The sequence below is a fragment of the Rosa rugosa genome, chromosome 3 (genome assembly GCF_958449725.1).
Source record: "Rosa rugosa chromosome 3, drRosRugo1.1, whole genome shotgun sequence".
NCBI classification, from domain to species: domain Eukaryota; kingdom Viridiplantae; phylum Streptophyta; class Magnoliopsida; order Rosales; family Rosaceae; genus Rosa; species Rosa rugosa.
The window spans coordinates 48,953,854-49,021,042 of NC_084822.1; the positions used below are offsets into that span (position 1 = coordinate 48,953,854).

Sequence of the window (67,189 nt, forward strand, 5' to 3'; positions counted from 1 at the left end):
TTTAGTAGCAAATGACCATTTTGCCCTTAACTTAATCAAGAAATTAAGTCATGCCACTCTCTCTCTCTCTCTCGCATCCCTCTGGCAGATCGATCCCTTTGTCACCGTTGTCCTCGAGAAGCCGGAGTGGAGGAGGCCGGGGTATGTTGCTTTCTCACGGCGAGGGGAAGGCCGAGACCCGTTTTGGAGTGACGAAAGACCCGACCAGTCTCCCATATCTGGCCGCGGAGCGACGATGGACCACCAGCGTTGGAACCGGCTTGACGTCGTCGACGTCTCAGTGGTGTTGGTTTTCCATGAAAAGCTACGGTGATGGAGAATCGAATAAGAGAAGGTGACGACTTTTCCGATCGGGTTTTCCGATTCCTGCCGTTTCCCGGCATTTCACCGGTAGCCGAAGCTTCCTCTTGACGTCATGGACCTCTCTGTGCTCTTCTTTTGTTCAAACAACGACCGACGACGTAGGAATGAAGCTCGAACGCTGCAATGGTTTTCCGACAGTTTCTGCGTAATTTCCGGCTACGTTTAGTTTCAATCGTATAATAGTTGCTTTATTTGTCTAGTTGCACATGATGATATACATGAATTCGAGTTTTAGTCAAGATTGAAGAACTAAAATTTTAGGGTATGCTGACTATTTCAGGTTGGTTGTGCTTGGCTGCAATTTTGAGGGCAATGGTAGGTTTATTGGAATTTACATGCAAACAAAGATGAAAAGCAAACCTCAGCTTTTGGTTTTTTTTTTTTTTTCGATGGCAAACCTCTGCTTTTGGTTGGATATTGATTTGGACATTTTGGAGTACTGACAGAGAGAAAATGGGGGCTTTAGTCAACATTTTGGTTGCATGGTATTACAAATTTATCTTTTTGTAACAAAAAAAGAAAAGAAAAGAAAATGAGGGCAGAAGGCTAGAAAGAAAGAAAAAAAAAATTGTTCTATTGGGGGGTAATAGACGTTTTGAATTGATGTAATCTTTTTTTTTTCTTTAATCAAAGTTTTATTTGTCTAATTTTAGGAAGATTAGTTCATATTATTGTGACCGAAAGTTCTAGTGGGGGCAATAAATATTTCCGGCGACCTATGAGATCTCCGAAAACCTCTTTGAGGACATCCAACGAGGTTTTCAAAAAAGTCCGGTGGGGCGGCGGCCGGTGACCGGAATCCCGCGGCAGGTGACCGGATTCGGGCGAAAGTTGGTCGGAATCCGATGACCGGTGATCAGAATCCGGCGGCCGGTGACGGGGCTCTTGCGAAGTCTCCTATGTTTTTTTTTTTCTCTCTCTCTCTCTCTCTTTAAATAACAAAGGGTTGATGGGTAAAATTCTTAATGGGGTATTAGGAAGTCTGTTTTGGGTAAGGGTTATCTAATGGGGTAAGTGAGAAAAAAATCTCTAGAAATAGGGTAAATGGACAAAAACCCATATATTAAAGAAGAATATTGTATGTACCAAACTTATTAATTACATAGCTAATTAAATCTCTCATTAAGATTAAATCCCAATTATTTCGGTGAGAGTCATGAATGAAGTTCTTCTACCTATATGAAACTATAACTTTATATCACGCATACATGTGGGTTCATAGGATTAAGTTAGGTATAGTGGGAAAGAAAGAAGAAAAATGGCAGACAGAGAAAAAGAAATTTGTGTTCATGCAAGAAGAAAAATGGCAGACAGAGAAAAAGAAATTTGTGTTCATGCAATTACTAATTTATCAAATACCGTATGGAAAGAGTAAAGAATTTGGTATAAGATACGAATACTAGTTTCATACGTAAAAGTAAAACTCATCGATCCCATTCCCATCCATGTGCGTTGCAGGGTGGGCCAACTCTCCAATCTCCAAACCTCACCTTAAAAATTCTGAATCACTTGTTTAAAAAGCTACTTATAACAACTACTTTGGCTGCCAGTTGAAGCAGCTCGATCACCAAAAAGTGAGGTAAAATAAAAGTGCGGAGCTTGAGTTTGTATACTTGTATAGCGGTTAAAAGTAGGACCAGCTCTGCGAGTCTTTAACTTAAATTGCTACGCTTTCCCTTTCTTGCACTGGTATTACTGGTGTGCGATCAACTCTCTGCAAACCGAAGCAAACCCAACAAAACGAACCCAGATAAATACCGGAGTGTCCCTTGTAAGCTTTCCTTACATGGAAATTTGAAACTGACCCGGAGAAGCCATTAGACCCTGTAAAAAGCACAATGCTTCAAGTTGGGTATGGTGGGGGAGAAGCTGAGATGGATAAGGGACGTTCTGTTGTCGTGGGAGTGAAGCTGGACTCCAAGAGCAGAGAGCTGCTGACGTGGGCTCTCGTCAAGGTGGCTGATCCCGGTGACTCTGTTATTGCTCTTCACGTTCTTGGTAAAAATGGTGTGTGAAGTTTTGGCCTTTTGTTTAGAATTTGTGTTTTTTTTTTTTCTTCTGGGTTTAAGTAGGAACTGACTGGTTTTGGTGAGATGGGTTTTGTGTGTAGAAATTGTGGATCGAGATGGGAAGTCGTCGCTTCTATCACTCGTCAAAGCTTTTGACTCTGTTCTTGCTGTGTATGAAGGCTTCTGTAATTTGAAGCAGGTTCGTTTTCCATCAGATTCTTGTTGTGGAAATTTGGGATTTAGCTGTCCTTTTATGGTGTTTTGTCATATTCTCTGGTTCTTTGCTGAAAAAATGAACGGTTCAACCAGAGCTAAGTTTTTTTGTTTTTTTGTTTTTTTTTTAACTTTTTTTGTTTTTTCACAAATTGATAAGTTGAGACCTTTTAAGCCCTGTTCTTGACATTTGGTATTGGTCTCATTGCATTGGAGAGTTTGATGGTCAAGCTTAATTGTTTCAAAAGTTTTAGTCTTTCCTAAGTTTTGTTTCAAGTTTTTTCATGATTGAAAATTTGGGATAATTTGGTTCATGTTATACAGGTGGATCTCAAGCTTAAAATTTGCAGAGGAACATCAATAAAGAAGATTCTAGTCCGGGAAGCGAAATCTTATAATGCATGCAAATTTATAGTGGGAACTGCTCAGAGCCACCATAAAATCCGGTCATCCACCACCGTGGCCAAGTACTGTGCTAAGAAACTGTCAAAGGATTGTGGGATACTTGCTGTAAATAACGGGAAAGTTGTGTTTAACAGGGAGGGCTCTCAATCAAGTTGTGACTCTCAAGGTAATTTAATTTCTCCAATCAATTTTTGGTGCTTTTTTTTTTTTTTTTTTTTTTTTGAAACGGATTTTTGGTGCTTTCTTTAATTCTTCTTGATTTTTAGTTATGGTGTGATCTTAATGTAGTACTTGTTTGCAGGAAGTGGAGAGCATCGCCAAAATGGTATGCTCAGTGCATTTCACAGATCACTGCATAAGTCTTCGAAAGTACTAAATGAAGGCAGTGACAATCTGGCCTCAAAGAAAGCAAATGATCAGGTCAATTGTAAGAAAATGGAGCAGACATTAGCTAAAATCTTTTTCGAATGTACAGACACGGTTGAGAAACAGAAATGCTCGGTTTGTTCACGGCCCTCTGTGGATAATTCTAGTCACCAATCTGCTGAAGACTCTTCTGCTGAGGATGGTGAAGATAAATCCATGGCTATAGTGCCTGTACAAAGAGAAGAGGCAGAAACAGCAGGTTCAATTACTATGTTGATCAAAGAATTACCTGAAGCAAGACCTGGTTGGCCACTGCTTCGTCGTGCTGTGTTACCAGACCCTTCGGAGAGGTCTATGGTTCGGAAGATCTCGGTGGTTCAGTGGGCAATGCAATTGCCTAGTCGGCGTCATAGACAAAATAGTTGTGATCCAGGGGAAGATCAACCTTCTAGTTTGGATGGAGAAACTGGTGCAATTGTTCCGGTGGATAGTGAGGCAATGACTGCCCCATCTTCACCTGATCACTATTCAAAAGGCTTGCCTAGAGAATTGGAGGGTCTGCATGAGAAGTACTCATCTACTTGCAGATTGTTCAATTACCAGGAACTTCAGTCAGCAACATCATATTTCTTGGCTGGTATGTTGTCCGCACAATTTTATATCTCAAAAGTCAAACGTCCTATTTTTTTCTTCATGTTTTGTTTACTGAAAAAATATTTTCTTCTTCAATACCAGAAAATCTGATTGGGAGAGGCGGTAGTAGTCAAGTTTATAAAGGCTGCCTTCCTGATGCCAAGGAACTTGCTGTTAAAATCTTAAAACCATCTGAAGATGTATTGAAGGAGTTTGTTCTGGAAATAGAGATTATCACTACCTTAAATCACAAGAACATTATTTCCCTTCTGGGGTTCTGTTTTGAGGATAACAATCTTCTCTTGGTTTATGATTTCTTATCAAGAGGAAGCCTCGAGGAGAATCTCCATGGTACTTAACTATGTCTTTTTCTGGTTGAGGGGTTGTGTTTATGTCTGAACTCGAGCCTAATTTTGATTTTTTTTTTAACACCTTTTTAGGAAGTAAGAAAGATCCAAATGCATTTGGTTGGAATGAGAGATATAAGGTAGCTGTGGGCGTAGCTGAGGCCTTGGATTATCTGCACAGTGGCAGTGCTCAACCAGTAATCCACAGGGATGTTAAATCATCCAATATACTGTTATCTGATGATTTTGAGCCACAGGTAGCATGCTAATTAACTTTTGTTGTTTTGAAGTAGCTTTGTTTTTTTACTTTGAAGTTGTCAGTGTTCATACTAATTCTACATGGCTTTTTCAGCTCTCTGATTTTGGACTGGCTAAGTGGGCACCAACCTCCTCATCACATATAACATGCACTGATGTTGCAGGCACATTTGGGTTTGTACCTTTCAAAGCTGTAGCTTTTATCATCTCATATCCATAGCTTGTTTGTTTTTAACAAAGTGAACAGTGATTATGATCTACTGATAACTAATAGCATTGCTTGTTGCTGCAGATACTTGGCTCCTGAGTACTTTATGTATGGCAAAGTAAACGAGAAGATTGACGTGTATGCATTTGGTGTTGTACTCCTTGAACTTCTTTCAGGAAGAAAACCTATAAGCAGTGATTATCCGAAAGGCCATGAGAGCCTAGTCATGTGGGTATGTCTTCTTTTTCCCTAAGGTTTTACTCCATTTACCTCTTCATGTCGTCTCATGAAGGAAGATTAATTGAATAATTGGAACTTGCATCTTGTCCAGGCTAAGCCAATTTTAAATGGTGGGAAGGTGGCCCAACTATTAGATCCGAGCTTGGGAAAGTACGACCAAGTCCAAGTGGAGAGAATGGTTTTAGCAGCTACTCTTTGTATCAGACATGCCCCAAGAGCAAGGCCCCAAATGAGTTCTGTAAGTTGGATGTGATCTTTTAAGTAGCTTCCCTCAGTATATAGCATACAACTTCCAGTTCTTGATAGCATAAAATCCCACATCTGTAACCAACTTGAACAAAATGTACTGTTTGTCATTCTATTGAACACGTACAGGTTGTGAAGCTCCTTCAAGGTGATGCAGAAATGATTAAGTGGGCAAGGCTACAAGTCCATGCTTGGGAGGAATCTGATCTCCATGACGATGAGCCCTGTCCACGTTCGAATCTGCAGTCTCACCTTAACCTTGCACTGCTTGATGTGGAGGATGACTCGCTCTCCATGAGCAGCATTGAGCAAACTGTCTCCTTAGAGGACTACCTCAAAGGCCGGTGGAGCCGCTCATCAAGCTTTGACTAACAATTTCACCCGCATAATGCTATTATGCTAGCAATGGCACTTCCCTGTTGTGTGATTAATTTGTATAGTGAACCCCTCCAAGAAAAAGAAAAAAAGAAAAACAGTGGCTTTCACATATTGCATTAGAGGTTGGCGTATAGAAGGGTTTAGGATGAGAGGTTGTTTGTGTGTGCCCTCCTCCTTCTCTCAGTCATAAACTGGTCCTTATTAATTGGGCTGGTTTTCTTTACCCCCTTTTCTGTTCTGTCTAATTGGTTTCAGTTTTCTTCTTGGTCTCAATTAGGCCAAGAGTTGGATTGTAATGTTGAAAGAAGAATGTGTTGTGATTCTTGATGGTTTTACCAGAGTGAGCACAAGTTTATAAGACTAATAAGAGAAACTCTAGTCGTTCAATTGTTTTGGATTCAAAGTTTGACGACATTTTTTTTTTTTTGACTTTGTCAAGGGGAATCTAAAAGCTTTCTAGGCTCAAGATAAACCCCTTCGACAGCATGCGAAATGCTCCAACTGTGCATTGCAGCACAGTGCCTGGCCACTTTGACAGCTTCCGGGTTCGAACAAAGTTTGACGACATAATTCTAGCCTACCAGGGGCTAAAATGGTTTCGCAAGAACATGTCAATTCACAATGCAAAGTCGATCATTATTCTCCATCCAATGGGTTGTTCTATAATGCTCCGGATCCGTTGAGCTATTGGATTAGCTTAATGTATGTGGCGCACTGAAAACAATGACTCGTTGAACAGTTCCGGAACTGCACATAATTTTCACTACCCAACAACAACTCAAGAACTCTAGAATATTGGCCATTCAACTAGCTAATAAACAATCCCGTGGAAATTTGCTTTATTAGTTTGGTTTATCCCCCAAATCTTTTGTTTGGTTAGATTCTTTTCCTCAATGGCCATCAACATCTTTGAATGGAGTAGTCACATGGTGCTAAGTACCTTTGTGTCTCTAAAGTCATGAGGGTACCGGTGGACCACCTGAAAAGCCAAGGCACCGGCCACCACGATCTACAAAGACTCAAAAATAGTGGTCAATATTAATTGCAAGTCATTTCTCAGCACGCACCGACACTAAACACCCACTTTGGTCATTTCCATTACCATCTCAAAAATATCATTGGCATGTCTCCCATGCTCAGAGGCCGACTACATCAGATCTTTGAGATTTTGTGATTGAAATTAATGTAGACTTTGCACCAAGGTTGTTCATTCCATTTTTAATCGAGGCAATTCGGCCAGATTCGTAAGTTTGCGAGGTAGAGTCAAATAAATCTAACAGTAAGAGTGTGTTTGGATGAGGGAAAAAATGATGGAATTTAATTAAAAGTGAGGATTTTATAATTCCTAAAAGCCAATTCCCTCGTTTGGCATTATCAGATTGGAAATTTTAAATTTCTCTGTGAAAAAAACGAAGGAATTCGTTATTTAAATTCCTCACTTCAATTTCCACCAAAATAGGTGTCATTTACGAATTCCTTTGCAGTATTCAATTTTTATTTCCAAAACAATACTTTTTTCTATTATATATTTTTATTTGTTTTAAACTTTCTTAATTTTATTACACATTTCAAATCCTAAATAGATGCAACCAAACAATAGAAATTGCAATTAACGGAATTTTAGATTGATGGAGTTAAAGATTCCATCATTTATAAATTCCTACGGATTTTATAATTTTCTCATCCAAACATACCGTAAGTGATCACGCGAATATCACTGTTCCAAGGTATTCAAAAAGCGAATAAATAAATTTTTATTTACCGAAAAAAAAAAAAAAAAACCCGATATTGTTTCATTAGGAAAATTACACGTGATGGTCCGGAGTTGATATTGTTAGTTTATATAACATGTATTTATTCATAATTGCAAGAATTGAATTTGGTCGAGTGATATTATTAACCCAAATCATTGTCTTTCCGGAACCATAGAATAACCACTGATTTCATTAAGGTTTTATTCTCTGAATTATTAAACGTTACCAAAACAAATAGTAAATGGTGGTTGAAATTGACCTTTCCTTTTTTGACCATGAGAAATTGACAGTCTACCCTGTGGGTAGGGGTACACCACGGTCGGTTACTTTTTTACCCCAAATAGAACGGCATGTCGTCTCTTCTCGGACACACACCGTAAACCAAACTAGGGTCTCCGCTGTGAAAGTGAAACAGCCGGCCAAGATAAAAGTTTTCGCAAGCTTGGCACAAAACGAAGAAGAAGAAGAAGAAGAAGAAGAAAGAAGAAGAAGAAGAAGAAGAAGAGCAGAGAGCCCAACCAACCAGAGATTCCAGATCTCTCTCTCTCTCTTCATGGACCTCCCTCAGTACCTTCACCACCATCCAAGGTACGCTTCTTCCTCCTCCTCCTCTGACCCTAATTTCCCAAACTACCCTCACCGCACCACCAACCACTACCACCACCGCCACACTCCGCCTCCTCCTCCCCAACCCCAGCCCCCACAGCTCCGCCCACAATCCCCCTCCTCCTTCAAAACCCTACCCCCTCCTCCGCCGCCACCACATCCCCAAAGGACCACCTTCTCCCCCCACCCCATCGATTCCGATCATTCCAGAACCTTCTCCCCTCGCACCACTCACCGCCCGCCACCTCTCGATTCCGACCGGCCACGTCATCGCCTCTACCTCGAGTCCGGTCCGGATTACCGGGACCGGTCCAGGAACTATTCGCCGCGCGATTACGACCGCGAATTGCATAAACCCTATAGGCGCGATCCGGACGGCGGCGGCGGCGGCGCTAGGTTTAGATCGGAGTACGAAGAACAACGGGATCGTCGAGTTGATGACGGTTATCGCCGTCGCTCGAGCAATCACGAAACGACGACGTTTCGCGAAGTGGAGTTCCAGGATTCGGGTTCGGGTTGCTACGACGAGAGCGCGTATGAGGAGCTGCTGAAGAGTGGGAGGAGATATGAGGCGTATGAGATTCAAAGGTGGGGTCTTGAGAGGGCCCAATCGGAGGAGGATTTGTACGATCCTTTCGAATTGGATGAGCACGATGAGGAGGAGGATCGGATTGTTTCGGAGAAGAGGGATTATTATGGTTCCGAATCAGGAAGAAGTAGGTGGAAGCAGATACAAAAGAAGAGTGCTTTGCTTAGGCTTCAAACCCCGAAAACCCGGGACCGGAATTACTCTGCTTATTACGATAGTTCCGGCTCCTCCGGTGGATCATTCAGAGGGAAAGAACAGTATGAGTATGAGTATTCAGGTCATGGGAGGAAGGATGCAGTAGAAGAAGAGAGGCGTGGTGGTGGAGGAGAAGAGAGAGGCCAACAACAGAGAGGTGGGAGTAGTCCTCTGGACCTTGATGTTTCGTTTAAGTCGAATTCGCTGGTAGCCAAGCCGGTTAGAACTAGGGATGAGAAGAGAGGTTCAGTTTCGGATATGGATTGTTCAGAGTCACCACCTGCTAAGCTCCGTGAGGATGTTGTAAATTTGGATAGTTTGGCACTTGTTTCGAATAAGACATCGAGTCCTGGCAAGGAGGCCATGAAGTTGAAAGGAGAAGTTACTACTTCTGGCATGAATTCGCAGCCTTGTTCTGTTGTGACTGATGAAGCGTTTGTAAAGAGTGAAGTGGAAACAGCACCCAAGGGCAAGATTTTACGTAAAGATGGCAAGGATGTTGGTTCCAGTCAGAAGTCTTCTCCCAACGTTTCTAAGAAGACAAAAGTAGTGAAGAAAATAGTGGCCAAGAAGACAGTGAAAAAGGTCACAAACCCCCCCACTTCACAGCCAGAAAGTAAGATTGATGAGCCGGGGGCGAGTACTGTTCACAGTCTATTTGCAGGCACTGGCAAAGGTGAAACCTCTTCCATTTCTGATCCTTGTCCAAATGATTTGCATGTGTTGCCTGTAGATAAGGAAGTAGAAGGTTCTCTGCCGAATGTTCTATCAGATGAATATGGCACTGTTCTCAACTCTTGTAGTAAGAATATTGGGAACAACTCAAGTGCAAATTTGGGCTCTTCGAGTCCTGCAGAGATTAATACTGATCAGAAGCACCCTCTGAATGTAGATACTCCGGTCAAGGGCTTGCTTACCATTTCAAATTTTAACAGCAATGCAACTGATTCAATCAAGGTAGCTACTTGTCCTGAAACTGGCGGTGTTGTGGATGTCAGCAAATCGATCTGTCAGAGTGGAAACATTTTATTGGTTGATAAAGAGGTACAAAAAGAATCATCACAGGCCATGTTGGCTGTAGAAGGCAATTTGAGCTCTGGTTTTTTAAATTCAGATAAGATGCATGAACTCACGAATGTAAAGGGTTCTGAACATGGGGCTGAAACCTTGGAGAAACTGTCACATCAGGAAATCATTGTTCCTGATGTTGGCACTGTGGATGCAGTTAGCGAACAACCTTGTAGATATCAGCTCCCCACATCACTTCAAAATGGTGGTGTTGTGGAAGAACTTCCTAAGGCTATATCTTCAGCAGAAAATAATATGGCGGTTGGTTTATCGAGTTCAGGGGAGACCAAAGCTGTCCGCTCCAAGATTGGTAGACGTACAAGGTGGGATTCTGATGAAGTTTATGTTAAGAAAGATAAGAGCATTACAGTTTCCAATGGTGGGAATACCAATTCTTTTGGCAAGCAGTCATCACCTGATTGTGCCTCTAGATCTTTTGAAATTTGTGCCACAGAAAGATCTCCAAATATACCAAAATCAGTTGGAGATACTCATAGTGTTACACCTATGATTCAAAAGAAGAGAAAAGTTAAAACGCAGTTAGACTTTTCAAGGATATCCGACACTTGTGTAGACCCTGTAAATGTTTCTCCCGGCAAAGATGCACCGGATACAACAGTAAGTTCCTTCCTGAAGGATCCTAGTCATGCAGAAGTTTCTGTTTCTGGTGTTCAAAAGTTAGATATGGGATCACAGCCTGGTAATGATTGGGTCAGCGTTCTGAATGGGAAAAGTTCAGTAAATGGGTTTTCTGACACTAAGCTTTCAGCTAGAATTGATGCTAACTATGATACAAATGAGACTTCACCCGAGTATTCAAAGAGGAGAAAAGTGTCTGGCACTCATCTGGTATTGACTTCAGCTCAAACCAATGGAGGACCTGCAAATAAATCTACATCTTATATACAGGAATCTTCAACTCATAATGATGTTCCAACATATCAAGCGGACAAAGGTGCTTCTTCTAGCATAGGTTCTCAGTGTGCTACTTCTAATTTAATTCCATCTCCTGAGGAAATCAATGTCTATCTTGAGGACATTATGGCTGCAGTATCATCTGATACTGTAGCTGCAGCTAGGGACTCCTTTACTAATGATGATATGAAGATTAAGCACCAAGGTATTGACTCTTCTTCAGTTTCTGAAGGGTCAGGTATTCCACATATGCAAATCCCTTGTCCTTTACAATCACAGAATGAGGATAAAGAGGATGGTACTGAAGTTATGGTTGTAAATAATCATCACCTTGACATTTTGGATATAGATGGTAGTCATGAAAAAGACTTTGATGTTTGTGCAACAAATGAGCACATTATGGTTCAAGGTGAGACTGCTCCATGTACAATTCATTCAGAGCTTCAGCCTGCTGATTTGGGTATTAATTCTTTCAGTACAAATATAGAATCAGATTACCTCTGTGTTAAGGATAAACTGCCTTTTGTGCCAAGTTGTCTGCTTTCAATTGCTAATGACAATGAAGTAACTTCTACCAACTCTATTGATGAAGGCATGAAGTCTGTGTCTGATACGCTGTCAGATACAGGTACTCCAGAAACTTCAACTAGTATCACTGACGTGCATATGCTGATTTGTAATCCTTCGGTTATTAAAAGTTTTGACGAAAAAGTTTGTGCGGATGACCAGAAATTTGAGGTGAAGTCTGAGGTTGCATCCGCTGGGAATTTATTCTCAGAGACCAAAACTAATTTAACATTAGATAATGTAACTGAAGGTCACCAATCAGTCACAGAGAAGGCAGTACCTTTGAAATTGCAGGATTCCAAAAAGACATCTCATGGTCTGCATCTCATAAGTGCTGAATCTGCATTGAAGAACCAGCTGGGTCAAGCTACTCATAGGATTGTTCCAGGTCGTCCATTTTCTGCCTTTACTACCTCACAGAAGGCTACCTCTTCAACACATATATCAAAGCCTCGGACTTGGCATCGAAATGCTAATTCATCTGTATCTCCTCTTCCAGCTCAAAGGCAGTTGCCACAAAGAAATGGAAAACTTGAAAGTAATTCTTATGTTCGTAAAGGTAACACCCTTGTTAGAAGACGTGCTACAATTGCTGCTGTACCACAAAGCTCTCAAGGTCTCAGTTCATCTGTTCATCAGTTGAACTTTTCAGGTATAGATGGATTGAAGAAGAATGCAGGATCCGACAGTAGGGTTGACATTAAAAACCCTCCAAAAACAGGAGGACTCAATGCTTCTTCAGATAGGCCCCCAGCCCCACTACCCGGTGGAGCCAAAATGTCTGCATCTGCTGCCGTCTCTTCCGGGATTCCTACATCATCCCCACTAGCTGAGCCTCTTCTTAGTGATATCTCTGGAACTAAATCAGATCCTATGAATTGTTCGGAAACGAAAGATGCAGAAGGATCAGTCAAGGACTCGCTGGCAACTTCTGATACTCAGGAATACCATAGTGGTCCAGTCAACAATCTACATGATGGGAATCTGGCATCATCAAATATGAAGAAGGTTATATATGTAAAGCGAAAATTAAATCAGTTGGTTGCATCATCTTCAAATCCATCAGACCTTTCTGTCCACAATGCTGATAAGAACCAACCCTCAGATGGCTACTACAAGAGGCGCAAACATCAGCTAATTAGGTCTTCTTTGGAAAGTAATGGCAAAGATACTGTTCTCCTGCCCACTGACAATCTAAACTCAGGGAAGCAAAAGGCTCGTAAGGTTATCCCCAGTAGAACATTTAACAAGAAGCGATCACTTAAGGGTATGCTATTTGAACTTGTCCAATTAGTCGTTGGTAAGCAATATTATCTTTTATATAGATGAAAGATGCAATCAACAAAAGTTCTGACATGCATTTGCTGCATCAGGGAATAAGTTTCTTGAATCAATTTCATTTGTTGATTTCTGCTAAAATGTTAAGCATCAGAGTGTTTCTCTTTCTTCTTTATTGTCATTTCTGCAATTGTTAAATGTATGTAGCTCCTATCTGCAACTTTTCCAACTGAATTTTGTTCTTGGAGAAGTTCATCATGTTCATTTCATATTTCATGTTTTAGGAGGGATGGTGGAGTTTTACAAGTTTATAATCTCTTATGGGGCAGTCCTGTGTGCCAGAATGTGTTATTATTTTTTGGAGTCTGGAATTGTTGATGTACTGGTATTTCTTCGTCTTTCTTTGTCATGACAAAGTTAAGTAATATTTCTATTTGCAGCTGTTGCGAGGATGAGTAAAAAGAATTCTTTGGTCTGGACACCAAGTGGTACACAGTCATCAAATAATAATGGTAGTTCATATGACCATCAGAAGGTTCTGCCTCAGCTGTTTCCGTGGAAAAGAGCAAGATACTGGAGAACTGTCATGCAAAGTCAGGCTTCCAATTTCAATTATAGTTCCTCATCAACAATCAGGTAACTGATTTTCTTGCTTCTGGAATTATATTTAACAAGTCAGTTTTGGTTGTTGCCTAAACAAATCAATGTTCATCTCATCTTTCAGTAAAAAGTTGCTGCTCTCAAGGATGAGGGATACTGTATACACTAGGTCAACCCATGGATTTTCACTTAGAAAGTACAAGGTATTAAGTGTTGGTGGATCTAGTTTAAAATGGTCAAAATCCATTGAAAGTCGCTCAAAGAAAGTTAATGAGGTTAGTTGGCTGTAGCATACAGGCAGGCCATTATTTTTCCCTTGAAAATCATTCATGTTATCTAAGTGAAGTAATGGTTTTCAAGTCAAGATTAGCCATTTCTTTGTCCACCTTATCTTTTTTATACACTTTATCCAGGAAGCTACACGGGCTGTTGCTGAAGTAGAGAAGAAGAAAAGAGAACACAATGGTGCTGCCTGCACTAGTTCTGGTTCTAAAATCAGAAACTCACCGGGTAAGTCAATTCATAGTACTGTTGAGAACATGTAGACCCATATAATAGTTCTGGTGTCTCCGATGCATGAGCAGTTTTTGCTTGCATGTATTGCATAGAGTGCACCTTGAACGTGTGGTGTTACAAAATGGCAGGAAAACGAATATTCCGTGTGAACTTTTACTTGATTATTAAATAATTACTTTTATGGCAGGAAAACGAATATTCCGCATTGGCTCTGTTCGTTACAAAATGGATCCTTCAAGGCGGACACTTAAGAGGATTTCAGGTGGTCTGCTCTTTTCAATTTTTCTGCATATTGATGTATTCTTGTCAATGAGCTCTAGTATATTCTACATTTTCAAGTTTCAATATATATATATATATATATATATATATATATATTTCTACATAGGAGCAGATGGGTCAGATATAGTTTCAGAATGTACCACTGCTTTCTCATTGATTTTTTTTTTCTTTTCACAATTTCTGAACATGTTCTTACACTCTATGCAGTATTTCTTATTCTTGTTGGAATTGTGTTTCTCCTTGTATGGTTGTTTTGGAGAAATGTGTCCAATGTGATTGATGACCTTTAAGTGTTTCTCTTTTGAGCCTCCCCCTAGTTTGGCGTATTCTGATATATCTTGTTTACTTGGTAATAAATATTTACTCAATCTCAGTGAATATAATTTTCCCATCTTGTTTTGTGTAGATGACGAATCCTCAAAGTCTGTTGTGCTGAATCCAGAAACGGATGCCAAGAGATCATATGTTCCAAGGAGATTGGTGATTGGGAATGACGAGTAAGATTCTTTATGTTATGCCTTAAAATAGAGTAGATAATATTAATGTTGTCCATTGAGGGTGATAACAAAGTAGATCTCCAAGTTATAGTTTATTCTCAACTTTATAAGTTGTTAGATATAAATGCATTCCCATATTGGCAGATATGTGCGGATTGGAAATGGTAATCAGCTTATTAGAGATCCAAAGAAACGAACTCGCATATTGGCAAGTGAAAGAGTTAGATGGAGTTTGCACACTGCCAGACAGCGGTTGGCAAAAAAACGGAAATACTGCCAGTTTTTCACACGATTTGGGAAGTGTAACAAGGATGATGGAAAATGTCCCTATATTCATGACTCCTCCAAAATTGCAGTCTGCACAAAGTATCTGAACGGTTTATGTTCCAACCCCAACTGCAGATTAACCCACAAGGTTTACCATGTGATGGAACTTCCCGTGATCTACAACAGAACTTTGTACTCGTTTCCAGACATTCTTTCCTTTCTTGTCTCTTCCTTTATCAAACTTTTTTTGTCATGCAGGTCATTCCAGAAAGAATGCCAGACTGTTCTTTCTTTCTGCAAGGTACTTTCTGCTAATATATTTCTAATTCAAGGTATTAGTGAATATATAGAACTCTGACATGTTTCCTGCAGGTTTATGCACCAATAAAAATTGTTCTTACAGACATGTAAATGTAAATCCGAAGGCATCTACTTGTGAAGGATTTCTTAAAGGTTATTGTGCGGACGGAAATGAGGTACTGTCTTCTCATATAGAACCGAGTCTTCTTTCCCCGTTTTTCTTTTTTCATTTTTTACTTCATTCATTTCTTGTTCGTCTTGCTACATACTGAAGTCAATATGTTAGTTTATATTATGTATGCGCATGCATATGGATTTTGAAGGAAAAGGGTTTTCAAACATTCATTTGGACGTACCATACATGGGGAGGGCTGACCTGCCGGGTGAGCTATGTGGTACTAATTAGGGTGAGATTACAGAGGCTTGGGTGTATGGGAAGATAGTGGGGTGGTTGACAGATGAAAGATGAGAGAAATCCTATTGGGCTTTAACAAAAGTACCGGAAGTAGCATCTGATAATTTTATTATCTGGGGTAATTGGGCATTTCATAGAGGATTTTTTTTTTTAATCGTATAGATTATTATCAGGAAACTAAACATGACACCTATAAGGACTCATTATCAAAAAAAAAAATCCGAAACCCTTGACCCCTACCATAATAACTCTCAACAATTTAAGAGATAACTTTGCGATGTTTTGGGAATATGCTAGTAGGGTGCATAGAGTATAGATTCTCATTATTGTTTTAGTTTTCTATTTTTCTTGGTGTACATTTTAGATTTCTGTTTAACACTTGATAATCTCCTGCTTGTCAACAAACAACATACACTAATGTTGGAGCAAGTAAATTCGAATGTATATATCTTCCTCACAGTGCCGGAAGAAGCACAGCTATGTCTGCCAGACTTTTGAAGAAACAGGAACGTGTCCTCAAGGGCCCAAATGCAAGCTTCACCACCCCAAAAAGCGTATGAAGGGAAAGATAAAGAAACGATCAAGAGAACATAGAAATGGTTGGGGACGTTACTTTGTTTCCAAGGATGTTGGTGTTTCTGAGCCCGTAACAGCGTCTGCAAAGCACTGTGCACAAAATGGTGATGACATATTTGGTAATGATTTCGTTAGCATCAATGTTAGTGACGAGGAGGCTGGAGAAAGTAATAATCCACCTGAGCAAACCACATTTTATGACAGTGATCCCTCTGAATTAGACTTGGATGATCTTGATGAACTAATTAAACCGATTCGTTTGTTGAATAAGATGAAGACAAACATTTATTGACAGTGGCAGCCAAAGAGATACATGTGATCTATACCATGGAGGAATTTCTGCAAACTACTCTCCGATCGTATGCTTGTGCAAAATGATTTGGGAGTATAGACCCCCCTCTTTTTTTGGTGAGGTGGAGGTCCTAAGGCCAAGGGAGGACCCTAACCAGGAACAGGTATAAGCTTGTGTACCAGCTGAAGCAGGAGTACACTGATTTGGAATGTTAAGTGGATGAGCGAGGTGCAAAAGCAAGCGGGAACAAGTGGACTGGGCATAAAGATTTATTTGATCGTCAAGCTGAGTAAACCCAGACTATCAGCGCCGGAGAGGGTCACAAGAGAAGTTTATGGAAGACCTGGCAGCTAATACCACTCCTATGTCCCATCTGAGAGAGTCGGCAGCCAGATTTGCTTAGCAGGCACCAAGTCAAAGAGAAGTTTATGCAAGACCTGGCAGCTAATACCACTCCTATGCCCCATCTGAGAGAGTCGGCAGCCAGATTTGCTTAGCAGGCACCAAGTCAACACTAACCATAGTTTTTTCTCTCTTGCTAGGAATAGTGATTTCTTTCTTTTTGTTTTGTTTGTTTTCCTTTTTCTCAATTCTTTTGTTTTCCTTGTACATTTTATACAAGATCAACTATTGTTTTCCTTTTCCTCAATTCTTTTGTTTTCCTTATACATGTTATACAAGATCAAGATAGTTGAAATGAATAATAAAGCATGAAATACGCTTGAATAATCAGAATGTTGCGTCAACTTTTTTTCTTGAGCTTTCCCTCTGAGCCTGTGTTTTGCTTTGAATTTTGATGACATGGACTATATTATCAGATTAAACAAGGATATTTACCTTGAGGGCATGATTTTTTTGTAAATATGTAAATTGATAAAAACAAAGGGCTTCTTCACAAAATATTAAAGTAAAATAAAGGGGAGAGAGAGGAGAAATCACCACACAAGTCTCCCAGTATAATACAAGAAATCTTATCCTCATATATATGTGGACCAATTTCTATAGGCCTTCCACAAATTTCCCAAAAATTTTGGTACCTAAGAGCAATATTATTCACTGAACTGCATAAAAAGATTGATAAGTTTGGTCCATAAACTATAATGCTACTACATTCAGCCATGGCAGCGACTTCTTCTTATATGGCTTGTGCAAAATTCTCTATGTTGGGTTATGCTGGAAGAAGAATCCAACTGAGAAGCAGAAGAGACTTCTTTATAAGAGCTCAGCAGCAACCTGGTGAAGTCCAAGAACCACAAGTACAGAGAGAAAAAGGAGAGCCAAAAGGAACAGTGCCAAGGCCAGTGGAGACACAATTGAATGTGAAGAGTAGGAACATGGCGAGAGAATATGGTGGGGATTGGCTTAGCTGTGCCACAAGGCATGTGAGGATTTATGCTGCTTATATAGACCCAGAAACCTGTGCATTTGATCAGACACAGATGGATAAGCTCACCATTATACTTGATCCAACCAATGAGTTTGTGTGGACTCCAGAGACTACCAACAAGGTCTACTCCTACTTCCAAGAGCTTGTGGATCACTATGAGGTAATCTTGTTTATGATCATAATTGCAAACTTTACATTCTTTGTGATGTATGTTAGTGTTCCTATTTTGGCTAAGTTCACATGCACGAAGGTATTGATGTTTTTGCTCACCGTTTCATATTTAGTTTGTTAGACAATCATTGGACGTAAAAACTTCCGCGGTTAGGGAATTGTACAACAATGTATATCAAGTTAACGCTTCTCTCAATAAGGTATGAAAAAAGGCATCATCTTGCAGCTTGCAGATCAATAATTAAGTGAAAGTGAGGTCACTGTGAGAGGATTAGATTCTAAAATCTAAACTAAGATGCAAGCAGAACTCTATGCCTCCATTTAAATAAACGAGGTCTTCGTGGAGACACCATGGGGCTCCAATGAAATATAAGTGAATTATATCCCTCTTGGCCTTGCCTTCTGATCTATTACACTAACTATATATTTCTCTCAAATTTTCTGTAGTTGAGATTTAGTTCCTTACTGAGACATCTACATTTGGTGTGAAAATCAGGGTGCAGATTTGACAGAATACACTCTGCGTCTGATTGGTTCAGACATAGAGCACTACATAAGGAAGCTTCTCTATGACGGAGAAATCAAATACAACATGGATGCAAGAGTCCTTAACTTCAGCATGGGTAAGCCTCGCGTTATGTTCAATAACAACGAATTTCAACCTCAGGATGTATGATGATAAGATTGAGAGTCATCAAACAGAAAAGCTGGAGAAAGAAGATGAACATATTAGGTTTGATGAAAGAGTAATGTCTTCCCTTCCATCTATTCTTACTCATTGAAGTTAATATGGGATTATGTAGAGAGATATACATCTGAATTTGTTTCTCTAGAAGTAAACTACTCCGAAATGAATAGTGAAAAGATTATCAAGAAATTTGATTCAATTGATGGGATTAAAGGCTGATTGAGGAAATGAGGATACCAATAGATCAGCTCTTTCTTCTACACCCTACTAATCTTCCATTCTCTAAAACAAAACCACAGTTTTAGTAAGAAATGTCACATGTCATTTCTCTAACAATCCGTTGCATATATTACACATACTCCATAACAGAACCGCTGTTGTCTGCATTCAGAGATCAAAAGCTACATCATGCATAAAAGGTGCCAAGCCACAGCCTACTTGCAATGTATGATACATATAGCTTTCAAACTACGCAACTTTGAACTCCTATTAATCTTCTCAGTGGTATCTAATACGCTACACCTAATTACTACAGCTGCACTCAAAAGACATGCTCCATTGCATTTTGGAGTTGATGCAAGGACTCCCTATTTTTTCTCAGGTGGCAGCATCATCTTCAAACATCTTTTGTCCTTCCATGGAATGAAGCTTCCTTCCTGGGACTTGTTCTGACCAAATTTTACAATAATTATGCTATCAGAAGGTGCTATAACATCAATACTCATCAATTAGGTAACGCAATTGCAAATGTACATACACATACGCATACACAGACTCCATGCAAAGAATCACATAGAAAGTCATGCACCTATAATAATCAACAATAATCTATAAACAGAACATAGCCTACTTATCGTCATCGATCACCAGATTGAACTTTAACTAGCAACTGCCAAGTTACACCAATCATTTTCATAATGGCTGGTATGTTCTACAAACAGACAAGCTAACAAGATAACCCGTTATACCAATCACATGAAACCAAAAAAAAAAAAAAAAAGTCAAAGAAAACTTACTTTCAGCCAGTAGAACAATCCCCGGTAGAGATTTAAAGTTTTAGAGCGATCACCGTTAGCTGCATAAATCTTGTCACCCAGATCTGCAAGATTAGAAAACATACTGACAAACTAAAACCAAGAAAAAACAAAATTTCAAGGATGCAAAGCCGGTAATTTGTAGAAACCAAGTAATACATTAAGTTTTAAAGAAACCACGGCTACAGAACCAGCTAGCCAGTATAGTTAAAAGCAGAAATTACTTCGACTCCAAAGGAGCCGCCTCCTAAGTCGGCAGTCCCCGTGAAATGCGAAAACAAAGAAGCAGAGATTTGCATGCAGGCAATGGCATTATACAGACAACAAGGCCTTACACCACAAATCAATTTTATAGCAAATCAACCTTGCACATTTTCTGAATATACATTATATTTTGTTCCTAAGCACAGGCAATGCATTGGAAGAACAAGTTAAGAGAAGAAATGGATCAGGAGTGACCCACAATGAGCGTAGTCCACTCTGAACTAAATCCAATAGGGCTTCCTTTCACCATTTCCAAAGTTCCTGGCTAAGCATCCCCTTCATAGGTTGCAAGCAGAGGCATATAAAATTTTACTAGAGACAACAAATCTGAGTTTCATATAATCTGAAACTGAATTATGGGGTAAGAAGCATTCAGGTCATGGTAATTCTGGATTAACAAGGAAATAATATTAGAATCTATGATTTAAAAGGAATGGATCAGACAGAATTAGATTCGCCAGCTCCAGTTCAGTTCATTAACATAAAGACAGGCAGAGGAACATACTAAATCCTAGACCTACCAAGATAGAAGCAAATCTGTAATTAAAAAAATAAATTTAGACTTGAACAAAACCAGTAATAGAGAGCACTTGAAGAAAACTAACCTTTGTACACCTCTAGGTATGTTTTTCCATATTCTCTTGGCGTTTGACCTGATTCAATGCTATTAAACAGATCTGTCTCATGGTCACTTGGCCCTTTGCTACATGCATCTTTCAAGAGCTTGAGAAGCTCTTCTTGGTCGTACGGCCTTCCAAGATCCTTCATAAGCCCCTCCCTAAACTGGTTATGACTCTCAATGCTGTGCCCACCGTTTGTGTCCATCTTTTATTTGCACAACATTAACAGTAGACACAACCAGATATTAACAAATTTAGAAGCCCCAAACCAATGTATGTTATGTCTGCATGCACATGTCTCTGTGTGTGTCCTGTGATAGCACAAGGCAGAAAGCAAAAAAAAAAAAAAAAAAAAAGGATAAAATGAAGAAGGTGCATACTATATGAAAACTATCAAGTGAATCCCTGTGCATTGCATCTGATGTAGCCTCCTGCTCCTCATATATCTTTCGTCCACCATTGCTTCGTGTATACACCAAGTTTTTACCATCCACCTCAACGAAACTTATGAATTCTTCATAACTCTCATGTACTAAATCACATTCAGCTGCACAGTGGCACCCACGCTCAGAAAATTGAATAGCCTCTAAGCAAGGTGTTTTAGGGGGGGCAACCATTTGACTTACCACTGACAGTATTCAGAGTTTCTTTTATATTCTTCTTCTTTGCCACTGAACTCTTTTTTGCTCGGAGGACCTCTAAATTTCCGGTGGGAGTCTTCCTGTTTTTATTCTGCAGAGCACTCCTACGAGCTCTTGGGCTCACAGTTTTTCTCATAGTTCTATTAATTGCAGTATTATTTTTCACCTGAGAATTTTTCAAAGCCTTAGCACATGCTTAAACACAAACGTGCGTATTTACAGATCATGAAATGTGCTCATAGGTGTGTGATAACATAGCATATAAAATGTAAATCAAAGCTTAAACAGGAAAGAACATACAAATGAGGCACGACATTCATCATGTTGATGACTGTCCTGTTCATTTAGATCCGAATCTGAGGAAGTATCTTCGTAGTTCTTAGGGCAGCTCATCTTTTTCTTCATCACACCCCTCCTCAAAGTTCTGTTAGTTGTGGCCTTGGTTTTCACCTGAAAAATTCTCAAGGGCTTAGAGTGTTTCAATGAAATCTGATACATCTAAACAGATACACATGTATTTACGCTTGCATGAAAATATGTGTGTGAGTGCTAGCAGAAACTAGTAAAGATAAACAAAATCTTAAAGGACAGAAGATAAATACATATGAGGGATGATATCCATCACGTCGATTGTTGTCTAGTACAGTTTCTTCTGAATCTGATGAACTCTCCATATCCTCCTCATAAATATTTCTTGTACCATTTCTGGGTGTATATATCATTATGTCACCAGACATCACAGCAAGGTTGAGAAATGTTTCATAGGTCTCATCAATATGAATAGATAAAGCTCCACGGTTACACCTACGCGGAGCAGATTGTAGGATCCGGGAACCTTTTTGTTTGCTAGAGAGCACATTTGACGTACCAGAAACAGCATGTGCAGCTTCCACATTAACCTTCTTCTTCATCCCAGTCTTTTTTTCAGGCAAAAGACGAGCAGACTTGTTAGGAATATTTATGTTCATCTTTCCTTTCTTCAAAAATCTCCTTGAAGTTCTGTTAATTTTGTTTTTCTTTTTCACCCGAGAACTTTTCAGCGTCTTTGGAGTGTCAGAAGCCTCTAAACAAGGTCTTTTACTGCAACGCTCACTTATCCCACGGTTCCAACCAGAGTCAGAATCCGGAGCTTCCACGTTTACATTCTCCACTGCACTTTTCAAAGGTTTTTGAGTGTTAAAAGCTTCTAAGTGAGTTCTTTTATTGGAACACTGATTCATCCCACCAGAATCAAAATCTAGAGGTTCCAATTTTACATTCTCCATCACAAATAAACTCTTGTTCACTCGGAGATCCTCTTTTTCCACAGTGGCCCTGTTTTTCTTCAGAGCATACCTAACATTACTTGGGCCCTCATTAACTTCTGTGCTCAGAAGAACAGCAGATTTCTCAAGGCCATTCATCTCTCCCCTAATCATACCCTTCCTCAACTTCTCAGTCACCTGAGATTTTTTCGAAGTTTCTGGAACATCTAAATTGGGCTCATAATGCAAAGAAGTAGCTTGATCCACAGAAAAATTGTCCAAATTTTCATCACCAACCTGAACTAACCCCAAGAACTTCTCATAATTCGTATCCAACAACAATTCATCCTCAAAATGTGAACATTCCTCAGCAAGCCTGACCCTCTTTCTCACAGAAAAGGTCCCCATTCGGCAACAATGAAACCGAAACAAACCCTGTTATGTTTTTCTCTCACACTTCACGGTAAACCCTAGCTTCTGTCTTTACAGATCAAAGGGAACAAAAAACAAAAACAAAGCAAAAAAATCAGAGCATGCATTGTGGTCTTAAATAAAGACTCAATCTTTACACTTATTTGAACAAAATAGCAAAAACCCACCATGAGTTTAAACGAAAACAAGCCTCAAGACACGACATTGCGGTCAAAAAAACATAAATTTACTGCACTTTCTCTGAAACCAAAAGGGAGAGTTAGGCTTCTTACCTGGTTTGAAGAGCTGGAACAAGTAAAAGAAGAAGAAAGAGGCTTCTTACTGCACTTTCTTCTTCTGATCACACTGATCTGAGCTTTGGACCCAATTTCTTAATTCAAAAGGAGCTTCATTTACTATAGAGCCTGAAACTGAAAAGAATTAGGTGAAGAAAGAAAAGTTGCATTTATTAGACTTACTTGTATCTCTGTACTATAACGAAAATGGCCGTAAACATTATTATTATTATTTTTTAAAGTAAATTTTTGAAGAACAACAACGTTAAACCATTAACAAAACCAACAGAAGAAAAAACAGTCTTTGTCGGAAAAAAAAAAAAAAAAAAAAAAGAAGAAGAAGAAAAAACAGCATAAATCTGCAATTCAATAAAATTCAAATTTTTAAATTTTTCGAGCCAACAATTAAGAAGGATACCTTTTCCTTTGTACAATATAACATGTGTAACATGAGCCAAAAGATGCAGAAGTCAATGTTATGGTTGAGTTTATTGCAAATTTGAAAGTTTATTATAACTGTTCGTACATTTATGAGAAGATAGGAGAAAAGTTCTATCTGCACAAAAAAAAAGTAGTCTAGGCAAGCACATATTTTGTTTTGTCTTCGAAAAATAAAAGGAACACAAATTTGCCGATGAATTGTTCATTAGTAAATTTTATCAATCACACCTTAGTTGTCGAATCATTTGTCGGTGAAATCTCTCATTAAAAGAAAGAAAGAAAGAAAAAATGCACGCTTGTAGACAAAATTTTCGTAATTAATAATCTCCCATAAACAATTATAATAAAATGATGAATTCTTGCCATGTAGGTCACAACGCTTCGCGTAACAGCACAATGCTTGCAGTGCTCTCCCACAATCCTATTTTCACGGTTTAGACGGTTCTCATTTTCACTCGGCTAAAAGACAAAAATTCAAAAATGGAAGGGAATGATTGGCCTAATTTCAATTTTCATGGCATGTGAAGTGCCGTGCCAAATCATGTCATAGTCTTTATTTCTTAAAATTTCCTTTGCGATAACCTCACCATCGACCGAATTGGCCCTCTTTCAAAAAAAAAAAAAAAAAAAAAAAAACCTCACCATCGATAAAACATAATTTTTAGAACACAGTCCAAGCGACAGAATTCAACAATTACTTTTTATTTTTACGATTTTCCTAGTTTTCTGACTTTTGAAAATTGTAAAAAAAATAAAAAATAAAAAAAAGTCAAATTTTTTGAGTTCCTTATGTTCTAAAGTTGCTTAAAACTCATGATTTAGTAGTGAGAAGATTTTGGTGAAAAATAAAAATAAGCGATTTTTGGTCCACAATTTTTGTGAAAATTCACGGTCTAGAATGAATTTTTTATTTTTTGGGAGAAAGTTCCGGGGATGCTTCTCATGAAGTTGAAAAAACATATGACATCTTGCGATGTGTTTAATCTCACTTGAAAAGATACCTCACGATAAAACCAATATGATATGATTACTTGGTTAGTGATACTGAAAAACTGAAGTCACTGCTCCATTGATTTCTCAAGCCAACAAGAAAAGACTGCAGTCATGGTTCTCATTACCTAGCTACTGAGATCAAAAGGCTACATCTTCCCCAAACTTCCAAAACCACTTAAAAGTGTGTGATTAAGCAGCATATGCACAACTAGGAATTACCACCAAATTTCACATTTGACCCCATACAGCTTGACACCCGATTTTGCGGAGATGCAGTGATCAGATTCTTTCATTGCCAAATGAAGATTATGCAAGAAACTCCTCATGTTTACAGTTGCTGCACTACATTCAAACATTCTACATCACTCCAAGGCTCAAAGCTTCCTTCCTGGGCCACATTCTGATACAATTGACAAGGATTAAACAAATCAGAAGCTGATATTACACTATTACAAAAAAAAAGAACGAAAACGAAGCTGCTATTACACCTCCATGTGCATGACCACTTGCACTAAAAATAATCCATAAAAGAAATTTACCTTCAACCAGTAGAAGAATCCCCGCAAGAGATTCAAACTTCCAGGGCGATCGCTCGCTTTGATCATTTCAGCCAGATCTGCAAGATCAGGAAATAAATTATTAAAATCTTATGCAGAAGTAAATGATAGTTGCAAGCATGGAAAACCAAAGCATGCAAATAACTTACAACTTGATTGAACATATAAAGAAAACAAACCTTTGTACACCTCCAGATATGGTTTTCCATATTCCCCTTTCAGTGCATATGTTTTTATTACTCCACTACGAAAATTTTTAGCATGACCTGTTGCAGGCCTCTGGCAACTCCAGTCTTCTAAGAGCTTGAGAAGCTCTTGTGGGTCATAAGGACGTTTAAGATCCTTTATAAGCCCCTCCTTAAATTTGGTGCGACTTTCCAGATCATTCTCTGAATCCTTCTTCTGTTTACAACAACTTAACATCAGCTACAACCAGAAATGATCAAATTCTAGAAGCCACAAACCAATGAAATCACACAAACACCAAGATGTACATATTTATGCATGCAAATGTTTGTGTGCATGTCTGCACATGGGTGTGACAGCTTAAAATAGGACAAACAAACCAAAGATGAAAGGGAATTGAAGAAGATACATACAATTGGGGTACGACATGTATCAACTGGATCCCTCTCGAGTACAATTAAATCTGAATCTGATGAACTCTCCGCATTCTCATCTTTTATGTCCACATCATATGTCTCTGGTCTACCATTTTGTGGTGCACATGTCATGTTTTCATCGTTTATCTCAAGCAAACTTAGAAAGGTTTGATAGCTCTCATCTGTTTGATAAGATTCAGTCTCATCATCACCATTGCGGTCACACTTGGCAAAATCATTGCCCCCACAATTCGCAAAATGAAGAACCTCTGAACCAGGTCTTTTGTTAGGAAGTTCGTTCTTCCTATAGGAATAAGGATATTTAGCTTCCCCCTTCACATTCTTCTTCACCCTAGAACTTTTTTTCTCTTGAAGATCCTCTAAACTCTGCAGAGATTCACTTCTTTTATTTCTTAAAGTCTTTGGTCCCTTGGTCTCTTCTTCATTTAAAAGATGAGCAGACTTCTTAGGTCTATTTATCTTTACCTTTTCCTTTTTCATAAGCCTCAAAGTTCTTTTAGTTTCCATTTTCTCTCTCAACGGCAAACTTATGAAGCTTTCTGGAGTATTATGAGCCTCTAAATGAGGCCTTTTACTGGAATGCCCTCTTGTCCTACTAGAAACAGGATTCAGAATTTCCAATTTTGCATTTTTCTTCACCGCTGAACTCCTTTTCTCTCGGAATTTCTCAATAAGTTTCAGAATATCCCTGTTTTCTATTACAGGCTTCTCTTTGACCTGAGGACTTTTCAAAGTTTCTGGAGTATCTGAATTGAGCTCTTCTGGATTGTTGGGAACCTCCAGACAAGGTCTTTTACTGGCAAGTGTGGAAACCCCGTTTGCCATACCGAAAGCAGGATCTAGAGCTGCCAATTCTGCATTCTTCTTCACCACTGAACTCTTTCTCTTTGGGAGATCCTTTAAACTTTCCAGAGTGAACCTGTTTTCAATTTGAGTCTTATCTTTCATCAAAGAATTCTTCATAGGTTCAGTGGCTGCTAAACTAGGCTCATCTGGTAATCCATTGTTTTGGTGATGCTTTATGTGTTCCAAAATCCCAGTTTCTTGAACAATCTCCTGTGCATTCATATTTTCATCCTCCCTCAAATTTTCCAAAAATAACTTGGACTTGGGTTCCATAACATCATCACCCAAGGACTTGACATGAACATTGTCATCACTAGACTGTTCATTCCAATTATCACCATCATGCACAGACTTAAAATCAATATCATCATCACTAGAGTGTTCAGTCCCATTATCACCATCATCTACAGACCTGACATCACAATCATCACCCGTAAATCCATGCCCATTATAACTATCATCCACAGACCTGATATCACTATTGTCATCACCAGAGTGTTCATCCTCATCATTGCCATGCTTAACTGAACTCAAGGTATTCTCACAATTATCAACCAACATTAGGTTTTCCAACTTTTTGTTACAAACAGATGTTCTCTTCACCCGCCTCCCCAAGCCATTGTCTTGGTGATAGCTTATCAATTCTGAAATCCCACCCTCACGAACAACTTCCAGTGCATATGAATTTCCATCTTCCCTCAAACTTTCCAAGAACAACGCATATTGAGGATCCACATCTTCTTTAGAAATGCATCTTCTCATGATCCGCCTCGCATATCCACCCTCTTGGTGATACCTTATCAGTTCCGAAACCCCATTCTCTTGAACAACTTCAAATGCATATGAGTTTCCATCTTCCCTCAAATTTTCCAAGAATAACTTATACTGAGGATCCTCATCTTCTTTAGAAATGCATCTTCTCATGATCCGCCTCGCATATCCACCCTCTTGGTGATACCTTATCAATTCCGAAACCCCATTCTCTTGAACAACTTCAAATGCATATGAGTTTCCATCTTCCCTCAAGTTTTCCAAGAACAACTTATACTGAGGATCCTCATCTTCACTAGAAATGCATCTTCTCTTGATCCGTCTCAGCAAACCATCTCCCCTCAAATGTTCCAAGAGCAACTTAGACCGAGGGTCCATATCATCATGAAGACCATAATCCAGACACCTAACATCAACATTATCATGACCATGCTGAACTAAACTCACCAACTCATCACACTCGTTATCCACTCTCGAATCATCCTCAATCAGCCTGACCCTTTTCCTCTCCAGAGTGGACCCCATTTTGCAACAAATCAAACACAAAACACAAACCCCTTATCTCTATCAGTGACTGACTCGGACACTTTTGCAAGGTGCAGTCTTTATAAAACATGGAAACAAAAAGGCCAAACAAAGAGAAATTAGAGCAGAGCATGTACAATATGGGCAATGACGTTAAATTAGAACCACAAAAACATGAAATTTCTGGGCTTTCTCAGCAGCCAAAACAAGATTTACAGTTTTCGTTCTTACCTGGATGTAAAATATCAATGTTTGAATTTGGGTGAGAACCCAGATGGTGACTTGTGGTGTACGGATGCGGAGAAGAAAGTGAAGTCTGAAGATGAAAGCGGAGCGGGCCAAAGAGAAGAAAGTGGCTTCCTTTGGTCTCAAAGCTGTCGTCTTTTCTTTTTCCTAACTCAGGTCTGAGGCTGAAGCATTGATGATGCTTTACTCACTACACCCACTTTTCTGACCCAAAAGAAGTAAAAATAAAAATAATTGAAAAGAAAATGAAGAAGAAGAAGAAGTTAACCACTATTTATGATTTTTACTAGTACAAATTAAGGATCTTGATGTTATGTGCACATGGTTTCTTGGTTCTAGAATTAAAGCATTGTGCCATTTCTTGGTTCTTTTCTTTTTCACACCAGAAATCCCCAAACCTTAGGCTTGAATATAGGGCCTCCTGTCGAACCGTACAATCTATAGGAAGGGAGATGACTAGCAAATAGCTAGGGAAGTACCTTGAGGGGTTCAAGCGTAGACCACATGGGAGCAAAGCCCATTCCTGCTAACCCCTCGTTGGTAAAGGCGTAAAGCACTAGGCCAGTACGTACATTGCACCCAGTGTGATTCGGTAGGGGGTAAAGTGTTACAACTCTTGACCTCTTTTATGCAAGGGCCCTAACTTGAGCATGGAAAGCCATAAGATTATATTTAGATACAAAGAGAGAAGCTGATATTTATGATAAATGCTTCTGTTACATGAAGGTTTCTAACTGTGTACATAAATATCCACATCTCATTTTGTTTCTGTAACGGCCGCATCAAGTGGTATACCACGATGTAATATACCCAAAATATACAAAACAAAGCGGCCGTGAGGAGAAACAATGGGAGGAACATGATTTTCATAATACTTCCTTTTTAATAATTAGAACATAATGCTCAAGAAGTCCTCCTATTTAGTGTCTGCGGCACCACCTTCAAACATGCTTTGTCATTCCAAGGTTTAAAGCTTCCTTCCTGGGAAATATTCTGAAAAATTTAAAGCAATTATACATGTCAGAAGAAACCATAACATGGGTATGCAATAATCATCCCTGTGAATAACACATCCAAATGTTTAAAATCATCAACTACTATGAAAGCCACAATGTAAAGGCACATGTATTATGTGACATCAATCCTTAAAAAGACAAGTACTGAACATGTGAACATTGCACAAAAAGCGCAATGAACCCCAACAAAATTCATGTACTCAACATATTACTAGATTGAACTTTAACTACCAATTAAAACAAACACTTTTCTGAATGGCCAGTTACAATAACAATTAGATAAGCTAACAAGAAACCCTTCTTCCAGCCACATCCAATAATTAATAAATCAATTACTTACCTTCAACCAGTAGAAAAATCCACGCAAAAGATTTAACTTTCTAGGGCGATCATCGCCTGTCACTGCATGAATCTTTCCTGCCAGATCTGCAAGATTAGGCAACAAATTAGTGATGAAATAGTGATATTTTTGATACTTAGAATTTTTATTTGCACTATGAAGAATAAAAGTTTCATACCATCAACTGTAACCAAAATACAGATCTGTACAGCATACTTGATATGTAAAGATAACTAATAGTTGCAAGCATGAAAAACGAGATCAAAAATAAACTTACAACTTGAAAAGAAAAGGCAATAACAGATAGAAAGTGAAGAGCAGTAACCTTTGTACATCTCTTGATATGATTTCCCAAATTCCCCCGGCAGTGCATATGATTTTACATTTCCATTTCGCAGATTTTTATCATGACCTGTGGCTGCCCTTTGGCGAGACCAGTCTTCCAAGAGATTGGTATACTCTTCCAGGTGGTAAGGCCTTTTAAGATCCTGCATAATCCCTTGCCTAAACTGGGAATGACTTTCAGTGGACCGCCGACTGTCTACATCAATCTTCTGTTTGCAAAACATAAAAGTACACACAACGACAAATGAACAAATTTCAGAAGCAACAACCAAAATGAAAGTCTCTCACATGTATTTATACATGCATGCACATATGAGTGGGTGTGTGATGGCAAAATATTGAAAGAATAAAACAAAGCTGAAAGGGGACAAGATGCATACAATTGGTGTACGGTATCCCTCATGTGGATCCCTGTCGAGCACGATCACATCTGAATCCGATGAACTTTCTTCATCTGAATCATATATTAATGGTCCACAAATTCTGGATGTAAATACCATAACTTTCCCATCATCCTTAGTACAACTTAAGAACTCTTGATAGCTGTCATCTGTTAGATTAGAATCAGATTCAGCTTCACTATTGCACCCACCCTCTGAGAACCGAAGATATTTTGAACCAGACTGTTTATGAGAACGCCCATTTGTTCTACCAGAAAGAGGATCTGCATCTGCTTCCTTCACATTCTTCTTCAACATTGAACTCTTTTTCTCAAGACCATTCTTTTTCTCTGGACGATCCTCTAAATTTCTCTTCTTAATGACACTCCTTGAATTTCTTCTAGTTTCAGTTTTCTCTTTCTGCGGAGAACTTCCTAAACTTTTTGGAGTATTTGGAACCTCTAAACGAGGTCGTTTACTAGAACACACATTTGTTCCATCTGAAACAGGTTCCAGAGCTTCCAATTTTACATTCCTCTTCTTCACTGAAAACCTTTTCTCTGGGGCATCCTCTAAATTTGCCATAGTCTCCCTGTTTTTAAATTTAGTCTTCTGTTTCCCCTGGGAATGCATGGCATCTAGATCGAGCTCATCAGGTAAACCATCGCCTTGGTGATACCTTATCTGTTTCACACGTCCATCCTCTTGAACCATCTCCAGTACGTATGAATTTCCATCTTCCTTCAAATTGTCCCAGAATATCTTATACTGAGGATCCATATCATCATCATCAACGCCATGATTCAAAGAATTAACATGAATGTTGCCATCACCAAAATGAGCATTCCCACCATCACCATCACCATCATCCACGCCACATCGTCCATTCCCACCACCACCGTGATCCACAGACTTCAAGTTGACAGTATCACCAACAGAATGTTTGCTCCCACTACCATCCACAACCCTGGCATCATTATTGTCATCAACAGAATGCTTGTTTCCATCACCGTCCACAGACCTAATATCATTATTTTCACCACCACAATGTCCATTCCCATCATCATTATGTTCATTCTCGCAATCCCCATTAACACCGTGATCACTAGAATGTTCATTCAAGTCCCAACCCCGCTGAATCAAACTCAGGTATTTCTCATAATCCTTATCCAACATTAGGTTCTCCACTTGTGCATTACACTTTTTGCTTTTCTTCGGGGTACTGCGACGCAAATTGGGATTGTAAATTCCATTAGCTAAACCCCTTCTCCTCAAACGCCTCTCAGTCCTCTCATCCAATTCACCATCACTTCCCTCTAAATTGATGACCTTTCTCCCCGAACCCGGCCCCATTTAGTAAAACACTCACCCAAAAAATAAAAATCCACCCTTGTTTTCTCTCTCTCACACAATACTTGTTTTGTGACTCAGTGAACTAAATCTTTGCCAAACCTCTGTTTTTATAAACAAAAGAACCACACAAAAACAAGCAAAAATCAGAACATGCATGATGATCTAACAATAGCCAATGAAGATTTTACAGGATCAGAAATCTTGCATTAGTGAGCCTAAAACGGGCAATAAAATATCGACATTACAGTAGAGAAATCATAAAAGTTGGGGTCTTTTTCAGAAACCAAGAAGAAGTTTAGGGTTTGTACTTTCTTACCTCACCAGAAGAGCTGGAGCTCAGTAAAATCCAAAGGAGGACGGACACATTAAACCCTAGAAAAACACCACGGTAAAGTTAGAAGCTGAGGCGTTGACTGGGAAGGACGAATTTATACCTGGGACTGGGATCACCAGCATGTCCTTTTTGGGAATTTTACCTTGTCTACGCCTTTCAGCTTACCAAGTACTGTTACCTTTAATTTTTCTTTTCTGCTGAAAAAGAAAAGAGAAGAAACCCACCTTAGGGCAAGTTCACCCGTTGGGTCACCAGGTCACTCACTATTCACTATTTTTTAGTGTTAATTTCGTGCCCTGGGTCACGAGCACAGTGTATTTCGTGCCCTGGGTCACCCGGTACAGTGTTCTGGGTCACCATGGTGACCTGCACAGTGTATTTCGTGACCCAGAGAATGAAAATATACACTAAAAAGCAGTGAATAGTAGGTGACCCGGTGACCCAACGGGTGAACTTGCTTTTAGCTCTTCTTTTACTCTTAAAATTATGGAAAGTTAGGGTCAATTCACACAAAAGGTATAACTTTTTTTTATAAAAGAAATATATCGACATAAGAACAATTATAAGTGGTGGGTTCTGAGGGGGGCCGAGGTTTGGCAATTGCCCCAATATTAACTTTTTAAGAGTTCTGAGTCGTTTCACATGTCAATTGACGGTAAAAAAAGACAAAGAATTTTTTACTTACTTGTCGTGGATAAAACTTTTTATACTACAGATAAAAGTCAAAGCAACATATTCAACTAAAACTATATCCCTATATTTTCTACTTTTTTTCTCTTAGCCAAGTTTTGTATTTTGTTTTATTTTATAATATTTCTTAGGGTGCGGCTATTGTCACCCTACCATTTTCTTTGTTCACCCTACTTGCTCATTACACCCTACATTTTTATTTCAATTATTAAATTTACTTATTTAACTCATTTCTCATTCCAATAATATCCTTATATGACATATGCAATTAGAAAATAAATATTTTTAACGAAAATCTCTCATTTAATTTATACTCATAAAAAAATTAAAATTTATTAAAGTTTCCTAATAAAATCATAATCTGATTTACTCCCATTTTTTAATTTTTTCTTTCAATTTCAATGTTCTTTTTTTTTTATTATCAAGAATTTCAATGTTCTCTATGTCAATCTATGTAAAAAAATCAGTAAATTTACAACTATGATCAATGAAGAATAGATTGATTTTTTTTTCTTCGTGTTTTAAATTTTTACTTTCAGTGTTCACAAAGAATATTGCAAAGATTTTGATGAAGTTAAAGGTAATGGTTTTGTAAATTGAATAACGAATTAACGATGAGGAGACAACAAAAAGATAAAAAAAAATAGGTACGAAATTCAAATTTGGGTTGAGAAGATAAAGATTAATGTTATTCAATGAGAAATTAAGTAGTCTTTGTATTTAATTAATTACTTATATATTTATTTTTTCTTACATATTTTGATTTTATAAAATTAGTGTACTTATTAGTCATTTTGCACTTGGGTAATATAGTCTTTCAATAATTCAAATATTTTGAAGGGGTGAACTAAGAAAATGATAGGGTGACAATAGCCGCACCCTTTTCCTTATTGATAGTGGTTAGGCTCCTACTCAACTCCAAAATGTTGCTAATTTCAGTGTAGTTTCACTTCTCATACTCTTCACTAACTAGTCGATTTCTTGCTCAAAAAAAAAAAAAAAAAAAACTAGTCGATTTCTAATTTCACCGCTAGTTTGCTAATTTATCATTTCAAGTATATTTTTCTCTATATGACTTTGTCCTGCCCTGTGTGAAAAATATTTTGGATATGCCATTGCTTATGTATAACAAACTTAAAATTAGCGAGTTATGAGTTTGACAAAACCGATCCATAAGGATAAGTTCCTTTATTTATACAAAAATTATCGATGAGAAATATTTCATAGTTGATTTTTGTCCAACCACACTTCCATAAAGCAGCATGCTTTACTTAAAATCCAAGTACAAAAGAAACTCTCGAAGAGAATCTTACAAATTTGTAAAAAGTGAAGACCTAAAGTGAAAGGTCTTTTTTTTTTTTTCGGGTGCATAGGTTAAAGGTCTCTTTTAAAGAATCTTATTCTTCCACTATTGTAAAACCAAATGAGAATAGAAAATGCCGTAATATATGGTGGTTAGTGAATTCAGTTGCGTAATGGAATCACAACTGTTTTACATGTAGATTCCACGTAATAACAGCTACTTGACAGAATTAAGTTTTTTTGTTTCCTGATAATAATTAATTAAAATATAAACTAATATTTTATTTTGAAAGAAACATATAAACTAATTACTAATATTAACGCCTCCAGCTTACCCAGGGTAATCATCTTGTTTCGATTTCTTTTTCATCCTTTCTCAATCGAAAAGGTATGCCTCCGCCCTCCGACTTCTTTTTCATCATGATTTGGCCTTTTTCTTTTCTTTTCTTTTTGGCGTTAATTGGAAAATTATTTTCAGAAAATAAGACATTATTACCGTCAAGCTCGTGAGCGGTTTTAGCGCCTTGATATATAAAACCCGGCCACCCTTGCCACACTTTTTTCTCATTCTCTTCAATCACAAACACTAACCGCTCATCTGACAAGTTTTCAAATCCACCAACAATGGCTTCCGCCGTCGTCACCGAGCCTAATCTCCAGAGAAACCTCCACCTCCTCTCCGCCGAACAGGTACACACACTGATGTGGATTTTTTGCGTTTGAATTTCGATTTGTGTTTGTGAAAATTATGGTTTTGATTGGATATATGCGGTCAGGTGGAGCTGGCGAAGGTGCTGGTGGAGATGGGGCAGACTCATCTGTTCGAGCATTGGGCCGAGCCGGGCGTCGACGATGACGACGAAAAGAAAGCCTTTTTTGATCAGGTTCGGCCTCTCTAGATTTTGCTTTTTTGGTGCGAACAAGTGGAGGCTTTGGATCTAACCTGATAGTTTTTTTTTGGTGTTTGTTTTGATGGAGTTGAACTTTCATTTTAGTTGAATAGAATAGGAATCCACATAGAACAATGCATCTGTCAAAGTAAACACCAACTTTTACTAGTACTCTATTGTTGTGGATTTATTGCAGTTATGATTGGTAGAACACAAAGATACTAATAACAGTAACATTTAGACCCAATTTAAGTTTTGACATTTACGGGGGGCAGTTTTCTTTTCTTGTATGAAAGAAAGTAACAAGTTAAAGAGCCATACATTTGTTCATAATTCAAACATATTAGGGTCAAACATTTTTTTTTTTTTTACTTTTTTGACCATAGCGTCTTGAAACCTAGTAAGTGTGAGTTCATTTCAGTTCTGTAAAACATCTCTCTTAATGCAATTATAAACGACATCCATGCTAGATAACAGCACTGTCTTTAAAGGGGCGTGTTTCTAGAAAATATTTTCACACATTGGGTTTGTTAGGCATTGTTTTTTTTTGCTATGCAATCTTCTTCTGATTGAAAATTCATTGCAGGTGAGTCGGCTCAATTCAAGCTATCCAGGGGGTTTGGCATCATATATCAAAACTGCTAGAGAACTGTTAGCGGATTCAAAAGCCGGAAAGAATCCATTTGATGGCTTTACTCCTTCCGTAAGTCGATAAAGGCCTCATATGTAAAATTATATCAATTATATGTGCTTTAAAGCTAGCTTTACACCTGCACATCTTTTGCGTGTGTTCGCATTGGATCATGTTGATATTTTTGGGATAAAATCATCCGTACCCATGATTTCATTTATTCAATAACTTACCATAGGCTGACTTATCCACTATTCAATCAAAGCAGTAATGGAGGACAACAATGCAACATTTCTGTTTCATGTTCCCTGAGAATGAAACTTGATGGTTTAGCAATCACTTTTCAGGTTCCAACAGGTGAAACCTTGACTTTTGGTGATGATAGCTTTATGAGTTTTGAGGAGACTGGTGTCAAAGAAGTTCGGAAAGCTGCATTTGTTCTTGTTGCTGGAGGACTTGGGGAACGTCTGGGATACAACGGAATTAAGGTTTATAATCTACTGACTATTTCAATACTTAGTTTTCCCCATGAATATCCATGTTTTCTTGTGCATGTCATCAATCAAGAGAACTTGATATACTCGTTATGCTAATTATATCTGATAGGAGTGACGACTTTGTCTGTCCTATCTTAATTGGCTTACTTCATTCTTATCTCCTTTCTGTAGCTCCAAGTTTTTTCTTCTTGACTTGCATGTTTTGATTCTTTTCCATCTAGCATCTTCCTTCTGAACCAAATGTCTTGTTAGTCAAGAAGACTGAACCCCTGGATTCATTGAACATGGTCAGATTAGGTTTCTGAATCATTTGCTTGTTGGTGCTGGATTAAGCTGTCCGGCGATGCTTTTTTTTTTTTTTTTTCTGTCATCAATTTCTTCTTTTGTATTCTTGAGGTGTGCTATGTTCTCATATGGACATGTTTGTTGATCATATATTCCCCGAAGACTGTAGGTCTTGGTCAAACTTGTACACAATTTCCATGATTATATCAGGTATCTGTCTGATAAGTAGCTTGCAATGGGTCTATTCCTGGAGTGAAATAGATGCCAGTGGCTTTATGTGAAAAATTTTACATATCAATAGGGCTGATATGGATTAAAAGTGGTCCCAACATATTTTTTATTATCATTTTACATTTTGCAGGTTGCTCTTCCCAGAGAGACGACCACAGGAGCGTGTTTTTTACAACATTATATCGAGACAATATTGGCTCTTCAAGATGCTAGCTGTCAACTCGCAGAAGGTTTGTCACTAGCTCAGTGTCACATAATATGTGGTTAGAGATTGTAGGATCTACCTTAGAAATATTTCCCCATTTCTACTTTATAGCACATTATGAATCTGAACTACAAGATAGTTAGAATCCAATGTCCACCCAGAACTGGTATGGAGCAGCATTCTGGGTCAGGTGATAGCTCTGGTTTTGACCTATAAAATTCCATTTCTGTTTGCTTCATATATTGGGAAATTTACTACATTTGATAAGTACTTCTAAATACTAGATAATCTCAGAAAAATAGATAAAGATTAGATGTTAGAAAGATACTTATATCATGAGACATGATAAGATGCCACTTGGCAGAGAAGCAAACACGGTGCTGTTTGTTTTCTTTTTCCTGATATGATGTAAGGAATGAGAAAAAGCTAATCCTCTAATTTTCTACCTTTCTTTTGGCATGTATTTGGATATCCAACAGTAGAACGGTAACTTCTGTTATGGAGCCAATTTTTCATCTTGCTTGAAATTTTTTATCTTTATTTTTTGCTCAAGATGGTTCATAGTTCAATGCATCTCTCTTCGCTACGATGACCTGACTCTTACTTTGCACTGGACGGACATAGCATTAAGAAAATGTCAAATACATGATGTTTTTTTAAAGTGATTGAGTTTTCTTTAGGAGATTCAGTTGATTAGTGTGAGCCACTCTAAAGAATTATTCACCATAAAGGTGACTGTGGTGTTATATTGCTTGTCTTGAGTCTTGACGTATCAATATTTCTTTTCAAATTTGTAGGTGAATGCCAAACAAAAATTCCTCTGGTTATAATGACATCAGATGACACACATTCTCGTACAGTAGAGCTTTTAGAGTCAAATTCTTATTTTGGAATGGAACCTAATCAAGTAAAGCTTCTAAAGCAGGTACATAATGATCATCATGTCCTTGTTTAGAGAGTTCTTGGTAGATGTTATATGAATTCTTTAGAATGTGAAAAAGTTTCCCTTCCTTACAGGAAAAAGTTGCATGCTTAGATGATAATGATGCGAGGCTTGCAATAGACCCACGTAACAAGTACAGGATTCAGGTACAATTACTCATATTTGTAATCAATCATTATATTTTTAGTGTTGATAGATTTGAGAAATTGTGTATTCGCTCTCCATAAATAGTCATTTGGTTATATTCTATTTCCCTTCTCTGTGTCAGACCAAACCTCATGGACATGGTGATGTGCATTCACTACTCTACTCTAGTGGCCTCCTCACTGAATGGTATGTCATGAGTCATAAATGCGTTGTATGAAATCTGTTCATTAGTATAGAAAATCATCTCTATGCCTTTTAACTTAAAATCTACCGTCAACCATATTGACATCCTACATTATGAAATTTAATAAATATGTATGATAATCAAGTTTGTACTCACATGCATGGCAGGAGTGGTTAAAACTTGAAACTCTTACAGACATTCTGATCTTTAGCACATATAAAGTTGCATGTTTTTCTGTGAATTATGACTTCCTGATGAGGTGGTGATTATGCTTGTCTTCTAAAATATTAACTCTTTTTTATATGCTTCAAATCTTACAAATAATTAATAAAATGTTGGTCCAGAGCAGTGACATTGCTGTAACACTATTTAAAAATTTTATTCTGAAATTCTACAGGCCGAATGCATGAAACTAATGTGACATAAGGCTTGGAAATTTTAAGTAGCATGAAATGTGATTTTTTTTTTTTTAATTCTTTACAGGCGTGACGCTGGTTTAAGTTGGGTTCTGTTCTTCCAAGATACAAATGGACTTCTGTTCAATGTAAGTTTCTTTTATCACTTCATGGACATTTTCCTACTTATTTGAGGATTTGTGGTTGAATGCACATTAAAAAAATCTATGTTCTTATACCTCTTTGTTTTATAGGCAATTCCAGCATCATTGGGTGTTAGTGCTACAAGACAGTACCATGTTAACTCCCTAGCTGTTCCACGCAAAGCAAAAGAAGCAATTGGAGGAATTACCCGACTTACTCATGCTGATGGTATGACACGAATCTACTCATATGTTTGCTGGATAACGTTAAGTGGTTGTGAAAGTCGTTTCCATATTTTATCTCAAATAGCCTGTTCTTTCCACTTCTTTTTTTTTTTTTTTGCCTTTTGTCTTTTCTAAGTTGATCAGCCAAAAGTCTGGCTGTGAAACCAATAGCAATTGCATCTCGTGAACTTTTATTTTCCATTGTTTAGTATATTCCTGCCTATGTTTAAATCTAAACTTGATTTCACAGCAGACTTCAATACTCAGGAAGATAAAGAGATACTATATCTTTAAAGATTTAGGTTTTGTTGATTGTCATTCAGTTGCCCTTCTCTGATGTCATAATTTCTTGAATTTCTGTTTATCTTATATATTAGGCCAGTATCCTTTCTCTAAAAAGTAAGAACCATATAAAATTCGTTTGTAGCTAACATTTATGTCTTCATCAACTGCAAAACTTCAGGGAGATCAATGGTGATCAATGTGGAGTACAACCAGCTTGATCCACTGCTTAGAGCAACTGGATTTCCTGACGGTGATGTCAACTGTGAGACTGGCTATTCTCCTTTCCCTGGGAATATCAACCAAGTAATCTTCTGCCACAGATTTTCATTCTCTTCTCACCTCTCACCTCTGCCCCTTTTTATTTTGTTTCGTTTTTCTTTGGAAAGGCCTTTTAATGTAATTATCAATGGTTTTATGAAATGTCCTGCCATTAGCTTAGACTGAGGCTTATTATCAATTCGGATCATGTTGGATTTCTTTATATATTTCTCTCTGAAGGAATCAAGGATCATATGTAGTTGTATATGTAGGGACTAGATGCTACAGAGTACGTTGATAAATGATAGAAATGTCAATGGAGCTTAAAGATATGGATTCTTAGAGATAATTCATGTTTGACGACACCACATCTCATATTCTAATGCAATTTTCCTGGAGTTCCTGGACATATTTTAGATATCATCACCATTGAACTTTCCATATGCAGTTAATCTTGGAACTTGGTCCGTACATTGAGGAGCTCACAAAAACAGGAGGTGCCATACAGGAGTTTGTTAACCCAAAGTAAATCTTCTCTTTATTAAAACCTTGAATATTTTCAGCTGTTGGGGAATGTATTCTAGTTTATTAAATTCGGTGCATGAATCAAGTTTTCAAGAGATTAGAGATTCCATATAACTTTCAAAATTCCTTATTTCAGTTTGTTCACATTTTCTTCTCCAAATCATTTAGTCATTTTAGTATAAAATGTTGACTCGGAGTACTTGTCCTATCTAATCTTCATTCTCGTATTCTTTAAGTGCATGCTAGACTGGTGGTAGATGAGATAATGGGCTTGGGAAATCCTTTGCTTGTCAGTATACATCACCTGATCTAGTATTTCCCATCTTACTGCAGATACAAAGATGCTAGTAAGACTTCATTTAAGTCCTCAACTCGGTTAGAGTGTATGATGCAAGACTATCCAAAAACTTTGCCTCCATCTGCTAGGGTGGGATTCACAGTAATTTTCTTCCTGACCTGAGATTGTGCAGTAAGGTGTTATTATGGATGTGGTCCTTTCTGTGGTGCAAGATGGATGCAGTCATTTATAATATCTTCTCCGGTCAAAGAAAACTAGGAAAAACTTCTTCCTGTAGTACTACAACTGCATCTTCAATTTCTATTTTTGTTAACAAGATGTTATCACTGATTAGGTAATGGAGCCATGGCTTGCTTATGCACCTGTTAAGAACAACCCTGAGGATGCTGCTAAGGTATGGATATTGAGTAGTTGTTTGCAGTGGCACATTTTATGCTGTTAGACCAGATCAGCCAATTTTCTCAAGATCTTTTATTAAAAAAAGTTAGAACTCTGTGCTGAATAAAATTGTCCTTTAGGTACCAAAGGGAAATCCATATCATAGTGCAACTTCTGGAGAAATGTTGGTTTATCGTGCAAACAGTCTCATTCTCAGAGAGGTATTATTATGCAAATGACTTAAATACCCTCACATATCTGAAATATTAATATTCTACAGTTCACTGGAGTAGTTGGAAGATGGTATATTCACTAATATATTCTAGTATATTGCGGGTAAAAGACAAGTATTGCCTCAATAAAATCACAAATATAATCTAAACCACAGATCTAGACTGCTTTAGATGCGGTTGATTATCTCTACTTCTCTCTCCAAGTTGTTTAAATTCAGGTTTTTACTTTCATGCATTCCAGGCTGGAGTCCAAGTAGCTGATCCAGTACAACAGGTGTTCAACGGTCAAGAAATTGAAGTGTGGCCTCGTGTCACATGGAAACCAAAATGGGCGGTCACTTTTAAAGAAGTAAAAAACAAAGTCAGTGGAAGTAGCTCAATTTCTCAGAGGTCTACATTGGTTATTAAGGGCCGTAATATATTTGTCAAGGATCTCTGCTTGGATGGGGCACTTGTTATCGATGTTGCTGATGATAAAGAGGTATTGAAGAAATGGCAAATTTGGATTATAAGACAGCTAACAGATAAAGGCTGGTTAATATGGAAATCTTAAGTTTTTCGTTTTAGAATGAATACTACTCTTTTAACTATAGATAAACATGAACAATTTTTATGTTCAATTCTAATCGATAAATGATGTTAAAGAATATGTTTTAATGATCTGACATTTTAACAGGTAAAAGTGGAAGGTTCGGTACAGAATAAAGGCTGGATCCTTGAAAATGTTGATTACAAAGATACTTCAGTACCTGAGGAACTGAGGATAAGGGGTTTCAGAATCAACAAGATTGAACAATTGGTAAAGTCTGAGCCTTGAGTTCTGCTTGGAGTCTTGAAGGTGAAACCTCTTCCATATTGTTTATTAAAAAAAAAAAATGATTTCTCAAGTCAGATAGATTTCTTTGCCCTTCTCTTCCCCTTTGTAAGTTGTTTGGTAAATATATATTTTCTTTTTGGAAATAATAAGTTTGAGCTGTTAGCCTTCTCATATTCGTCTTGTCTCATTTAGGAAAAATATATATATAATAATGGCACTGTGTGCTTTAGGCTTTGAAGTAAAGCTTATCAAATCAATTTATACAATTTAAGTTCTTTTAATCTGTGTCGGTCCAGAGAACATGTAAAAGTTAAATTTTGATTTTTGTTCGTGTGAAACAATAAATATCTTTGATCCTGTGAAGACTGCTGGTTGTGCCGTGTTTTGGACTGTAAACCTTGCCAATTGGCAATTGTCTCACCCATTGTTGGCGATTCCATGGTACCAAAAGACAAAAATATAGAGCTGCCTGATAAATAACGTTGGCTTTTTAAAACAATTGGCTCCTGCCGATCTAGAAATTGTCACCACTCATTCTCAACGATTCTTCAATTAAACAAGTCTTTTTCTTTCTTTTCATTCGGGTCGTCTTGTGGAATTGTAGAAAAGTCGGTCGCCCACTCTGATAAGACACGCACAAATAGTTACATGACTGTGAATCTTCCCATTTATTGGGACAATATAAACAGAATATGAACTTCACCTCCTTCTGTGCCATATATTTCAAAGTCAGGCCTCCATATATCACCAGACTAGAGCTTTTACGATGTTTTGGAGTAATATTCTCATGTTTCACCGGTTATAATCTGGACCGATGGAGAAGCATCTTGGATTCGTTCTAAATGGTAAGGCAAAACCGGAGAATTAAATTAATGGTTGAGCAATTATTCAGTAACCGACTCTTTTCTAACACTAGCCCATGTGTCCCGCGATGACGCCCACCGAAAGCATGATACACGAGTACAGCCACAACTGAAATTTGTTTTATTGGCTCAATTATAGATTCGTCGGTCCCTTTTGTTCACATAGAAAACAATTGGGTCAATTCCAAAGTTCAACACCCAAAAACAAGCAACATCTTTCTACGGGACCCACGGAAATCCTCATCTTTCATGCATGATCACTCATAACAATACGCAAATCACTAGTAATTTCCAGATTTCGCTGGAATAGTCCCATCTTCTGGAAGCTACGGCAGGACATGAATCGTCTAAATATCACAAGCAAAGGAATAATAATATCTCTGGTTGCTCTCTGTTTCATAATCACCACGAAGCTTCGCGCCCAGTTCCCCTGACCATTCTCAGCCACATTATTCAGTTCGTACCCAATACGAACACGTACATCCGTACAAGAAACCGGACCTGCGACCCACTCCACTCGTGTCTATATATATATATATATATATATATATATACCTATGTATTATGTATACCACACAACCCCTCGAAACCATATATAACCAGATAACCTAATCAAACCAGCCTACACCTAACGTGCTTTCCCAACTCTCTATTTTATGTGCATGTTGTTCAACTAGTCTCTTTAACTTCAAACTGAGCCTATAGTATGTCTCCCCTGAGCAGCAATGATCTAGAGCGAATTTTCGAGAAGCTTGACAAGAATGGAGATGGCCAAGTGAGTCTCGAGGAGCTCAACTGGCTCCTCGAGAGAATTGGGGTCGAGTTCAGCCTGCAGGAGCTAGAGTCCCTTGTGGGCAAACCGAGCCTCGACTGGAATGACTTCTTGTTCTTCTACAAGTCCATATCTACGCCGGATAGTAATGACGGCGACAATGGCCGTGGAGATGGTAGTGCCAATGATCATGACGATGAGAGTGATCTTGTGAAGGCGTTCAATGTGTTCGACATAAACGGCGACGGCTTCATTTCTTGTGAGGAGCTTGAGAGCGTTCTGAGGAGATTAGGAGTAATGGAAGAGAATAGTAGCCGTGACTGCAGATCCATGATTCACGTGTACGACACCAATTTGGACGGGCTACTTGATTTCCAGGAATTCAAACACATGATGTTGCATAATACCATTTCTTAGTTAATATTTACTTTGATTTCCAGGAATTCAAACACATATATTTTTCAATTTATGTATTACTAGAGCCATTTTTTGGTTTAAAATATATATCGTGCCTTGAGTATATAACTTGTGCAGGTAGCGCTTACTTACAATTGTTCTTCTTTGGAAGGCTCTATGAGTTTAAAGATTATTTTGGTTGTAGCTATTACATGCCCTATTACAACCGACTGCATGAGTAGCTAGTAGACGGGCTACTAGCTTATTCCTACGAGGGATATAAGAGAACCGTACCACTTCAAACTCAGATGCCAAAGCCATTATGTCAAATAGAATAGCCTCTAATCCCCTATAGAGGCATCAGGTTCTATTATGTTGTTCAAGTAATCGATCACCAACTTTGCATCAGTTTCAATCACCACTTTCTTCCAACCACCCGCAAGGCACCCCTCCAAACCATCACGCACTGCCACTGCCTCCACCATAAGTGCAGATTCACTTATGAAACACCCACTGTAACCACCACGGAGGAAATGACCTTCATGATCTCGAACCACCCAACCTGCATCGCTCCACCAAGTTTTACTCCTGCAAGCACCATCAGAATTACATTTGATCCATCCTAGGTCAGGTCTGTGTTAAACAGCGACAAGCGTGGCCCGTGGCCCACCATTGTACCGATACTGTCCCAACTTAACCACCCGTTAGGTGTTGGGTTTTAATCACAAAAGGCCTCGGTACAATTGGGTAAGAGCCACCCACTTATAAGTTATATTTTATTTGTCACTTTTCCAATGTGGGATCTTTCCTCTCCAACACGCCCCCTCACGTGCAACCTAGCTCTAGGTCTGCACGTGAAATTCATTCATCCAATTCCCATATTGGAAATTGGGACACAAGTCTCATATTGGAGACTTGGTCAATACAATCCAAGGCCCACATTGGACACTTGGTAATTTCATTTCAATGGCAATACAAGGAACCCCAATTTGGGCTCATGATACGTGCCTACGTGGAGACGCAATTGGAGAGGGACCCGCTTTGATACCATGTTAAACAGCGACAAGCGTGGCCCGTGGCCCACCATTGTACCGATACTGTCCCAACTTAACCACCCGTTAGGTGTTGGGTTTTAATCACAAAAGGCCTCGGTACAATTGGGTAAGAGCCACCCACTTATAAGTTATATTTTATTTGTCACTTTTCCAATGTGGGATCTTTCCTCTCCAACAGTCTGCTCCACCCCACTTCTGAGCTCGGTCCACTACTCACCGCCCCTATATTCGATTCAAGTTACATTGTTTAGCAGCCAAGTATTCCAATCCCTGTTTCCAGAGTACCTCCAATGCTTGTTGGGGTTCAATAATTTCTACCCCGGCCCAAACTGTGCATGGTTCCGCAACCTCCACACTCCCAATGCTGCCCAAGCTAAAGCCTCATCTCCACCATTTCTGACGTAGTCGGAATGATAAATTAGGTTTACTAGCAATAAACCTAAGCAAAGATTCTGGAGTCCACCAGAGATAAAAGAGATAAATCTCAATTTGATTGATAAATATGATAAAAGATAGTTATGCAGCCGTTTAAGGTTGCTTATATATGAGAAAAGAAACCCTAGGGCGACTAACAATGAAACCCTAAACCCCATCGATTAAAACAAAACAAATCCAAAATAAACTAGAAAACCTAAAATAAAAAGAATGTAAGTAAAAATACTAAATCATGAATCGGATAATTAAGACGATACATTTTGGCCTAAATCTAATAGGGCTCACTAATGTGAGTCTTGAAGATCTCGTCATTCCCATTCTGGAAAGGTATCATGCGTCTTAAACGGACATTCTGGCCAAAAGTTAGTCAAATCTGATTCAAAATCAAAACCTAACTTTTCGCACGAGAAACCCGAAAAGTCCAAAACCAAATCTTCTTGAATATTCCAGTGGCTAGTAACCTGATTACGCGTGAGTTACCTATTTTCCAATCACTTTTCTTGATTCTACGCCGCTTCTTTACTTTTATGGTTTTTCGGCTAAACTGGGTCCATTCTCGTCCTACATCATTCTCCTCCACTATGAAAGAACTCGCCCTCGAGTTCCTCTTGAATAAAGGACAAGAATAGGGAGACAAAAGACCTGAGAAAAAATTAGACAATTGAACCTATGAGCTATTGGCTTGATCCTCTGCAAACTTTGATGGCACAATCATGAACCCAACGTCAAAGATGAGTCTGTCATATGCATTTTGGCTTTCATAGGCGACCTTTGTAGATTCTTTTCGACTCTCAAGGTTGCATTCTTGAATGACATATGGTTCTGAATGATTTATTGCAGGTTCCAAAACTTCTTCATTATTAATAACCATGTCAACACGAGCAATTTCATATTTAATCTTTTCTTCATCATGGATGATTTCTTGTGGGGCTTCTTCTGTTGAAAATTTTTCTATCTTCTCTTCAGTTAAACTGTTACTCTCAACGGGCAAAGCAAACTCTTTGGACTTTAACTTCTTCTCAAAATTCTTAAGAGGGTAATTCTTGATCGAAAAATCTCTAGGTAGAAATTTTTCGCTAAGAAGACCTTTCATCTTGCGCCATGTCTGAACACGCTCTTTTCCTTGCCTCTGAAGAGAGCTCTGCAACTGATCCCACCAATAAGCAGCATCGTTCTTCAGCTTCCGAGAAACCTTAGCTTGCTTGTGTCCTGGAACCTCCATGATCTCAAAGAATCTATCCACTTCAACCTGCCAATCCAGAAAATCCTCCACATTCATGTGACCAGAAAAGTAAGGAATATCAGCCTTGGTTATGTAATCCTGGTTAGCTTGTCCTTGGTATTCATGTTGCACAATTTCTTCTTCAGACTTAGACTCTGAAGTATTAACAACAACTGCACCACGTGGAGCCCTAACTCGCTGGCCTCCTTCCGCGCCTCTATTTCGATTATTGTTGTTGTTGTTGTTGTTGTTGTTGTTGTTCCTCTCACCCAACAATCCACGAATTTCTCCAATCTGATTATTCATGGAATTGATGGCAGCGGTAAACGCTGTTGTAAGAGCTTCAATATCTGATTTCGTAACTTCACCCATTGCTACTAAGGCAAATAAAAGAGACAGGGAAGACCTGCTCTGATACCACCTGACGCAGTCGGAATGATAAATTAGGTTTACCAGCAATAAACCTAAGCAAAGATTCTGGAGTCCACCAGAGATAAAAGAGATAAATCTCAATTTGATTGATAAATATGATAAAAGATAGTTATGCAGCCGTTTAAGGTTGCTTATATATGAGAAAAGAAACCCTAGGGCGACTAACAATGAAACTCTAAAGCCCACGGATTAAAACAAAACAAATCCAAAATAAACTAGAAAACCTAAAATAAAAAGAATGTAAAACTAGCCTAAAAAAATACTAAATCACGAATCGGATAATTAAGACGATACATTTTGGCCTAAATATGATAGGGCTAGTGAGTCTTGAAGATCTCGTCGTTCCCATTCTGGAAAGGTATCATGCGTCTTAAACGGACATTCTGGCCAAAAGTTAGTCAAATCTGATTCAAAATCAAAACCTGACTTTTCGCACGAGAAACCCGAAAAGTCCAAAACCAAATCTTCTTGAATATTCCAGCGTCTAGTAACCTGATTACGCCTGAGTTACCTATTTTCCAATCACTTTTCTTAATTCTACGTCGCTTCTTTACTTTTATGGTTTTTCGGCTAAATTGGGTCCATTCTCGTCCTACATCAATTTCTTCTCTTCAACATCTTACACAAGCACTGCCAACAAGAGACAAAGTCATCCCCAGCTACCTTTGCAACATCCAACAGAAGTGGGCTCCCAAACCAGAAGCTTCTAGCATACTCACACAGTCACACCTAAACATAATATGAACAAGAGTTTCCTCTATGCTGGGGTGTTTTCAATATGGACAATTCTTAAGTCCACCCCTTGGATGAATGAGCATATTCACCCTCTCTTGCGATTAAGGCATAATAACTTTATAATTTTTCAATCCGCCCATTCATGTTGTATAACGTAATACAAAGATTAGCTCTGTAAAAAATCAATCAAATTAGGCAATGCATTAGGCTGTACTATTTTGGACACATATGATATAAATTTCGTCAAATAAATAGTATCCCAATTTACTTATATTTTTATCAGTTTTATACCAGAATTCAAAATGAATTTTGGGCATATTCAGGGTTAATTCTCAAAAGATTTCACTTTGACAATTCCACCAAGACTATCTATCTGTCTCCATCACAAGTTTAGAACTTGATTCCTTAATTATAAGATTATTCTCTTCTTTTTTTTTTGGTCGAAGGGATGAATCAATTATAAGATTATTCCATTGACTCTACATGGTAAGACTTGTACGGTTGGACCTTAGAGGGAAGTCCTACGAAATTCCCATATAATTATATGGGCGTTTGAATACTTTCGAAGACTGTTTGTGCTTCTTTTTGTAAAGGGTTTCATGACTTGACAAAATGTAATTTCTTAGAAAATAGGAAAAGTCTCTTCTTCTTTCTTCTTTTTAATTTGGCTCATGCTAGTAGGAGAAGTTTATGCTTGAAAACGTCCAAACTTTAAACTTATATAAATGTTTGTATAAGTTTAGAGATAGAATGCTTGAACTGTCATCAAGGTTCACGCCTTCACGGCAAATTCAACTTCTAGTCCTTCTATAACTAGCTGTAAATCCAAATCCAATTTTGTAAGTTTGGGTATCATATTGTCAGTTACCCAAGTCTTCAAACACTGTTGGTGTAAAAAATCCTTTTTTTTTTTTTTTTGATCAGGTAGCTAGCTGTTAGTAACTCACACACCCATGCAGTGGTATCCCAGTGCCAGGACACCTGCACCGACATTGGGGCGAAAGCCAGGCAAAGCTAGACTAATCCACTGCACCGCAGACGCACGAATCCAAAGGATCCCTCAAATCTGCTGGCCACGGGATGGAACTGGGATTCAAACGCTAGACCTGGGATTTAAAATCCTTTTTTAAATTAATTATTTTATAAGGAGAAAGCCTATCTTTTAATATTATTTTTGTTTAGGAAAATCGTCCAAACAGTGCCTAAACTTTTTCAGACTATTAACTTTCATACCTATGTTTTGGGAAATATAAAAATGGTACTTGACAATTTAAGCCCGACCCAATATTCGTACCTAGCAACAATGAAAACGTTAACCCTGTTAACTTTACAAGGGTATTTTAGTTCTTTCAGTATTCATCTTCTCCAAAATTCCTTCTCTGCACCACCCTCGCATTTGGACCAAATTCTTATGCTGCAGCCTCCCCATCCTCAAAATCTCAGCCATGAATTCTCTCAACCCCTGCTTCAATTCGAATCATGGTTCACACATTTCACTGCTATCTCCGTCTTGTTCAACCAAATCCACCAGAACCTAAAAGCCGCTCTTTTAAAAAAGCCATCAGTAGCCTCACTAAGCTCTTCATTCGAAAATCGATGCGACTGAAACCAACACTCGTCTCCATCTTCTCCTTCTCCTCCATTGAAACCATTACCAAAACCTCTCTATTTTAATCAAGTCAATTGTCATCCCTTCGTCTTAATCAAGTCTGAGATTTGATTACTGTTACTTTGGATTACTGGGTTTGCAATTGTTTTTTCATATATAGGGACCCAAAATTTTGTTTTTTCAAATACAGTGATTCTTGTTTCTTAATTTGGAAAAACTAAAGTAATTCGTCAACTTAATTCTTGGCCCGTCTAATAATCATCACTAGGGAACCCTCCAGAATCTTCTTGAACCTAATATCCACTGCCTGCTACTTGAGCTTGTTGAGATTGAAGCGCCTGTTGCAATGCTGCTAGACTAACATTAATTGGGATTGCCAACTAAATCGGCAGCAGAAGTAGCAGCATTTGCGGCCCCATTGCCATGAAATTAAGCCAGCCAAATTTAGCGTCATGGTTATTCCTGTAAGAGTTGGACTTACATTATTCACATTATGACATAAACAATTGTGTATGGTTACTATCAAAATGAAATAGCCGGGATTGCATAGATGATTCTATCCTTGCAAGAATAAGGAATTTGTATCTGTAATCCATATTGTATTGGGAAACTTTATGTGCTTGTAAATCAAGTAATATATATATGTAGAAAATTGGTAAATCTAAGGTAAACTGTCCCGTTCCAATACCCAGGCGCAAAGGAAGCCGAGCTAAAGACCATGTGGTCTTAACCTAAAACAATCCCAACAAAGTCGTGTAAGCGAGGGTTTCATAGAATTTCTTCTTTCCGTCCGGCGGCGGCGCCTCCTGTGACGCTGTCGTCGGACGGGAATCGTTGGCCTTTGGGTCGGTGGGGCAAAGCTAATGGGGCTCTTAGGGATCACCCTGGCTCAAGGTTTCGAGAAAAGGTTGGTTGCAGGAGAAGGTTGGGAGTCTAAGGGCAAATTGCGGTGGATCAAACCGGTGATTGTCAGATCTGGTGGCAGAAGTGATTGATCAAGTCAGAACAGGGGTTGGTCGGATGTTGGGTGACTGGGTTGCGAGATCGGATTCCTCTTCGGTCTCTCTACTGGCGGCGATGGAGTGGCCGGTTTGTGGAGACGAAGGAGGGGCTGGTTTGCAATTGGTGGGCGACTGTTGGAGGGTGGTGTTCTGGTCTGGCGGCGCAGCTTTCTGGGCTGACGGCTTCACGTTCTGGGCTGGTGCCTCGGCGTTCTGCACTGGCAGCGCGGCGGGAGTTGAGCGACGACGGTGAACCTCTGGAGGTGATCCGGCAGGTTTGTTCTGACGGTGATGGTGAGGCTGGGTATGCTTGGGCTAGTGGGCTTTTGAGACTTTCCTTTGCCTTGGCTTTGGGCCTGGACCCTTTTGGGCCTTGTTTGTGCAGTTTTTATTTGTTTATTACTGTTTGTTTTTACCTTTTCATAGTTTATGGCTTTTTACCATTAATAAGTCGCTACCATATTTTGGTAGAACGAAGTGGGCTTGGTCCCGGTCTGTGCACTCTATGTGCCTTGTCTGCTCTAAGTTGGTGGCGAGTTCCTTGCATTGGTAAATGGTCGCAACCTCTTAGTGGCGAAAATGTGTCTGCTCTGGGTAGGAGGCGAGTTCCTTGCTTTGTCAAATGGTCGCAGCCTCCTAGTGGCAGGATGAAACTAAGTGTCACCGAATTTATATTCTGGTTGCAACATAGTGGGAAAGCTGTGTTATGTGTAATGATGCTTCTTCGTAATAGAGTTATCTTTCCGGTATGTCATCACAATTGTAAAGCGAATAGAGTAGCCAATAGTGCACTTTTCGCTAGTTGGTGCTTGTTAGAATACATTGCTTTAGTTGAGACTCTTGTTATTATTTCAGGAAGTTCTCATGATGCTTATTGTAATCTGGGGTTTAGGTACAATGTCCCCCCATGTATTCTGCAGTTTCATTAATCAAGGCTTGAGGGCAGCCGCACCGGCCCTTATTTCAAAAAAAAAAATCAAGTAATATATTGATACAGAATTTATATATGGAGGACCTATTTGATTTAGGATTACTGTTATGGGAAGTTCCTGATATCAGTCCCTCTGTATATAGGTTCAGGTCCATGCACTCTCTACACACAAGTATTAAGATTTCAGCCTCATAAAGAGAAGACTTGAATCCTAAAGACCGGACCAGTTCATCATGGCACTCAATTCATTCTCAGCTTCAGGTATGTCTTCTGTCTTTCATGTTCCGGCATGCCTTAAGTTAATGTGTTTATATATGTGTGATTCTGTTTAGTAAGTGATCATTCAATTAATAGATTACAATCCCCCCTCTGACTTCCCCACCCAAATTGATGTTTCCGGCCACCACCCAATTGAGCAATGTTGCTCATGTTCATTGATGCCATGGTATTGGGATCAATCCCACCTGGATTAATAATCGCCTTCATGCCCCTCCCATTCTGATTTGGGTGATGCACTCCCTTCTTCCTAGCGTTGTGATTGTTTGTGATCTTGACACTACTGTTGGGATTAGCTGCAGCCGCAACACCTTTATTTGCATAGTTGTTTGCATCAATCGCTTGTTGCCTCAGCTGGTTCACTTTTTGCCTCAGAAACCTCAACTCATCTTCTTCATCCTCCTCCTCATCTTCATCTAAGAAGTCATCACTATCCTCTTCCGTAAGGAAATTGGGGAACTTATGTTGCTGCTGGTATTTATTAATGGGTTTGGAGCATTGGTGATGATGTCGATTTCAACGAGGACAGGAAAGAAGGGAAGGAAAAAAAACAAAAACAAAAAAAAATAGCTCTGCTGCTGGGAGTCGAACCACCAAATTGTGCTACAGTGGATTTGTCGTGTAGTATTGGGATGAATACTGAAAGGATGAAAATACTTTTGAAAAGTTAACGGGATTAATGTTTTTTACTGTTGCTAGGTACGAATATTGGGTCGGGCTTAAATCATCCAGTCCCATTTTTATATTTTTCAATCTTCTTTCTTTTATCACTTAGAAGCTTGGGAGCTTACGGTTTCATGTTCTATTTCACTCCTCGATGGGGGTTCTTTACAAAACATAAGTATAAAAGTTAATAGTTCGGAAAAATTCAGGCACTGTTTGGGTAAGTACGTCATAAGTGATAACTGAGATCCCCTCGACTCGCCGCAATGAGTCGGCGTTGGACTGCGAGTTATACCCTGCTCCCAAAGGCCAAAAAGGGAAAACAAAGCCCAGACGATTTGTCGGAGGACCAGCTCCGTCAGATCTACACATTGGTTCCGGACGCGGGTATGCTTCCCTGTGCTCTTAGGTTCCTTCAAGTTCGTCTACTTGGCTTTGTCATGTGACTACTCATCTTTTTGGTTTTGTCGTCATCATCAGCATGACCCTTTTTTTTTTTTTTTTAGGTTTCCTAATAGGAAAAAATGAGAGGGATCAGACCAAAATGGAAGAGGATAAGTATGATGAAGACAGCGTCAAAGCAATTTTTTCTGAGCTGCCAGGTTATGAAGACACGAGTATGGTACCAAGATCATCTTCAGATTTCTCAGAGCACCAGCTCCGTCAGCTCTTCGACTTGGATCCGGCACCTGGTATGCTCCCCTGTGCTCTTAGGTTCCTTCTTCATTACCATTTTGTTGAATTTGTCTACTTAGCTTGCTATATATACATTGATTCAAAATTCAGCCTAGTAATTATACCTCATCTTGTGCCAAAATTTTTACTTTTGGATCAACTCATGAGTTCATGAATGTCTTTGCTTTATCTATAGCTAGCTCTGTCTCTGTATATGTTTCATCAAAGATTTTTTTTTTTTTTTTAATTTGTTTCTTTTGAGGTGGTTTCTCATCATCATCGCTGATTTTTTGTTTTGTATTCAAAAATGGAACAATGACCAGGTCCTGATGACATGTTAGAAGATAAGGAACCTATAAAATGGTTTGAGGTGGTTTGTAAGGTGTGTGGTTATGTTGTGAGTGGCCTCCAGGAGGGTTCTAGCTTGCAGGATTGTCGTGCCACCCATGTACATGCATCATGCCACCGCGATTTTTTGCTTAAACTTCCTACAGGTATTAATCAATGTCATGAAGACACCATGAGTATGGCACCAAGACCATCATATCACTCAGAGGCGGAGCTCCTTCGGATCTACTTGGTGGATTCATACACTACTGGACATAGGAGGTCTGCTGCGCCTCCTAGTGAGGAGCCTGTAGTGGTTTGGTATGCAGTGATTTGTAAGGTCTGTAAGAAGGATGTATATACCACCAAGGATTATCCTAGCTTGCAGGATAATCCTTGGTTGCAAAAACATGCTTTGATGCACAGTGAGTACTTGTCAATGGATGGCCCTACAGTACCAGATATAGATCTTGAAGCTTACGAGAACAAGCTGCTGAAAGGGTATGATGGAGGCTTTAGCTTGGATAAAGATGATGCATCTCTGCAGGAGGGATTTGTAAAGATTTGTTGGAGGTGTCTGTCTGAAAATTGTAGCAGGGGTCCGCACAGATATGTTATATGATGGATTGTGTCGACTGTAATGAATCTGGTACCCACCTGTCTTGGAATTGTCCTACAGGAAATTGGGAATCTGGACAGCCTACACCGTGCAACCGCTCGGACTGAAATGAAGGAATTAGTAATTAGAACCTTTTAGAGAATGCATCTATATATGGGTGCCTGAGTTGCCCCAAGCTGTATGCATGGTTTATTATGTCTTGTTAACTTGTGAATATGATTTGGTATAACTTGTGAGATTGTTGGAGTCATGTTGACTGATTGTTCATTTTTATCCGGATGACAATGTGTCATTACATGTGGATTATGCGTAATTAATTTATGATATCGAACTTGTTTTTTGTAACTCAACTTAGAGTTGATTGTTTAAAATATACAGAGGTGGCTTAGGGATTGATCAGTGTCGTTCTTTTAATGTATTTTGCCTGTAATATAGAGAAGAAAGTTCACGCATTGAATCTCATAGTAGTACGTGAAGGACATTGTGCCATGATAGCAAATGCAAGCAGCTGTGTTATGGTTGTACTATATCAACTAGCAATATTAGGTTAGGCTGTGTTCAAAATTTGGAGTTTCGAAAGTGGAGTTCTAATAGGTTGTTAGTCAGACTCTATAGATGCAAGAATTAACGCGCAGTGATGATTTCATCCTCATCTACATGCTTTCCATGAAACCTTCCAACGCGCGCTGCAGTTCCTCATCTTTTCTTTAGATATATTAGGGCCATGAATGGTGAAACTGTTCATGCAGGTCTGAGGGAGACTGGAATGATCATCCTAGAAAGGCCTGCCCAAACATCATAGTTGCAATGCTAATATGATGCGCAGTGGTGCGGCTTATACTGTATTCATTAATACTTCACAAGAGTATGATGGTAGTGATTTTGGAGCACGTCCTGATGAGGCTGTGTCATGGGGAAAATACGGGGTTCTGCTAACACTGTTAAGGTGCTTTTAGTTTTAGCCATCTCTTAGCTTTGCACATTGCCTTTTAGCTTTGGTTGCTTGCATCATAATAATACATATTTACCCACCAAAACGTGAATCCTTCAATTCTTTTTATCCTATACCTTGCATGCTTGGGTCTTATCATCTTCTATTCTGATTTATTTTCCATCCTTTCTCTTGGTTGAACCAGGTGCACTGTGATGCAACAATTGCTTTCCCTTTTCTGGTCGCTGAGACATTTGCAAAGAAAGTTAGCAAGACTACGACCTAAGACAGAATTCTGTCCTGAAGATTTGTTTAGAATATACAATTAGGTATATTAGGTTATGAACTCATGATAAACTTGTTAACTGGCTGATGATTGCCATTTTGAGGTTGTATGCTGTTTGCAAGATAGGGTTAGGTATACCGCATTGGATGAGTAGTATTAGAATCAACACATTTTCCCCCATATGTTGTTAGAGTGCGCCTTGTTTTTTGTATGTCCTTAGAGATTAAGATGATGACAAACTGGGGGCAATTACTTTCATTTGTAACGAATTTGTTCCATTACATGTTCCAAATCCTACATGAATGAGAAGCTGATTTACTTCTACGTATCTTGCTAAAATTCCCATGTATATATCCAAGTTATTCACTTATTCCGCCATTAAGGTGACTGTTAGAGGACCAAGTCTTTAATTAGGAACATGTACGTCTAACCTTTTCTTTACCAATTTTTGTTTAATAACCTTTGCTCAAATAAAGCAACAATCACATCAGCAGTAGATATCACTTCATTAAGATTTTGGCTTCAGAAAACTTAAAAATCCAAAGCATGTGAAATGCTACATCAAGCTCCACATGTAGGGTTTCATTTTACGGAAATATCAGTACAGTCGCCTACTATTCATAAACTCAAATTAACAACAAAATGATCAAATTGTTTGAATCTCACTAGGGTTTAGGGTTCAAACTCAAAACAAAGTGATTAAATTGTTTGAAATGAATGGAAAATATCTAGAACAACACATTTAAAGATTTAGAACCATTTCACTAAAAGATTAACCAAATTAAAAAATTAGAAGCAGGACGTTTGGAAAATCACTGTTCATAAACTCAAATTAAAAAAAAATGATCAAATTGTTTGAATCTCTCTAGGGTTTAGGGTTCAAACTCGAAACAAAGTGATCGAATTATTTGAAATGAATAGAAACTGTCGTATTATTTTCGTATCCGCGTATCTCATCAATGCTTCTTAGGCTATATATACCCGAGAATTTTTTTTGTCCATTTCTTTGTTAAGCTATATAGAGAACAATATAATCTTTTTTTTCCATGATCTTTTATGTTAAATCGGTGTTATTGTGCTATATTGATCGTTTGTGTTCTTGTTCAGGTTGAACAATCATAACACTAACCATTTGTGAATATCAAGATTGGGAGCCCCAACTTTATTTCTCGCCTAGAGCCCCGAAGATGATCTCAACGTCGGCTCTAGCTAATTTCAAGGACTCCATTCTTTGTTAGTTTTCCTGCATGCATAATGCATTATACTGATTTGTTACTAATTTTAATTCAAGTAGATCGATATTATAACAAGTAGTACAAGTCTCAAAAGAATACTGGTTCGATCTGAACTTATTATATGGTTCGATCTGTACGTACCAACTCTCCATAGTTTCTTGGAAGAGACTCTAGACTAATCAAAGTCATAGTCTTTGACTCTTTGTATACCTTTTCTCCTTTCGTACGCATGCATCGTTCTAATGGGTTGTCACAAAGTCATGACATTTTTATATGGCAAATGTCATGACTATGAAGTTATGAGTGTGGGCTAAAAATGAAGAAAAGTTTGGGTCTCATTCTAGCTTGTTCTATTTATCTTTGAACTCTCTTTTCATTATGTCAGTGCAACCTGGGTGAACCTATGTATACAGTACGATGAATTTCTATACAACATCTCTTTATTTTCTTTCTTTTAATCTTTTTAACTGTAAATTCTTGTGAGTTCAGCCCAAACTCAGAACTAGAGTTTAGAATGGTTAACCCATAATTTGATTGGATTGCAACCCTTGGTTTCAAAGAAAACAAAAAGCCAAATTCAAACACAGCCGGAATCGTGGATCCAAAGATAAGCACCAGAGAGAGCAAAGTGACAAAAACGGTATTCCCCTAAATCATAGGCTCTACTACTAGTGACTTTCAACGATAATTAGTTAATTACCAACTCAATATAGCTAAATTTTCAAGCAGTTACTCTGCATACAAATTTTCATTCATGAAAACTGAAAATCACCCAGACAGAACTAAACAAGGGATTTCGCCCCTAAACCCCATCATCAACCCAACCACCACTCCAGGACAGACCAAAAGATACGGACACATTGTCCCAAACTCCCAACTAGATGCCCAGAAAGGCTCAACAGTCAAAAGTAAAAGAGAAAGACAAAGAGCCTGACAAGTTCATGATTAGGAAGACTAGTCCTGCACTTTAACCTCTATCAACCTCAATGCCGGTGCCACTGTACCCTAACCAAACCCCACCCCCCTAGAACTCAACTTGACAACCAATCACGTTTTACCGAAGTTAGAAACAAATAAAATATTCCCTAAAAAACTCCCAACGATTTATTACATCACACCTTGGCGTCCATGGAGCCAAAGGTCACTCTCTCTCTCCACTAATACTCACACAGACACACAGTTAATAATCCGAAAACCCGAAAGTCATTCTCAACGGTTCTTCAATTAAACAAGTCTTTTCTTTCTTCTCATTCGGGTCGTCTTGTGGAATTCTAGAAAGGTGGCACAAATAGTTACATGACTGGGAATCTTCCCATTTCTTGGGAGAATATGAGCTTCATCTCCTTCTATGCCATAGATTTCAAAGCCAGGCTTCCATATATCACCGGATTAGAGCTTTTACGATGTTTCGGAGCATGATATTCTATATAATTTCTCATGTTTCACGTACCGGTTATAATCTGGACTGATGGAGAAGCATATTGGATTCGTTCCAAATGGGAAGGCAAAACCGGCCGGAGAATTAAATTAATGGTCGAGCAATCATTCAGTAACCTACTCTTAATCTAATACTAGCCCATGTGTCCCGCAATGACGCCAACCGAAAGCATGATACACGAGTACAGCCACAACTAAATTTTTTTTTATTGGCTCTATTATAGATTCGTCGGTCCCTCTTGTTCACATAGAAACAATTGGGTCAATTCCAAAGTTCAACACCAAAAAACAAGCAATGTCATTATAGATCTTTCTACGGGACCCATGGAAATCCTTATCTTTTATGCATGATCACTGATAACAATACGCAAAAATCACTAGTAATTTCCAGATTTCGCTGGAATAGTCCCATCTTCTGGACGCCCCATTTTGAAGATTATAGCCAAGGCAAGACATGAATCATCTAATATCACAAGCAAAGGAATAATAATATCTCTGGGTTGCTTTCTGTATCATAATCACCAGGAAGCTTCGCGCCAGTTCCCCGGACCATTCTCGGCTACAAATATTATTCAGTTTGTACCTGGTACGAACACGTACATCCGTACAAGAAACTTAAAAACATGACCCTGCAACCACCTCCACTCATGTGCATATATAAAATATATATACATATATACCGCAACCCCTCTAAACCATGTATATAACCAGATAACCTAATCAAACCATCCTACACCTAACGTACTTTCCCAACTCTCTATTTTATGTGCATGTTGTTCAACTAGTCTCTTTAACTTCAAACTGAGCCTAGTATGTCTCCCCTGAGCAGCAATGATTTAGAGCGAATTTTCGAGAAGCTTGACAAGAACGGAGATGGCCAAGTGAGTGTCGAGGAGCTCAACTGGCTCCTCGAGAGAATTGGGGTCGAGTTCAGCCTGCAGGAGCTCGAGTCCCTGGTGGGCAAACCGATCCTCGACTGGAATGACTTCTTGTTCTTCTACAAGTCCATATCGACGCCGGATAGTAATGATGGCGACAATGGCCATGGAGATGGTAGCGCCAATGATCATGACGATGAGAGTGATCTTGTGAAGGCGTTCAATGTGTTCGACATAAACGGCGACGGCTTCATTTCTTGTGAGGAGCTTGAGAGCGTTCTGAGGAGATTAGGAGTAATGGAAGAGAATAGTAGCCGTGACTGCAGATCCATGATTCACGTGTACGACACCAATTTGGACGGGCTACTTGATTTCCAGGAATTCAAACACATGATGTTGCATAATACCATTTCTTAGTTGATATTTACTTTGATTTCCAGGAATTCAAACACATATATATTTTTCAATTTATGTATTACTAGAGCCATTTTTTGGTTTAAAATATATATTGTGCCTTGAGTAACTTTTGCAGGTAGCGCTTACTTACAATTGTTTTTACTTGGAAGGCTCTATGAGTTTAAAAATTATTTTGGTTGTTGGATTGTGTCTATCAGCTTGTAATTTGAATATTTAAAGTAATCCACAAGTAGTCATGATTGAAACAAGAAATAAAGGAAATTAGATATTGATGTCTTTATAAAATTAAGAAATAAAAGATTGATGAGACACATTTAACGACTTCATTAGAAAAAAATATCTAATTCTTCTAGATTAAATAGAGAAATTCACCTATTCTCGAATCTTAAAATGCGTTCTTCGGTTTTTTAAAGAATTCTAGTTACCCCACTAGGCCATGACATTTCGACAAGAAGCGAAGGTAATTAACGTATGATTTCTTTATAAAATTATAAGGTAACAAAGTAAAATCTCAAAAGAAAATTAATAGAACACTTGTGGGATAGCTTATAATGAGGACCTTATAATAATTAAGGACCAAGTGATGACTTTTGAATGAACGGTTGGATGACATGCATGTTGAAATGTTAAAATATCAACTAAAGTTTAAAATACTCATCTAACCGTTCATTCAAAATTATCACTTGCACTCTCCTGAACACTTATTATAGCGTCAAACTATATGTTGATAGATAGTTAGTATCCCATTCTTTTTCCCACCATTTCCTAGGGCTCTTACAAGAACTCTAGCTAGTTACCGTGTTAGGACGTGCTATTTCCACCGAGAAGCGAAGGTAATTATGTTTTAATTTTTTCAAGAAGTTAAAAAGAATTATAATAAAAGACAGTGTGATGAATATTTCGTCACGTAAACAGTTTTCCTAATTATTTTGGCTTCAATTTTAGAGTAAACAAAAAAAGTGAACCTGTTTCCAACTCTTAGAATGCGTTATTTTGGCTCTAAAGAATTTTACCCACATTTAAAAAGAAAACAGTAAAAAAAAACTAGTCAATGCATAATTTGGCTGTGCTATTTAGGGGACATACAACATAAATTTCGTCAAAAAAAAAGAGTATCCCAATTTACTTTTTTTTTTGTTATCAATTTTATACCAGAATTCAAAATGAATTTTGAGAACATTCGGCGTTGTGAAAGGATTTGACTTTGACAATTATACCAAGACTATCTATCTATCTCCATATCAAGTTTAAAATTAAGAGTCTTTGGCTTGGAGTAACTTAATTCCTTATAAGATTAATTATACCATTGACTCTACATGGTAAGACTTGTACGGTTGGACCTCAGAGGAAGTCCTACGAAAATACGAAATTCCCACGTAATTATATGGGCGTTTGACTGTATTTGGAGTCTGCATGGTGCTTCTTTTTGTAAAGGTTTCATGGCTTGACAAAATGGAATTGCTTAGGAAATGGGATTTTTTTCCCTTTTCTTTTAAATTGGCTGATATGAGTAGGAGAACGTTATGCTTGAAATCGTCCAAATATTAAACTTACATAAATGCTCGTATAAGTTTAAAGATAGAATGCCTGAACTGCCATAAAAAAATAATAATAATAAATTTAAAAAAAAAAAAAAAAACTGCCATCAAAGTTCACGGCAAATCCAACTTATTCTAGTCCTCCTATAGCTAGTTGTAAATGAACAATTCTTAGGTTCACCCATAGGGTGAATGAGCATATTCACCCCTATTGTCGATTAACATACTTTTATTTAATAAATTTATAATCCAACGGTCCATATCTTAAATTAGCCTTTAAAGATCATCTCTGTAAAAAATCAATCGAATCAGAAATCGTTTAATTATCTAATTGAATCAAACAAATGGATGGTTCTAACAACACTTACTACTATTATGATGAACCGTCCATGTATTTCATAGAAATGAATAACTGAAAGGTCTTCAATTTGATTGATTTTTTACAAAGCTAATCTTTGTATTACGTTATACAAAATGAATGGTTGGATTAGAAAATTATAAAGTTATTATGCGTTAATTGACAATGGGGGTGAATATGCTCATTCACCCTAGGGGTGAACCTAAGAATTGTTCGTTGTAAATTGTAATATATTTGTCTCGTGTGGTAGACCAAGGAAAGAGAACGTGGTAATGTACGTGTATACTTTTCGTCTTTTCCTATATTCTCAAAGATCGAGGTGGAGAAATTGTAAAACCAAGGATATGAACATGGACTAGGCGATGATGTAGCTTATATGGTCGGAACTTTTTATTGTGTTTTTACTTTTTAGTTCTCATCAAAGAACACCCTTAGCGATCGGTGCCTACAATGTTGCTCTTTAAGATTGGGCCATGGACCATGGTCGACTTCTCCTATTCTTTAAACTGGGTTAGTCCCTAGTTGTAGCTTTCGCGCAAGGTGACTACTCTCCACAGAGGAAGAGGATCACTACCGGTCCCTCCATTTTAATATTTTATTAAGAAATAAAAATGAAGATACAAGACATAGAGAGAGATGGATAATAACCAAAACCTCTCCAAGAAAAGCAAAACAAATTAAAGTGCAATCTATGAAGAACTCTAGCTAGAGAAACATAAATGATTGCACCTAGTTTAAGATTTTGTGGTTACATTGGAAAGAAGCGAATCCCTAACTTATCCTATCCTTACCGAGATTTAACCTTCCCTCATCACTTAAGTTAATTTTAGGGCGGCTCTGGGCATAGGCATACTAAGGAATTAAAGCTAATTTCACTTAACCTTCCCTCATCATTTTAAGGGGCTCCAAACACAATTGCTGCCTCCCTTTCTCATATTGTTTCACGTGTTTGGCTGCAGTTTTCATTTGCTACGCCTATCTCTTCAATCTGTTTTGAGGGATTTGATTGTGGTTGGGGCTCTGTTCGATTAGTGCCTTAGTGGTGAAGTGAAGGAATAGGAAAATGAAATCCTAATTATCGGTTTGATTCAATTCTGATGATATGTAAGTAGATGAATGGGAAAGAAATTTGTTTGTCAAAGTTTTGTGTTTGAGTTTATAAATTCTATGGCCTCGTTTATGTGATTAGCTTCATGTTCACTTGCACTTTTTCGGGTTGATTTTTCTTGAAAACCTATAAGATTTTGAATTGTTATTCTTGATTTTTCTTCACCTACTGAAATGAGGCGAATATGCTGCATCATGCATCTATTCCTCATCAATAGATTGCTATGACCAAATTAGCTGTATCTCTTTTCATTCAAACACATATATTTTTCAATTTATGTAAGGCACAAATTTAATATGAATTTTGAGAACATTCGGGGTTGTGAAAGGATTTTACTTTAACAATTCCACCAAGACTATCTATCTATCTCCATCACAAGTTTAGAATTAACTTGATTCCTCGTAAGATTATTCCATTGACTCTACATGGTAAGACTTGTACGGTTGGACCTCGGAGGGAAGTCCTACGAAATTCCCACATAATTATGTGGGCGCCCATATAATATTTTCGAAGTCTGTTTGTGCTTCTTTTTGTAAAGGGTTTCATGGTTTGACAAAATGTAATTGCTTAGAAAACAGGAAAAGTCTTTTTTTGTTTTCTTTCTTTTTTAATGGGTGTTTCTAAATGTACCCAGTAAATTTCTTAATACACCCAGCTACAAAATAATTGCCCATTAATTTCCAATTTTTCCCTTATTTGAACCCAGCACCGGTATGCCGACCGTCTTACCCTTTTGTTTTCATTGCCTTCTCTTTTCAAACCCAAATCCAGAATTTCCACCCACCTTTTTCTCAAAACCATTGTTTCCCTACAAAATTTTAAAGCTTTCATTTATGCCCATCTTCTAAAAACGCATTCTTTGTAATTTGTATATCCATTTGCCCAAAATCAAATTTTTGCCTCCTCATCAAGGACTCTGAATCGTTTCATACACCGAGCTGCTAATTCTTCATGGCCTCACAGAGCTTCCTCATCATTGGAATTCTACGGATCTGCTATAGCCATATGAGGATGTTGAGCTGCTTAAGATGGACATGATGCTTCATCAGTTGGAGATAAGTGAGGGACAGGGGCAATGACAATACGAGGAGTTGATGTCTTTCTTGTGTTTCAATAGCAGATCTCAGAATCTGGACAGGACTGGGAGTGGGACAGAAATGAGAAACCAAAAATCTTGATTATCATCCTCTGTAAGGAACTATGGCAGCGGCTGGATGCAGCGGATTAGAATTTGGAGATGGGTTTTGAATCATCATGTATTTCTTATGTATGCTAAAATGAGACTTGTATATTATAAGATGACTGCTTTGCTTTTCTTTAAGAACCTGAACCTGAAATTGTCTGTATTAACTGAGTTCATGAGTTCGGTATTATCTGTCAATATATTAGTAGCTAGCATTTCACCAATACGGTAAGCCAACAATGCGGTTCAGGTGTATGGTCTGAGGTTGCACATAAAGATGAGAATCAACACAGAAGAGAATATCACTAGTAAAAAACTTGAAATTCATCATCAATTATAATCATCCTACAAATTACCACCAAACAAAACCAGATAACATAGATATAAAAATCAACCAAATCTGTTCCTAATAAGTCTTTGCCTTGAACTTTCTATTTCTTGTTTTGATGGCAAGTGCGATGAATTCTTTTTCGTTTGCAATTTGGGGTTCAAATCGACTCCTCAACAGGTGCAATATCCTCACACCAGAGGCTTATTTGCGAGCGTTTTCTAGTGGGAATGGGATTTGGAGTCTCGCCGACGACAGACCCACAAAACCTGCCCGGCGACGGTGAAACAAAGCTGCCGTATGTCGACCTGTACATGAAGTATGTGGAAGGCATTAAGAATTTTGGGGCTAAGGAGGAAGTGGGGGTTGGGCTTGCGTTGAAGAAGAAGAAGTGGTCTGAAGTTGAACTGTTGAAGATTGTTAATTCTTCTATGAAGGTGCGCGAATATCATTAGGAAGATGAGGAGTTGACGACTGACTGCTGGCTGAACATTCTACCAATAATAGGGGTAAAATTGGAAATATAGAAATAATTTTTATTTGCTGGGTACATTTAGAAAGACCATTTTTTATTTGGCTTGTACTAGTAGGAGAACTTTATGCTTGAAAACGTCCGATCCAAACTTTAAATTTATATAAATGCTTGTATAAGTTTGAAGGTTGAACTTTATGCTTATGATTGAACTGTGATCAAGGTTCACGGCAATTCCAACTTCTAGTCCTCCTATAACTAGTTGTAATATATTTGTCTCCTGTGGTGGACACAACGAAAGAGAACGTGGTCATGTGTATACTTTTCCTATATTCTCATTTCTCAAAGATAGAAGGCGGAGAAGTTGTAAAACTAAGGATATGAACATCGACTAGGTGATGATGTAGCTTACATGGACGGAATTTTTTATTGTGTTTTTAGTTCTCATCAAGAACACCTTAGCAATGGGTGCCTACAATGTTGCTCTTCAAGATTGGGTCATGGACCGTGGTTGACTTCTCTCCTTCTTTAACATTGGGTTAGGCGATATTAGTCCATCGTTAGTAGTTGTTGGTGACGAAAAATTCTGTAGAGGAGTTTGACTCACCAATGAATGCGGACTGGAGCGGGAGCTGATCGGGAATGATTTAGAAGCTTCCTTCGAGCGTTGACCTAGAGTTTGACCGCCGGCTCGAGGAAAAGGGGGGGGGGGTACCTGCAGAAAACTCTCTGATGCCTAAGTCAGTACGTTTCTTTGTAGTGGAGTATAGAGAATTGGAATTCGATGGATTACCTCGACGTCGAGCCACCTATTTATAGGTGCATTTCGGCATGGGCTATAAGTATGTGCAAGTTTACAGTGACTTGAGCGGCAAGCCACCATTAAGGCCATATTCACACTTGCAATAACCACCATTTTTTGGCTGCAATGATTGTCATGTTTGAATGCTGCATTGACTCCTGCATTTACGGTTGCAATAACAACTGCATTTACCGCCACCATACTTCTCTTTAATTGCCCTGTTTAAGGCTCGAAATATTGATCACTCCCACAGTAGTCTTCGTGTAAGGCACCTACCCTCTAAAGAAGTACAAATGAAGAAGATCACTATATCCGGAAATCTACTGCCCGTCCCTCCATTTTAATGAAAATACAAGAAATGGAAATGTGGACAACAACCAAAACCTCTTCGAAAAAAGCAAAACAAATTAAAGGGCAATCTATGAATAACTCTAACTAGAGAAACATAAATAGGTGCCCTTAGCTTATGATTTTCTGATTATATTGGAGAAAAGCGAATCCCTGACTTAACCTATCCTTATCGAGTTTGTAACCTTCCCTCATCACTTAATCTAATTTCAAGGACTGCATTCTTTGTTAATTTTGCTGCATTCATAATGCCATTATAATGATTTGGTAGTAACAAAATTCAAGTAGATCGATATTGTAACAAGTGGTACAAGTCTCAAAAGAATACTGTGCTCAGAAGTTATTATATGGCTCGATTTGTACGGACACTATGGTGAGTTGTTCTTGGAAGAGACTCTAGAGTCTAGACTAATCAAAGTCATAGTCTTTCTACCTTTTCTTCTTCCGTACGCATGTATCGTTCTAATGGGCTGTCACAAGATTTATGACATTTTGATATTGCGTGTAAGACCATGGAGTTTATGAGTAAAGCAAAGTTTGGGTCTCATTCTAACTTGTTATATTTATCTTTGAACTCTCTTTTCACTATTTGTCAGTGCAAAAGCTATATATATGATGAATTTATATACAATATTTTTTTCTTTTCTTTTCTTTAATCTTTTTTAACTCTAACTTTTGGTGAGTTCAACCCAAACTCATAAGTCAGAACTAGAGTTTAGATATACATTTTTTTTTTTTAAAAAAAAAAAAAAAAAAAAAAAAAAAAATATACATTTCCCGCAAGGAGTAACCCATATTTTGATTGGATTTCAACCCTTAACTTCAAAGAAAACAAAAAACCGAACTCAAACACAGTTGCTTAAAAAAAAAAAAAAAAAAAAAACTCAAACACAGTCTGAGGCTCTGTATTATTTATCGAACACGAAACTGTTTTAATTCACAGCTGATTATTTTCACAACACAGTAGCAGCAGTTTTTTTCTAAAAGTCACAGCAATCCCAAACTAGCTCTGAATCGTGGATCCGAATATAAGCACCGGAGGGAGTCAATTACTACAATGCCTTTAGGCTCTACTACTAGTGACTTTCCACGATAATTACCTACCCAATATAGGTTAATTTTCAAGCAGTAATTTTCTAAACAAATTTCCATTCACAACTAAACAAGGGAATTTGGCCGTAAACCCCACCATCAACCCAACGACCACACCAAAACAGAGCAAAAGATAGAGACACATTGCCCCAAACTCCCAATAAGATGCCCCGGAAAGACTCAAAGTAAAAGAGAGACAACTAATCCTCCTCTTTTTTTTTTGTTTTGGCGGAAAACTAATCCTCCTCTTTAACCTCTACCAAGTACCAACCTCAATGCAGTTTCCGCTGTACCCTAACAAAACCCCCCCTAGAACTCAACTTGACAACCAATCACGTTTTATCCAAGTTTCCACAATTAGAAACAACGATTTATTACATCACACCTTGGCGTCCACGGAGCCAAACCTCTCTTTCTTCACTAATACTCACACAGTTAAAAATCTGAAAACCCGAAAGTCAAAATCTTCGCCACCTGAAAATCGGAATCGGAATCATGAAGTCCCTCGCGGCCACCGCGGCGGACATCTTGAAGACCCCGACGTTCATCAAAATTACAGCTATTGCCGTCGCCTCCCTCACCCTCTTCGTCCTCGCCAACCACTACTCCGCTTCCTACTCTCCCTTCTCCTCCTCCACCGCCACCGCCACCGCCACAACCTCCGCCACTCACTCTCTCGCATCTCCGGCGCCGGAATCCTCTCCACCGACACCTCCCGCTTCTCCTCCACCGCCGCCGCCTTCACCGCCTCCGCCTCCACCCCCGGAGGTGGAGAGGATGGGGATAGTGGACGAGAACGGCGCGATGTCGGAGGAGTTCAAGGTCGGCGAGTTCGACGCGAGCCTGGCCGAGGAGCTGAAGAATGCGAGCGGTGGAGTGAAGGATGGGAGTGGCGGTGACGGCAATGGCGGTGGTGTTAGGGTTAAGATTGACAAGTTTGGGGTGTGTGATCAGAAATTCACTGATTATATACCGTGTTTGGACAATGTGGATGAGATTAAGAAGCTGAACTCGACTGAGAGAGGTGAAAAGTTTGAAAGGCATTGTCCTGGAGAAGGCAAGAGGCTGAATTGCTTGGTGCCGAGGCCGAAAGGGTATCAGATTCGAATTCCTTGGCCTCAGAGCAGAGATGAGGTAATTCGGATTGCCAAACTTGTGAAATTTTGATTTTCGGGTTTTCGTTGAAGTTTTGCTTTGTTGAATTGGTTTGCGTTTTGCTTGTAAGTTTGTTTACAGCTTAATTAGGTAAGTAAATTGTGGCACTGGAACTACTTGATTTGCTGTAGTGTGCTAG

The 67,189-nt window shown here is 38.5% G+C and overlaps 11 protein-coding genes across 17 annotated transcripts in view; 8 read left to right on the forward strand and 3 right to left on the reverse strand.

Annotated features, from left to right (window-relative positions):
- The first annotated feature begins 1,906 nt into the window (after nt 1–1,906).
- Nucleotides 1,907–6,053, forward strand: LOC133738623 (protein kinase STUNTED). Its single transcript, XM_062166198.1, has 10 exons — nt 1,907–2,370; nt 2,474–2,571; nt 2,910–3,156; nt 3,292–3,993; nt 4,092–4,340; nt 4,430–4,593; nt 4,689–4,768; nt 4,887–5,034; nt 5,134–5,280; nt 5,418–6,053. Exons 1-10 carry the CDS (start codon nt 2,202–2,204, stop codon nt 5,658–5,660), a joined length of 2,247 nt encoding a protein of 748 aa, XP_062022182.1. The 5' UTR covers nt 1,907–2,201; the 3' UTR covers nt 5,661–6,053.
- Nucleotides 6,054–7,820: 1,767 nt separating this feature from the next.
- Nucleotides 7,821–17,118, forward strand: LOC133735638 (uncharacterized). The gene is made up of 10 exons (XM_062163032.1): nt 7,821–12,627; nt 13,079–13,274; nt 13,363–13,513; nt 13,652–13,748; nt 13,942–14,016; nt 14,443–14,533; nt 14,678–14,948; nt 15,059–15,101; nt 15,173–15,276; nt 15,976–17,118. Exons 1-10 carry the CDS (start codon nt 7,974–7,976, stop codon nt 16,381–16,383), a joined length of 6,090 nt encoding a protein of 2,029 aa, XP_062019016.1. The 5' UTR covers nt 7,821–7,973; the 3' UTR covers nt 16,384–17,118.
- A 298-nt stretch (nt 17,119–17,416) lies between these two features.
- Nucleotides 17,417–18,828, forward strand: LOC133735640 (NAD(P)H-quinone oxidoreductase subunit M, chloroplastic). 2 transcript variants are annotated; one of them, XM_062163036.1, is made up of 3 exons: nt 17,417–17,930; nt 18,055–18,141; nt 18,438–18,828. In XM_062163036.1, exons 1-3 carry the CDS (start codon nt 17,484–17,486, stop codon nt 18,615–18,617), a joined length of 714 nt encoding a protein of 237 aa, XP_062019020.1. In that variant the 5' UTR covers nt 17,417–17,483; the 3' UTR covers nt 18,618–18,828. The 2 variants fall into 2 exon arrangements, with proteins under 2 accessions (XP_062019020.1, XP_062019021.1); XM_062163037.1 differs by lacking the exon at nt 18,055–18,141 and having other exon boundaries at nt 17,427–17,930.
- Nucleotides 18,829–18,992: 164 nt separating this feature from the next.
- LOC133735639 (uncharacterized) lies at nt 18,993–23,355 on the reverse strand. Of its 3 annotated transcripts, none has more exons than XR_009859190.1 (8): nt 23,137–23,355; nt 21,791–22,913; nt 21,489–21,638; nt 21,174–21,354; nt 20,928–21,094; nt 20,533–20,752; nt 19,646–19,714; nt 18,993–19,297 (listed from the first exon to the last, which is right to left on the reverse strand). XR_009859190.1 is itself a non-coding variant. In XM_062163034.1 (8 exons), the coding sequence occupies exons 2-8, from the start codon at nt 22,838–22,840 to the stop codon at nt 19,217–19,219; spliced, it is 1,932 nt and encodes a 643-aa protein (XP_062019018.1). In that variant the 5' UTR covers nt 22,841–22,909; nt 23,137–23,353; the 3' UTR covers nt 18,993–19,216. The 3 variants fall into 3 exon arrangements, 2 of the variants coding, with proteins under 2 accessions (XP_062019018.1, XP_062019017.1); XM_062163034.1 differs by having other exon boundaries at nt 19,646–19,728; nt 21,791–22,909; nt 23,137–23,353; XM_062163033.1 differs by having other exon boundaries at nt 19,646–19,728; nt 23,137–23,352.
- A 1,213-nt stretch (nt 23,356–24,568) lies between these two features.
- LOC133739070 (uncharacterized) lies at nt 24,569–28,439 on the reverse strand. Its single transcript, XM_062166785.1, has 5 exons — nt 28,127–28,439; nt 25,730–27,973; nt 25,310–25,532; nt 25,113–25,189; nt 24,569–24,973 (listed from the first exon to the last, which is right to left on the reverse strand). Exons 2-5 carry the CDS (start codon nt 27,893–27,895, stop codon nt 24,902–24,904), a joined length of 2,538 nt encoding a protein of 845 aa, XP_062022769.1. The 5' UTR covers nt 27,896–27,973; nt 28,127–28,439; the 3' UTR covers nt 24,569–24,901.
- A 368-nt stretch (nt 28,440–28,807) lies between these two features.
- LOC133739258 (uncharacterized) lies at nt 28,808–32,153 on the reverse strand. Of its 2 annotated transcripts, none has more exons than XM_062167003.1 (5): nt 31,892–32,153; nt 30,223–31,676; nt 29,823–30,048; nt 29,498–29,583; nt 28,808–29,134 (listed from the first exon to the last, which is right to left on the reverse strand). In XM_062167003.1, the coding sequence occupies exons 2-5, from the start codon at nt 31,573–31,575 to the stop codon at nt 29,045–29,047; spliced, it is 1,755 nt and encodes a 584-aa protein (XP_062022987.1). In that variant the 5' UTR covers nt 31,576–31,676; nt 31,892–32,153; the 3' UTR covers nt 28,808–29,044. The 2 variants fall into 2 exon arrangements, with proteins under 2 accessions (XP_062022987.1, XP_062022986.1); XM_062167002.1 differs by having other exon boundaries at nt 29,823–30,051; nt 31,892–32,144.
- Nucleotides 32,154–34,221: 2,068 nt separating this feature from the next.
- On the forward strand, nt 34,222–41,644 carry LOC133739820 (UDP-sugar pyrophosphorylase). Its single transcript, XM_062167627.1, has 18 exons — nt 34,222–34,289; nt 34,380–34,591; nt 34,678–34,785; nt 35,378–35,494; nt 35,770–35,910; nt 36,566–36,665; nt 37,438–37,565; nt 37,658–37,729; nt 37,852–37,916; nt 38,398–38,458; nt 38,564–38,681; nt 39,141–39,265; nt 39,669–39,745; nt 40,079–40,184; nt 40,378–40,437; nt 40,562–40,642; nt 40,896–41,135; nt 41,331–41,644. The coding sequence occupies exons 2-18, from the start codon at nt 34,526–34,528 to the stop codon at nt 41,469–41,471; spliced, it is 1,806 nt and encodes a 601-aa protein (XP_062023611.1). The 5' UTR covers nt 34,222–34,289; nt 34,380–34,525; the 3' UTR covers nt 41,472–41,644.
- A 1,243-nt stretch (nt 41,645–42,887) lies between these two features.
- Nucleotides 42,888–43,610, forward strand: LOC133739181 (probable calcium-binding protein CML44). The gene has a single exon (XM_062166920.1). It carries the CDS (start codon nt 43,041–43,043, stop codon nt 43,521–43,523), a length of 483 nt encoding a protein of 160 aa, XP_062022904.1. The 5' UTR covers nt 42,888–43,040; the 3' UTR covers nt 43,524–43,610.
- Nucleotides 43,611–51,018: 7,408 nt separating this feature from the next.
- On the forward strand, nt 51,019–53,781 carry LOC133739418 (uncharacterized). 3 transcript variants are annotated; one of them, XM_062167198.1, is made up of 4 exons: nt 51,019–51,183; nt 51,574–52,248; nt 52,368–52,553; nt 52,860–53,781. In XM_062167198.1, exons 2-4 carry the CDS (start codon nt 52,128–52,130, stop codon nt 53,483–53,485), a joined length of 933 nt encoding a protein of 310 aa, XP_062023182.1. In that variant the 5' UTR covers nt 51,019–51,183; nt 51,574–52,127; the 3' UTR covers nt 53,486–53,781. The 3 variants fall into 3 exon arrangements, with proteins under 3 accessions (XP_062023182.1, XP_062023181.1, XP_062023183.1); XM_062167197.1 differs by having other exon boundaries at nt 52,071–52,248; XM_062167199.1 differs by lacking the exon at nt 51,574–52,248.
- A 4,191-nt stretch (nt 53,782–57,972) lies between these two features.
- Nucleotides 57,973–58,857, forward strand: LOC133736589 (probable calcium-binding protein CML44). The gene has a single exon (XM_062164131.1). It carries the CDS (start codon nt 58,184–58,186, stop codon nt 58,664–58,666), a length of 483 nt encoding a protein of 160 aa, XP_062020115.1. The 5' UTR covers nt 57,973–58,183; the 3' UTR covers nt 58,667–58,857.
- A 7,393-nt stretch (nt 58,858–66,250) lies between these two features.
- The window catches only part of LOC133736587 (probable methyltransferase PMT10), a 3,915-nt gene continuing 2,976 nt past the window's right edge, over nt 66,251–67,189 (forward strand). Inside the window, exon 1 of the mRNA XM_062164129.1 lies at nt 66,251–67,029. Coding sequence (XP_062020113.1) covers nt 66,391–67,029 — 639 coding nt within the window. The 5' untranslated portion in view covers nt 66,251–66,390. The remainder of the gene's footprint in view (nt 67,030–67,189) is intronic.

Bases quoted from the DNA above. Each gene is read 5' to 3' on its own strand.
- LOC133738623 (XM_062166198.1), top strand. From the start codon at position 2,202: ATGCTTCAAGTTGGGTATGGTGGGGGAGAAGCTGAGATGGATAAGGGA. The intron at 2,572-2,909 runs GTTCGTTTTCCA...CATGTTATACAG, and splicing joins GCTTCTGTAATTTGAAGCAG to GTGGATCTCAAGCTTAAAAT. The intron at 3,157-3,291 runs GTAATTTAATTT...ACTTGTTTGCAG, and splicing joins ATCAAGTTGTGACTCTCAAG to GAAGTGGAGAGCATCGCCAA.
- LOC133735638 (XM_062163032.1), top strand. From the start codon at position 7,974: ATGGACCTCCCTCAGTACCTTCACCACCATCCAAGGTACGCTTCTTCC. The intron at 12,628-13,078 runs GTATGCTATTTG...TTCTATTTGCAG, and splicing joins CAAGAAGCGATCACTTAAGG to CTGTTGCGAGGATGAGTAAA. The intron at 13,749-13,941 runs GTAAGTCAATTC...CTTTTATGGCAG, and splicing joins TAAAATCAGAAACTCACCGG to GAAAACGAATATTCCGCATT.
- LOC133735640 (XM_062163036.1), top strand. From the start codon at position 17,484: ATGCTACTACATTCAGCCATGGCAGCGACTTCTTCTTATATGGCTTGT. The intron at 17,931-18,054 runs GTAATCTTGTTT...TTTCATATTTAG, and splicing joins AGCTTGTGGATCACTATGAG to TTTGTTAGACAATCATTGGA. The intron at 18,142-18,437 runs GTATGAAAAAAG...TGTGAAAATCAG, and splicing joins TTAACGCTTCTCTCAATAAG to GGTGCAGATTTGACAGAATA.
- LOC133735639 (XM_062163034.1), bottom strand. From the start codon at position 22,840: ATGGGGACCTTTTCTGTGAGAAAGAGGGTCAGGCTTGCTGAGGAATGT. The intron at 21,639-21,790 runs GTATTTATCTTC...AGAATTTTTCAG, and splicing joins ATGGATATCATCCCTCATAT to GTGAAAACCAAGGCCACAAC. The intron at 19,729-20,532 runs GTTAGTTTTCTT...CTAATCTTGCAG, and splicing joins ATACCTAGAGGTGTACAAAG to ATCTGGGTGACAAGATTTAT.
- LOC133739070 (XM_062166785.1), bottom strand. From the start codon at position 27,895: ATGGGGTCCACTCTGGAGAGGAAAAGGGTCAGGCTGATTGAGGATGAT. The intron at 25,190-25,309 runs GTTTGTTTTCTT...CTGATCTTGCAG, and splicing joins ATATCTGGAGGTGTACAAAG to ATCTGGCTGAAATGATCAAA. The intron at 24,974-25,112 runs GTAAATTTCTTT...CAATTGTATCAG, and splicing joins GATTCTTCTACTGGTTGAAG to AATGTGGCCCAGGAAGGAAG.
- LOC133739258 (XM_062167002.1), bottom strand. From the start codon at position 31,575: ATGGGGCCGGGTTCGGGGAGAAAGGTCATCAATTTAGAGGGAAGTGAT. The intron at 29,584-29,822 runs GTTACTGCTCTT...CTAATCTTGCAG, and splicing joins ATATCAAGAGATGTACAAAG to ATCTGGCAGGAAAGATTCAT. The intron at 29,135-29,497 runs GTAAGTAATTGA...TAAATTTTTCAG, and splicing joins GATTTTTCTACTGGTTGAAG to AATATTTCCCAGGAAGGAAG.
- LOC133739820 (XM_062167627.1), top strand. From the start codon at position 34,526: ATGGCTTCCGCCGTCGTCACCGAGCCTAATCTCCAGAGAAACCTCCAC. The intron at 40,185-40,377 runs GTAATTTTCTTC...ATCACTGATTAG, and splicing joins CTGCTAGGGTGGGATTCACA to GTAATGGAGCCATGGCTTGC. The intron at 40,438-40,561 runs GTATGGATATTG...ATTGTCCTTTAG, and splicing joins ACCCTGAGGATGCTGCTAAG to GTACCAAAGGGAAATCCATA.
- LOC133739181 (XM_062166920.1), top strand. From the start codon at position 43,041: ATGTCTCCCCTGAGCAGCAATGATCTAGAGCGAATTTTCGAGAAGCTT.
- LOC133739418 (XM_062167198.1), top strand. From the start codon at position 52,128: ATGAGTCGGCGTTGGACTGCGAGTTATACCCTGCTCCCAAAGGCCAAA. The intron at 52,249-52,367 runs GTATGCTTCCCT...TTTTTTTTTTAG, and splicing joins CACATTGGTTCCGGACGCGG to GTTTCCTAATAGGAAAAAAT. The intron at 52,554-52,859 runs GTATGCTCCCCT...AACAATGACCAG, and splicing joins CGACTTGGATCCGGCACCTG to GTCCTGATGACATGTTAGAA.
- LOC133736589 (XM_062164131.1), top strand. From the start codon at position 58,184: ATGTCTCCCCTGAGCAGCAATGATTTAGAGCGAATTTTCGAGAAGCTT.